General features: G+C 37.7%; 4 protein-coding genes across 5 annotated transcripts; 3 read left to right on the top strand and 1 right to left on the bottom strand.

Annotated features, from left to right (window-relative positions):
- The first annotated feature begins 1,359 nt into the window (after positions 1-1,359).
- Positions 1,360-5,583, top strand: LOC143880909 (Cytochrome c oxidase biogenesis protein Cmc1-like protein). Its single transcript, XM_077383891.1, has 3 exons — positions 1,360-1,520; positions 4,457-4,604; positions 5,347-5,583. Exons 1-3 carry the CDS (start codon positions 1,466-1,468, stop codon positions 5,414-5,416), a joined length of 273 nt encoding a protein of 90 aa, XP_077240006.1. The 5' UTR covers positions 1,360-1,465; the 3' UTR covers positions 5,417-5,583.
- A 10,059-nt stretch (positions 5,584-15,642) lies between these two features.
- On the bottom strand, positions 15,643-16,313 carry LOC143881705 (NADH-ubiquinone oxidoreductase). Its single transcript, XM_077384955.1, has 2 exons — positions 16,102-16,313; positions 15,643-16,020 (listed from the first exon to the last, which is right to left on the bottom strand). The coding sequence occupies exons 1-2, from the start codon at positions 16,253-16,255 to the stop codon at positions 15,872-15,874; spliced, it is 303 nt and encodes a 100-aa protein (XP_077241070.1). The 5' UTR covers positions 16,256-16,313; the 3' UTR covers positions 15,643-15,871.
- A 2,125-nt stretch (positions 16,314-18,438) lies between these two features.
- Positions 18,439-44,527, top strand: LOC143881706 (uncharacterized). 2 transcript variants are annotated; one of them, XM_077384956.1, is made up of 16 exons: positions 18,439-18,620; positions 18,703-18,881; positions 18,959-19,189; positions 19,865-20,179; positions 20,561-20,668; positions 25,651-25,843; positions 26,368-26,630; positions 27,615-27,744; positions 30,697-30,776; positions 31,169-31,429; positions 31,507-31,583; positions 34,361-34,452; positions 41,752-41,834; positions 42,507-42,578; positions 43,281-43,406; positions 44,055-44,527. In XM_077384956.1, exons 2-16 carry the CDS (start codon positions 18,750-18,752, stop codon positions 44,097-44,099), a joined length of 2,208 nt encoding a protein of 735 aa, XP_077241071.1. In that variant the 5' UTR covers positions 18,439-18,620; positions 18,703-18,749; the 3' UTR covers positions 44,100-44,527. The 2 variants fall into 2 exon arrangements, with proteins under 2 accessions (XP_077241071.1, XP_077241072.1); XM_077384957.1 differs by having other exon boundaries at positions 18,724-18,881.
- Positions 44,528-48,954: 4,427 nt separating this feature from the next.
- Positions 48,955-54,848, top strand: LOC143881707 (uncharacterized). The gene is made up of 8 exons (XM_077384959.1): positions 48,955-49,198; positions 51,919-52,160; positions 52,265-52,387; positions 52,567-52,683; positions 52,855-53,037; positions 53,162-53,303; positions 53,809-53,977; positions 54,220-54,848. Exons 1-8 carry the CDS (start codon positions 49,054-49,056, stop codon positions 54,239-54,241), a joined length of 1,143 nt encoding a protein of 380 aa, XP_077241074.1. The 5' UTR covers positions 48,955-49,053; the 3' UTR covers positions 54,242-54,848.
- The last annotated feature ends 930 nt before the right edge of the window (positions 54,849-55,778 follow it).

Below are 55,778 nucleotides of genomic sequence, written 5' to 3' on the forward strand. Positions count from 1 at the left end.
TCAAAATTGTAGATGGGAGACAAGAGAAGAAAGAGACCAACTGTCGTTTTCTGATTTCTCGCCCGTCTTTCCGACAGCAAGAGAGAAGGAGATTGTCTCATGTTTCTAGGTTTTAGAATTCTCAGGATGGGGGAGAGATATTTAAAACGTAGATTTTTTACTTAAAATCCAAGAAACACTATGAGGACAACATACAACAGCTTGATCACGAACCCTCTGTTACAGTGTTTTCAAACTAAAGCCTGAATTCTAAAATCAGCATATCCAAATGGCCCCTCAGCATAAACCCACCACAAATCAAAACGTTAAGATCAAGCAATGGACAAGATTTCTGTGGCACAGTCTACGAGAGAACAAATTTTAAACGGTTTAGATTCTTCAAATAGGGGTAGGACCGACTATTCATTTTTGGGCTTGTATATTTTTGTTAAAAAATACACGCCCACTTATTTAAAATATCTTCTAATTATTAAATAACTTGTTTTCAAAAGAGTGAAACATCTCAGATCCTAGGGCTTTGCCTGGGTCCGGTCCAATAAGTAATTAAAATTTGCCATCGGACGTGGAGAGTTTGCAAGCCCAAAGTTTTCGTGCCGGATCCAATGGGCACATGTATGATGTATTTGGATTCACGTAATCAAGCAGTGAAACCGGTATCCTATTTCAATTCCAGTGTTTGGTTAAAAAAATGAACGGAAAGTATTCTGGTCCCACCACGTTGGAATGAATTTTTATTGAATTAAATGGGGACAGAAGGTTTACAAGCCATGATGAGCTCTCCTCTCCGCCTAATCACCACCTTACAAGTGGCAGATAATATAGTGATCGACATTGGATGATTAGGATCACACTAGTGGACAGACCGTTGGATTACCGGCCCTACTGTGCACGCTCTAGGGTTGCAACTTGGGTTGGCAACAACCCGAACCCGATGGATTCAACCCGATTTTGGCTTGGGTTGGGTTGGGAAAAGCCAACCCCAATTAATTTCTGGTTGGGTTAGGGTTGAATAGGGGTGCGACTGTGGTCGGGTTGGGTTGGGTTGAGGCCGACCCGACCCGACCCGAGGAACCCATTTTCCGAACCTGACCCGATTCTATTTATAACCGAACATGGTTTAACCCGATCCAACCCGAGTTTTTAAGCATATATAATAAAAAATGTCGGGTTTCACTCGGGCCAGGTTGCCCGAACCCTCAACCCGGGTTGGGAATACCGGACCCGACCCGACTTTTTATCGGGTTGAACGCGACCCGAGTTGCACCCTGGTCAAGCTCCTCTCCTAATTTCGGTAGTCCGCAGACTACGAAACTGGGCCACATTGTTAAACTTTGCCAACTAGTTTATTTTCCTTATATATGTAGTCGCGCCGGTCACCGTAAGAACAACTCTAAAAACCCTTCCCTCTTAGATTTGATTTCTGCATATATTTCTGGTGCTTAGGGTGAGAGGTGATTTTTCAATAATGGGATACGTCCAAGAAGCCAGAGAAAACCAAGTAAAGAAGAAAGTAGAAGAAGGTGAGTTCCAATATCCCCTCTCCCTTTCACTTTCTTCACATTTCCTTGATTGCTAGTCTATAACTGTTCAATTTTTTCATCTTGATTGATTTTTAGGTTAAGATTCAACAAAATTGCCATAATATGAAATGCTTCATGAGTTTGGTTCCTAGTATAGATGAGATATCCAATCCATTAAAAAGCCCAAATGGTTTCGCAAAAATTCCCAAGAAGATCGTTGGAATTGTGCTCGCTAATGTATCTTAACCTAAAAATACTTCTTATTTTCACATGACGACATCTGCTTGGAACAGATTTAACACTGTTTAATTCAATGTGTGTTGAATGGATCTTCACTAGTCAGTAAGGAGGGGGGGTTTTGTAAATGTTTTCTTAAGTTACTTCCACTCGTTGTACACTAGTGAGGGCTGGTGGAATAACACTTGGCAAGTTATTCGACCCATCTTCCTTCTGCAAATTAGATCTCTATCATTATAAGATTCAAACTTTAACTTCTTGCAGTTCCTATTCTCTTAAAATCCTCATCCATTCTTTGCATTCCTTCAACGGGCAATGTATGTTGGAAAGTGTTATTCTCCTCTATTTGAAACAGATTTAAAATTCTCCCCCGTTTGAACAGTATTTTGCAAGCTTGTCAGTCAAGACATTGGCAAGGTGAGGGATGAGATAATGAGGGTTGTTCATTCACTACTTTTGTGCAAGTTATTAAACCTACACATCTGCAGGCACAAAAGCTTGTATTGAATGTTGCATTTTATTCTCGTACATCATTCCGTTTCGATCACTTTATAGAGTCGCAGATCCTCTTATTAAGTTAATGAGGGTAATCCATTCACACTTTTCTGCAAGTCATTATACCAACTCCAAGTTGAGTGGCATCAAGACAAACCAATGGCAAATCAAAGTGAAATTGACCTGAGGCAATCTCAGTCAAATTTAAGCAATCAAGCAAGCCAAATATGTGTAATGTTCACTGGTTGCAATGGCATGACTACTGTGGCAGTGTATTCCAAATTTTCAATCTTCCTTTTCAGCTTTCTTGAGTTTAAGGAGTCATGTTTGGTTTCCTTTCCCCGTCTTACTTGAAACTATCCTAGTTGTATGGAATAGTCAACTTAAAAGCTTTATTAGTTCTCTTCTCCTAAAGGGACACTTCTTCCAAATTTTCCCAGAACAAGAGGTGCAAGTTACTTGTGTAAAAACTTGACTTATATTGGTGACTTTTATATAGCCTCACTATGTGAAACTTTGTATTGAATTTCCAAAACCACATGTCCATCTATTTGTTGGAGAAGAATGCAGTGTGAAGAATCAACTTAAGAGCTTTACTAGTTCTCTTCTCCTAAGGGGACACTTCTTCCAAATTTGCCAGGAACAAGAGGTGCAAGTTACTCAGTGTAAAAACTTGACTTATATTAGTGACTTTTATATAGCCTCACTATGTGAACCTAGTATTGAATTCCAAAACCACATTTTCATCTATTTGTTGGATAAAAAAATACAGTGTGAGTATTCTAACATATCTATATTTACTGCATAATATAAAAGGTTTTGATTTCGAGACACTGTTTTATTGGATGTCAAATGTGTTTTTATTATCTACTTTCATCCATAAATTGGGAGATGAAAATTCAAGGAACATTTGTGCGTGGTAATAATTGTTCTGGTCTATTTCTAAGGGAATATATATATATATATATATATATATATATATATATATATATATATATATATATGGGGAACTGTTTTCTGCATGATACCTTAGATAAGTTATCTGAGCAAGAGCTCAAAAAACATATGGTCCCACATTGTTTGGATGATCCAAAGCATTCATTTGGATAGTCCAAAGATAGATAGAGTGTGCACAAAAATCTGGTCTACAGGATTAACCTAATCCTTCGATTTGTGGATGGGTATAAACCTCCACAAATCTGTCCATTTTTAACCTCCAAAAATCTAAGGATTAGGATGATCCTATGGAGCTGATTTTTTGGGCACACCCTATCTATGTAAGGGCCTATCAAATGAATGCTTTGGATCATCCAAACAATGTGCGCCCACATAATTTTTTGAGCTCTTGCTCAGATAACTTATCTGAGGTATCGCTCAAAAAACGTTTCCCCTATATATATATATATATATATATATATATATATATATATATATATATATATATATATATATATATATATATATATATAGAGAGAGAGAGAGAGAGAGAGAGAGAGAGAGAGAGAGAGAGGAAAAGGATTGTACGCTCGACCGTACCTAAAGTTAGGTACGGTAGAGTGCCAAATCACATGGGTCCCCCATTTTTGGTGGGCATCTAAACCATTCATTTGCAAGGCCCCATCATAGATAGGGTGGATACCAAAAATCAGCACCATTGAATCATCCTAACCCCTCCAAAATTGGAGGGCAAAATGGGCAGATTTGTGGACAAACACTGTCTGTCCATTTTGGCCTCCACAAATGGATGGGTTAGGATGATCCTATGGAGCTGATTTTTGGTTTGCACCCTATCTATGATGGGGCCTTGCAAATGAATGGTTTAGATGCCCACCAAAAATGTGGGATATATATGTGTGTGCGTGTGCGTGTGTGTGTTGGTCTATTCTTAAGCTGCAAAATGATATTGAAACTCAAAATCTATACTTGTTTGTTATTTACCAATATTGTGCCCAGGATAGCTGCTATGACGGGGAAATTTCCCTTGTAAGCTAGAAATTTTCTTGCTTAGTTCCTTTCCAGTCTTCTAATTGGGAGGGAAAGGAATAGCTTTGTTATACCATTCAAAACAAGAAAAAAGGAATAATTCTGTTACAGGGTTCTCATTTTCATATGCATCATTTTACATACATGTTCATTTTATGATTCTTACATTGATCTTTTAGGGTTTATGGAGTGCTTAGGCATTTAATTGTTGAAATCTCCAGCTTTACGCAGCAAAATGAAGCAAAAAGCACTTAAAGAATGTGATCGCTACACTTCGAAGTATGCTGAATGTGCTGTAGGAAGAACTATATCTGTCGTTTGGCAGTGTCGGAAACAAGCAAAAGAGTTAAATGACTGTCTTCATCAATAGTAAGTGTGCCATCATTGCATTGCATTTGATTTTGGTCGTAACCTTATCCTAATGTAATCATATTGATATTGGAGTGCCTAACTTATGGGCTTAGGTAGATTGAGGGAGTTATAAACCATCCATTCCATTCTCTGATTCCTAGTTTTGTAGAATTTATTAGACAAACATTTTCTCTGTTCAATCATTCAAAAAAAAAAAAAAATCTCTATTCAGAATGCACACATTTCCAACAACCCGTGAGTCACTGTTACTCATGGTCTTCTTGTTAACTGATGTTAGATGAATATTAGAGAATGTGTATTATAATTTTTGTATTTCTGAGGAACATAATCTCACAAATATGCTATTTATGATCTGATGCGTTCGGAAATCATGAGATCCCTAAGCCGGAGCAGCACCTTAAGAAAAAGATATATGCACCTGTATTTGTTTTTCTTTGATGGGTTTCTCTTCTAGGCATTGTATTTTGTAGTGTCTTACATCCGTGCAATGGGGGATGAGTTAGGAAATGGCAACCGACTATTACTTTCCTATACTTACTTAAAGAGGGAACAATTAGGTCATTGCAAATCCATATTTGTTGGAATCAATCATCGTCTAGTTTAATTTTATATTTTTGGGGCATTAGACCAGTTAGGACTTGGCCTCTTTTTGAGAGTGAGAGTACCATGATTATAATAGAGTTGTCTCTAAGGTTGTTATTGATGCAAAATCTTATATCTCTCCTTTTGTTCTTGGCAGCACCAATGACTCCATCTTGGAAGAAATGAAGAAAAGTTACATGATTGAACAGGAGAACAAGGGAGCTTAACTTTAAGACGCATCGAGCCATTTACACTATCCATTCTGTGGAGGTGCATCTGAAGGTAGAACATGTTCACTATTTCTTGTTAAAGTTAATATTTGAACATGTGAACACTTTTTATGTTTAGTTAAGTACATTACCAACAATGCTATTCAAAGAGACCTTTTGTTTCATTTTCTTATCGTATTTTAAGATGCATGACATGATGATTGATGACTTCTTTTTTTAATTTATTACTGCTTTAGCAAGCATAATTAACAGGACTAAATGCCTTTAACAGCAAGTGGAGAGTGACAATCCTTAATCAATACCCTGTCATATATGTGACTTACATTGTACATGTGAGGTGCTAAAAGTCTCAAACCAATGCAAACTCAACTCAACACTCAACTAAGCCTTTGTCTCAAACCAATGCAATAGGAAAATAATTTCGGTCATTCCATTGCCTAGCATAATCATGTGAGTCACCAAACTATATGCCTAGGGTGCCCAAGCCCTTTATGTTTCATATTCTAAAAGTTATATTATATATGATCTCTAAAAGATGAAGCCTGATTGAAAGACTAAAGGGCCGTTTGGATACACGGATTTTAGAATCCAGGTTTTAGTTTGAAAACAGTGCAAAAGAGGGTTCATGATCAAGCTGCTTCATGATGTCATGAGAGTGTTTCTTGGATTTTAAGTAAGAAATCTAGGTTTTAGAAATCCCTTCCCCATCCTGAGATTTCTAAAAGCTGGAAACATGGGACGATCACCTGCTCTCTTGCTATCGGGAAGAAGGGCGAGAAATCAGAAAACGATGGTTGGTCTTTTTCTTCTCTCGTCTCTCATCTAAGGGCCCATTTGGATGCTGAGAAGATTTTGATTTGGATTTCTCACATTTGCTGCCCTTTTTGCGTTGTGATTTGTATCCGGATCAAATCCTTGGATTTCCAAATCACCGACTGATAGTGACAAAAAACAGATTTCTAAATATGCTGTGGGAATAAGTAATTGGAAATCCACAGATCTGGCAGTTTCCTTCACCCTCTTTGCTCTTCAACCTCTTCCTTCCAGTGGGAAGTACCCCCTTCCCTCTCTGTCTCCCTCAACATGAGTTGGCAGATCTATTCATTTTGTATTCAAAACTCAATTCCAAATCCAAATCCAAATATGAGGTATCCAAACGGGCCCTAAAGGTTTTGGACATTGGGGAATGGCACAGCTAAAGTTTTGTAGGCATGTGAAGCAGTAAAAAATTTCTTAAGGTATAGAGAGAATGAGAGGTGATTTGGTCTTTCTCTGCTCCTATAGGAGAGAAGTGTTGATACTTCTAAATAGACTTGAAGAGCAGTCTCAGATGGATCATCTCATTATAAAGGTAGACTTCATCAAATATTGTTAGACGGGTGAGAGATGAGACTAGTTATCCTGGAAGGTTAGTGAATGGTGTCGAGGAAATTCTTGATGTGATAGCTGATCACACTATTGAGTTGCATCGAGGGTGGCACTCTGTTAAAGGTGATGTTGATATTCTTGCTCGGCCTGGGGCCGATAGAGTTGCTCTCATGATATTTGATCATCCCCAGATAGGATTTTTTTTTTTTTTTTTTTCATTTTTTTTTGGGTGCCTGTGGCTACTTGGCCATGTTTGGATTCTAGGAATTTTCTGGAAAAGTTCCGAAAGGAAAAGTATTTCTAAAATTTCCTACTTTTTTCCACCAAAAAAGAAGAAAAGATTACTTGATCTGGACCGTTTCTTTAGCCATTTATAAGACTTTGTTTCTAGCTCCTCCTTCATCACCACCAAATGCATGGATATGAGATCGAATGGTCCAGATTATCTAACTGATGAGCCCTGTTGTGGATGAGTCACTGTAAAGAGAGATGATCATAAGCATCTGATTTATGTCTTTCAAATAGGCTATTGAAAACCAAAAGAAAATGTTAAAGGACCGCAGTTTTTAGCGTAGATTAGGAATGTGGTTGGTGTATTTTTTTTTTTAAAGGGGATTTGCTAGGCAATTTTGCCGAGAGCCATTTCACAGCTCGCTTTTGCAGGAGAGAGAACAGCCACAGAGGCTCACTTTTTACCAGATTTTGTCTTATTTATTTAATTCATCCGAGGTGGCTGTCTCCTGCAGGAGTGACCCACGAAATGGCCTAGCAAATCCCTTTTTTCTGTAGCCCACCAAAAGAACGATCCTGATCATGGAGTTACATGCACAACTCTGTGATGTGTGAAACAGATGGTCACTTTTACCATTGATGATAAAAGGCAATTTTTGGGTCCTCCAAAGTGCCTAGAGGGACATGTATAAGAAATCAAGACCGTTGATCTTGTAGAATATCATGAGATAAGCCACCTGGATTTGGTACCATCCTGAACGGGCATACTATGCGTAAGATGAAAGAAGCATATAATATGCATAAGATAAAAGATTACAAAAAAGAAAAGAAAAAAAGAGGAATGATAGATGCAAGGCCCTCTTTATTCAAGGGCTAGAGAAGGGCGCTTGAATGAATAGATCCATGTCATTAAGTGCAACCGAATTCAGTTTCTCAACTGACTTTAAAAATGACGTAGATCTATTCAAGGGCCCTTCTCCAGCCTTGCATAAAGAGGGCCGTTGTATCTATCATTCTTACAAAAATCAACGTTTTTGGCCTTTAGCTTTTTCTTGGTGGAACCCTAAATGCACCTATAAAAAAAAACCCTAAATGCCTTTTCATGGATCAAGGACCCAAGATTATCTGATCAAGGTTTTCTCAACAGCATTTGGCCAGACTTATGATTGCAGTCATGGTTTAAAATTTCGGTTTCGGTAATCGTTTCAGACCCCACCGAAAACCTAAATTTGGTAATTTAGTTCGAAATTCCGGACCGAAAATTTTTGGAAATTTCGGCCGAATTTTGTAACACTTAAAAAAAAAAAGAATAATGGCATTTAAACGAAATTTCGGACCGAAATTACCGAAATCCAAAATTTCGGTCAAATGGCGAAAATGAAATTTCGGAAATTTTGGTTTCGATCCCCACCGAAATCCGAAATTTCGTATTTTGGTCGAAATTTGGTAATTTGGTTCGAAATTCCGGACCGAATTTTAAAAATTCGGCCGAATTTTGTAACACTTTTTAAAAATAAATAAATGATGGCATTTAAACAAAATTTCGGACCGAAATTTGGTAAATGGCGAAAATGAAATTTCGGAAAATTTTGGTTTTGGTCCCCACAGAAATCCGAAATTTAAAACTATGATTGCAGTTCGGATCAGGTAACCGAGGCAGAAGTCTGTCCCAATGTGTCTTTTAGGAAGGGCCACAAAAGCAACTTATTTCTAGCATTTACAGTGCAAAAGTAAGATGGAGAAAGGCATTCTGCAGCTTTGCATGTGAGAGAGCAGCCACCTTAGATGAATTGAATGAATAAGATAAAATCTGCTGAAAAGTGAGCCTGTGTGGCTGCTCTCTCATGCAACAGCCAGCTGCGAAAGTTGTTAGCAAATCCCTTTTTTCAATGTAACCGAATGTGGGTGAGGTAAAGAATTGAGAGGTCATGAGTCTGGATAGCGTTAGAAGTGGCTGAAAAAAAGGGAAAAGAAAAACTCACTCAAAATAGAGTTTTATTTTTCCAATTTTAAGACACACCACCTCCTCACTCCTCCCCTCTCAATTTCTCTCCATTTCCCACCCTTTCTACTCCTGTCTCGTCACTAGGCAAGCTAATATTCAGTTGCCAAACATGGCCAAAACGTAAATTTGAGTTCAATAATCGGTTTTCGATTCACAGTTGGTTATCAAAATCCAAAACAAGACGGGCTAATAAAAATCCATTACTCCCCCAATGGATAAACTGGGGAAAATTATAGTGCAGACATCATTTGTAGGGATTGACTGAAGCTGAACTAAGGAATTTCAGCATGATTTAAAATTTCGGTGACAGCTAGTTATTCTCCTATGCTTACTCAGTCATGAGTCATTTCACAACTAGCTATTCACCCATGCTTTTACTCAGTTATGAATCATTTCACGTACAAGTACAGACTGAGTGACTTCGGAATATGGAAGACATAGCCTGATCAAATCAAACACCAAGCATGCGAGGTATTGAGTATGGGTAATAATTAAACTAGGGAAATGACATCCACACTCCCTGTTTTCATAACGGCACTCCACAATTTGTTAACCACTTTCTGGCTGGCTACTGAGAGCATCTCGGGAATTGTAAGTAGTAACTGCCTTGAGAGCAAATTAGAAATGTTTAAAGTAAAACAATGGAGTGCCATATTGGAACAAGGGAGTATAGATATCAATTCCCCTAAACTAGAGATCAAATTCTAATGAGATCACTGGTGATTGGAAAGGTTCGAGAGATTTAATTTCTAAATCCCAAGAATCAGTATCTTACGAATATCAGTGATTTTAGATAGAACAATTTCTAGAAATTCTAGTAAATCGAAAAATTATAACTAATGGAACAGTGTAGGTTAGACAAATGAATGATGTGAACACTCATTTAGATAGGGTGTTGGCTCCAAAATCTCATCAATTTTTCAAGCAAACCTCCACAGTGACATACTCTAATTCAATCCTACAAGCTGGCATCAACAGTGTCAACTTCAACAATCAAGTGACATTATAGAGATTTGCAAAAACATCTTTAGCCCCCCTAAAAGCAAGTAAGCCTAGGCTTTATTTGAGTCTTTTATTTATAGTGGGCTGAAAAAGCTAATTTGACTGCCCTTCATTGTCTTTATGCACCCTTCCAATGCCAAATTGCCTGGGTTCCTAATCAAGCTTTCATCAGAGTTGAGACAAAGAGAGCTAAGTGGTGTTTCTTTATGTTTTGTCACATTCCTGACTTTTATGGTTCATCTTCAGACACCAGCATTCAATTGCGATTAAAATTCCTTTCTAAACATGGCCGGATGAAACATTAATTTTATTACTCTAATAAATTCGACAATGATGCAAACTCGACCTCAAAAAATGCTTCAATTCATCTTCTTCCTAATGTCGCACCTTACAGTGAATGGAAATGACCTCCACAAAATGTGACCTCCATCACAGAATGAGCTTCAAACAAGCCTAGTCCTCTAGCCAGGACTAATGTTTGGCCTCCAAGTAAGCACGGGGGAAAGAGTTTGGACTAGAATGAACCTTAGGAACCCTCAATCAAGCTCCTATAATATACATGACAACTATGATAAATATTTCTTTCATCCAAACAGCCCAATAAGTCAGTACACAATCTACATCTTCATTGTTAGTAAGCCAAGCCAGGACCACCAACCTAAGCAAAAGATATTAAAACACCCGTTAAACTGCCAAACAAAGGACGGATAGGTGATCAACCGTTTCATCCATACCAAAAAAAATCATGCACAAACTATCCAACTTTTGACGTGAGTGTTGTCTGACCCAGTCGTGCACAAAAATGCATCCACTTTAAAGCGGATCAGGTCTTCCCATACCTTAACTTGAGGACTTGTGCTCACCCAAACCAAAATAGAGCACAGGGAAAAGAGTTCGGATGAGAATGAACCTTGAGAACACTCAATCAAGCTCTTATAATCTACATGAAAACTAGGATAAATAGTTCTTTCATCCAAACTGCCCAGTAAGTTAGTACACAATCTACATCTTCATAATCTCCTAAAAATAAAGTTCCAAACTACCTGCCTGAAGCTCTCTCATAAAATTCCCTCCTACTACCCAATATGTAGATGCATCAGGCATGTTTAAGATAAATCAAATGAGCTTCATTTTTTGAATGGTGAAATTCAATTAAGGAGCAAAGCACAAGGTGGAGAGAATCAAACACAGCAGCTGACTACCTTCCAAAAATAGAATGCCCATGTAAAGGAAATGAAATTTCACTTCCCACTATCCTCCTCTTCTACTAGATATTGTATCCTCGGATAGATATGATAAATTCTATGAAAGGCTACAATTCTTTGTTTTTATAAGTGATCCGGTAGGGGTCTACCTAACCCCAGTTTGCTTACCAAAAAAAAAATACAGAAGCAAAGCGCAAGCCCACGACAGAGATGGTCTTCGAATACAAACTAAGGATTAAAAAAATATACAACGACTCTCGAGGGGGGGAAAGTGGTCAAACACCTCCAACTTAGCTCCCCCAACCCCAATACAGGCTACACTCGTTATCCACATAGCGATAAACATGCTGAAAAGACGCTGCATGACCCTCGATCAAAAGCAAAGATTTCCTCGATCTCATTTGCAAAATACTACCTATCCTTGATCTAACTAATCACGTTGAAGAAACCTCCCTCCACGGTCAAAGAGTCAAATACAGCACGGTCCACAAGCCTCATGCTATGAAGGAGATCCAGAGTTTCTGCATTGCCAAAGCGATCCGTACCAATCATACCAGAAGAAGCCATACTAAATGCAAATTCGACTCTGTGGAAAAGCCCGCCAAAACCAGTAAGGCTTGAATTCCCTAAACTTGACCCATCAAAGTTAAGTTTTTGGAATTTAGACGAGGGAGGGGACTGAAGGGGGCAAGGATAAGGTCGGCAATGCCCTCTCTCTCTCTCTCTCTCTCTCTCTCTCTCTCTCTCTCTCTCTCTCTCTCTCTCTCTCTCTCTCTCTCTCTCTCTCTCTCATTTCAACCCAAGTGTATCGGAACTCTAGAATAGTTGCTGCCAACAAAACGACGGTAGAGAAGATCCATTGTTGAACCTGACAGTTAGTGCTAGAACCCTTGAAAAACCCTACTACCTTTCCTTCCACACCAACCTAATGACCGTTGGAAAGAGTAAGGCCCCACAGCTTTCTCCCTCTGGCCTGCCTCAAAGCGAAAAAAAACGAACTTCATTACCTAACCCAAGTTCACCCCAGAAGCTAATCCTATCTTCTAACCCCTCACATGAAGACAACCAAACAACCAATAGCCTCTTGGATACAGCCAAAATTGGTCCCTATTGACAAAAGAAGTTAGCTTAAGTTCATCTACTAAGTCCACTCTAGGTGCCACTGGTGAAGATAGGTTATATGCAAATAATTTTTTACTATGTATCCAAACAGGTCCTAAACCTCTATCTACAACAACCGTACCACCATCCCAAAATGAAGAATTGCGGGGGAGACTTATAAGGGACACTGGTTGAGATAATAAACATCACCACTTCCGAAAAGTTGAACCACCAAAATGAAGAATTGTGGGGGAAACTGATACGGGATGCAAAATGAGTGAAGCAGCTGTTAAGATCATGCAGCAACTTAATCTTGAGAGAAGTATTTCTCATGATAATGACAAAATGAAACATTGGAACCTATGTAAACAACCAAATATTTAATGATAAACAGAAAACCAGTTGAAATTCAAAATTGTGGTGCCTCAAACAATTTGATGCATTCATTTCCCAATAAAAAACGATTTGAGACTTAACTGTTCAAGGGCTTTAAACAAAAAAGTCACCTAAAGAGAGATACACAAGTTATCTATGGGTTGAAGGGCTTTAAAAAAAAATCCCGAAGGGAGGCAAACAAGTTATAATGTCTTGCAAACTGTAAGGATTTTAAATGCGTAATGTCACGTAGGATTGAAGGCCAGACTTGGTACTGAACTAAACAGCGCTAGTAAGTTAATAGCAAATGAGGCCTTGGCATAATTTGATCAATATATGGACCTTACCTGCTCCTGTAATTGACGATGCTGAGCGAGTGAGGGTGGAAAGGATGGGCACCAAATATCACAGGTGTGTTGATTTACCAGCATTCACTTATCAATCCATTGACTGACAGAAGGGCTCGACATATGCATGAAACCTGTTTTATGACGAAAACAATGATAACTGCTAACACTATCTACTGAACAGAAGCACTAAAATTACATTCAAGTTTGCGACTTAACACCGTTGCAGGTAAATTTGTTGTTTGTTGCACTTAAGATTCGTTGTACCTATGTGTTAATGCAAATACCTATGAGTGATTTTTAACAATTTCTAATCTTTTGCATGGTTCTAAAGGAACATTATGGGCACCTTGAATGCACTGTTACCGTGTTTCCATAGCATATTCCATCATGCACTTTGGTCTTTAAATGACTGGAAAATTTGTGTTTCCAAGTCCAGGTTTTCTTTTCAGGGTGACGAGTGTTCACCAGGGTAGAATGACACCGATCAACTTCTTTGAGTTTAGTTGTTCAATGGTGGTTTTTTTTATGAAAGAGGTTCAGCACTAATAATGCGAATGCGAAGTAATAAATTCTGGTATCATGTAGGCTTCAAACCTTAAAGAATCTTTGCTCTCTTTTCATTAACAGAGTTTTGTTGCCATTCAAAAAAAAGTTTTTTTTTTACAAAGTTTAAAGTTTTAGTGATTTGCTAATTTCACTCCGAGATTGAGTGGTTACCTATTGCCCCCCTCCCTCTATCTCTCTCAGTATCACGAAACTAAATTTTGACGGTAGTTTGAGAGGTGATCGTGCCCGGCTGGTCTTGGAGGAGTTTTTATGAATTCAGAGGGGTTGGTTGTCAAGGCTTTCTCCATAATGTTGGAAGAACAGATCCAAACAATGCAGAATTATTGGCATTTGTGATCGGTCTTCACTTCTTCAAGGAAAAGCAATCAAGCATTCTAATCTTAGAACGAGAATCCAGCAATGTGATAAGCTGGGCCGAAATGCTTTCCCTTGGCCCTCGGAGGCTAGCTAGATGAATAGTCGAATTGAATGACATTGATATCCTTTTCACCTTCTTTCTGCCGTGTTCTTAAATCTGCTAACGAAATTGTAGACAGACTTGCTAGAGAGGTAGCGGAGTCTCCCCCAAGAATGGTGATCCCTTGCCTCTGGCAGTGTGAATTATTTGTGGGGAGCTTGGATCTTCGGTTTTTTCTGTCATGGGCTAGTTTGATGTTGCTGTTCTTAATTTAGATCTGCAGCATCTTCTCTTCGTTTATGTTTCTGCTAACTTCTTTTTTTTTTTTCTCTGCACGGGAGAGAGGGGGGGGGGGGGGGGGGGGGGTTGTGGTCTGACTTCTGAGGCTTTGTGGCAGATGAGTTGTCATATTTCATTTTTCTTTCCAGCAGCAATTTCAGTGGTCCGTAATGCCTTGGGTGGCTGCCGGACAGCTCGTCCTTGTTCTTTCTATTGTTTTTTTTTTTCATCTTTAATATATCTCCATTTCACTAATATTTTTTGCTAATTTGGTGAATTGCTTGTAAATCTAGTTTTTTTATTTGCTCTTTGCTTTATATTGGTCTTTGTTTGTTTTATTGTTGTTTTCTTTCTATAATATTCATGACGGGTTATTTGGAAGATTTATATAATTACTTATAATCTTGAGGCATGCATAGGATACAATTCCTTATTCTGTAGTCAAGACCTAAGTTTCTTCATATTTGTCATTTTTTACTAGTATTTTTCAATGGCATAGGAGACAGTTCTTTATTCTGTAGTCAAGACCTCCTTAATAAGTTTCTTCATATTTGTCCTGATTTACTAGTATTTTTTCTATGGCATAGGAGACAGTTCCTTAATCTGTATATCTACTTATATACTATAATGATACGACTGAGTGATCCAATGTTTGTTTTACAATAACTGCTACCACATTGGATGTTGCAAATGGAGTACTTAAATCCAAATCATCTGACTCACAACATTGGGGCACATCTGAGGTGAACTAATGAGTTTTATCACTTCTTGCTTCTACGAGCTCTACCTGTATATTTACAAGTTGTGATGTGTATTTGTCTAGTGTATTATCTTTTCTAGTGTAAGAAGCTTACCTTGGTTCTAAAATCAAAGTTCTGATTTAAAAAACAAATGATAAATCAAACTATAATTATATGTATAAGTTAAACAAATAACAATTCAATGATTAACTCCAGAAAAAAAACGCCAACTTGTGTGAGCCATCCAACCCAAAAATTGTCCATTATTTTTCTCTTGTGAAATGGAAACAGAGATAAGCAAGTCACACATATGAGTGGAGAAATTTGTTAATTGATTTTGGATCTTATTTTTATTTTCTAATGTTGAATTATTGCTTCTTAGGTTGGCACTGCAGGAGTTGGTTACATTTGGTCAGTCTGTGAGGGAGGCTATGAAGAAGAATGGAGGCACTCAGTTATACCCATTCCGGAAGATAAACTTAAGGAGTTTTCTCTTAGTGCTCGGGGTGATCTAGATCTGCCAAACCATGACGCCAACGTTCTTCCACCTTCTGGAGAGTTGATGCCCGTAAAAAAAAAAAAAAGACGCAAGAACATCCAACATTTAGACCCTACTCTAGTTTTTCGATTCTTCACCGATTCAACAAGCTTTAGAAGAGTGATCTAAAAATAAGGTCGCACACCGTTACAGTCACCATTACAATAGAGAGTACTGATCAATCTCACATATTCAAAACCTAGTTTTATTCATTGAAATGTGAAAATCAAAGCTAATAATCAAGGGCGAACATCTCAAGAAATGAAAACCTAGTTTTATTGATTGGGAGATGAACTATTTCTTGTATCGAGCTACCTCGTTTTCGTTAGGGAAGAATCCCATAAGGCGACCTGCTGAATTCTGATATGCGTACATGAAACCGCCCATGATTCCGATCAGACCGCCTGTGACCATTGATGGCCCTCTGATGTTAGGTTTAATCCCTGCAATTGAAAGGAAGAACGAATTGAGAACGAAAAGTAAGAAGACAGAAACCCTAGAGAGAGAAAGAGAGAAAAGAGAACCGGAGAGATATCCGACGGTGACCGAGACACCGGTGATAGTGAGGAGGCGAAAGTAATCGAGGGTGCTGAAGTTAGCAACTGTCTTTGTGAAGGGAGGGTTCCGATCCACCACCGGGTACTCCGGTTTCGCTGTGGCTGTGATGTCCGTATTCATCTCTCTCTCTCTCTCTCTCTCTCTCTAGCCCTTCTGGGTTTTTATCTGGTGTGTGCATATGGACTATGATCCGATATTTTTAAAAAGGTATTGTACGGCCCATGCCATGGGATGATCCAAACCGTCCATTTATTGGGCCAACGTAGATAGGCAGTATCCTTAAAATAACTTCAGTAGGATGATCCTAACCCTCAAATCTAAAGAGAGACTGCACATTATAATTTCTCATATAAAATCTCACATTTTAATTTCATACTAGTTCATGTAGATATGCTCAAGTTTTAAATTTCGTCCGGAATTTTGGATTTCGGTCAAAGACCGAAACCGAAACGTTCCGAAACTGAAATTGGCAAAACGTACCAAATCTTGGAAATTTCATCAATTTCGGCGAAATTTGAAAAAAATTATTAATTTTTTATTCCTTTCCCAAATTTCAGCCAAAAAAATTGACATTTCATGTGTCTTTACCGAATTTCAGGATTTCAGCTGAAATTTCAGTTTCGGCTAGGTCCAAAATTACCCCCAAAACTGAAATTTAAAACCTTGGATATGCTAGGGGTGCATCTCGGACAGGATTGGCTCGGGTTGAGGCAAACCCTAGCCTAGCCCAATGATCCAAAAATCTCAACCCTAATTTGAGTGAGCCCTATGCAAAGAGGGTAAACCCTAACCCAACCCGTCTTTAAATCTGCCAATTCTGGCCCTACCCGATTTTCCAAATCCGGCATGGTTGGATCAAGTGGAAATGTATTGAGTTTGGTTTGGCCCGAGAAGGAATTATAATACTCATTCTACCTAAAATCCTAGGAATTCGTTCACGTTTGGAACAAATTCATGAATCGGGTATCGTTGACATCTCCTCACCAATCTTGGCCTAGCAAGGACCCTGTGGACATACCTAGGGCAATCAATATCTTATTATGCATAGTAACTCTTTGGACAACCAATGTATCTATGTACTCATCACTAAGAAAAATGCAGTTATAGTCAAATGGTATAAAATTCTCTCTACTAAGGAGAAGGTGTGGTTCAATTCCCCTACCACCTTTGCCCTCGAGGGCCAATCTCCATCTAACTCGAGGAAACCTTTGCATCCCAAATAATTTCATAATACACCAGAACAATAATTTACAGGATTTAATGATTCCTGATTTACATTGATCATTCTATTCTTTCAAAGCAATTGGATCCTTTTCTTGAGGCAAACACTCTTTATAAAGGAAATAAAGTCATAACCATAAGACTTTGAAATTGTGATGAACTCGTGATAAGATGGGGGGAGGGGGTTGGGTTCTAGTCGGGTCAGATTGCCCAAGGCCTCAACCGTAACCCAAACCAAAAGTCGCTTTGGCTTTTTATTTGAATCCTAACCCAGGCTAACAAGAGGAAATGCCAACTCAACCCGAGTCGAAATCCTGTTCAAGCTGCATTCCTTGGAAATGCTGGAGAGGGGGAGTGTTGGCATTTTTTGAAAAAGTTTAGAAGGAATGACTTCTTTCATATTCTCTTGTTTTTTATGACACATGAAAAAGTCAAGTTAAACAACTAGGGTTCAAGTTTTCTCTAGAACTACCTTCAATTTATGATGATATCTCTCTAATTTTTTATTTTTTCATGGATTGGAGGGCCTCCAAGCGATACTCACTTTTAAAAAGGATTTCCATTCGAGTATGTTATGCGCCTAACTAATACGCCAAAAATTTTAGAGCTGATGGAACATGTTAGGCTAGGCCCTTTAAACCTATCCCATACCCAGCTGAGTCTCACCTAGTCTCATACATAGGCATGCCCCCACTTAGAACCGCCACATACTACCTATGTGACCACTCTTACTTTAGCTCTTTTTAAGGAGTCCTTTCCACATGTCACCCCTTTCGTGACTCAAACATGGTTACATGGGACTTGGTTGCAGCTTTGATACCAAATATTAGGGAACATATTGGGCTAGGTTCTTTAGTGGGCGCCAACACGGCTTGTCTAAACCTTGTTTAAGCGAGACGCAGTCCCAAAAATTAGGGTTGGATTTGGGCCCAACCACCGTTTGGTTGCTTGAACTGTTGGGAACCAAAAAATAAAAATAAAAAAAATCTTCTGCAAGCTTTTTGGTTCCTGGGAGTATATATATTTTTCCTTCCTGGTTTCCGTGTGGGGTTATTTTAGTTCCTGGAATTATTTTGGGCCACCAACCAAACGTGGGTTTCATGCGGAAATTCCACAAAAGTCCCAAGAATCAAAAAAATTTCTGGCAACCACGAAATAAGGGAAGGGCTTTCTACTCGACATCTCTCTCCTCACGTCTCTGTAGTCTGTATAATCTCGCCATCTTCCTTTTGAGAATTTGAGTCAAGAAGAAGCTCATTACCCGGTTCGTATCCAATCTCCATCTTTCTCCTTCCTTTTTCCTCCTAAAACCCTAATTTTTGTCCTTGTTCGTTTACTCAATTCAGTGAGTGAGTGGGTTTTAACAGACGAAAACAAAATAAATCGGAGGAATATGGCACAGAAGAAAAATATTAGGGTTTCATCAGACTACGGTGAAGAGCTCGCTCATGTCCCCTTACAGGCCATTCTTTTAGCCGATAGCTTCGCCCAAAAATTTCGCCCTATCACTCTCGAACGCCCTAAGGTAAAACAAAAACCTAAAACAAAACCCTCTTTTTATTTTTTCCCTTCCTTAACCTTCTTTTTAATTGTGTTTTGAAGGTGCTTTTGCCGCTTGTTAATGTCCCAATGATTGATTACACCTTAGCGTGGCTCGAATCCGCGGGCGTTGAAGAGGTATTTGTATTCTGTTGTGCTCATTCAAAGCAAGTCATTGATTACTTGGGGAATTCTCATTGGATGAGCCAACCCTCGTTTTCTGTCACAACGATTGAGTCACATAATTCTATCAGCGCTGGCGATGCTCTGCGTTTGATCTATGAGCGTAATGTGGTATGTTATTAGCACTCTGTTCATGTATCTGATTTGTTTACAATGATTATTGTTAAAGTATGTTGGTTAGTTAAATAGCGAAAATTCGATAACTATGCTTAGGAGGGAGTGTATGTTGAAGTGTAAATGATTAAATAACACTAACTCTTACAGCTTAAGCTTTTTGAGTAATTGGTCAAGTCATAGGTTCAAAACCCAACAACTCCTTGATATTAAAATTCCATGCGTATGGCCAACCCAAAATAAGAGGGTTCCTACTTGAGGGGGGAGTGTTGAAGTATAAATGGATTAAGTAATACCAATCCTAACAGCTTAAGTTTTTGGACTTTTATATCTGATTTGTGTTTTTAGCACTTTGTTCACATCTCTGATTTGCTCACAATGATTATTGTTAAAGTATAAAGGGTTAAAGAAAACCAACTCTAACATCTTAAGCTTTTGGAGTAACTGGTAGTTTTACAATTATCTATTTCTTTTATATCTGAATTGGGTTTAGCACTCTGTTCATATCTCTGATTTGCTCACAATGATTATTGTTAAAAGTATGAAGGGTTAAATAACATAAACTCTAGCAGCTTAAGCTTTTGGAGTTACTGGTAGTTTCATAATTTTCTATTTCTTTTATATCTGAACTGGGTTTAGCACTCTGATTTCTCAATTTTAATGTTTTCCAAGATACACGGAGATTTTATTCTCATAAGCGGTGATACTGTGAGCAACATGTCCCTTACAGAGGCACTTCAAGTTCACAAGGAGAGAAGGAAAAAAGATATGCTTTCTGTAATGACCATGGTCATCAAAAAGTCTAAGCCTTCTTCATTAACATATCAAAGCCGGCTTGGTAACGATGAACTGCTTATGGCGATTGATCCCGAGACGAACCAACTTCTTTATTATGAAGATAAGGCAGACAATTCAAAAATGTTCATATCTCTTGACAAGACAATACTAGCTGATACTCCGGCTGTATATTTTCACAATGATAAGCAGGTTGTCTTCTCTTTACCATTTTTGCTTTTTTGTTACCTTCTATCGTGTTAGCGTATGAGTGACCGTATGACGCTTGAGGGAATTTTGCTGCATTAACCATTTATGGAATTGATTTCTATTTATCTTTCTTAGGGTTTGTGAAGTTCTTAATGAATGCTATGGGCATAAAAAAACATAGAAAAGATAATAGATTAAATGGAGATTAATTGTTCATGTGTTTTGATAGAAAGATGGTATTTTTCATATTTTTAATAAAGTGGTGGTTGCCACCCAGACATTAGTGGTTTTGTACTCAGGGAAATAATTATGATTGATACTCATCCAGCCCTTGACATTTGCACATAAGTTGTTTTTACTAATAAAATATACTCTTTAATGCAGGATTGCTACATCGACATTTGCTCTCCAGAAGTTCTTAGTCTTTTCACCGACAATTTTGACTATCAACACCTTCGCCGACATTTTGTCAAGGGATTGCTTGTTGATGATGTAGGGTTTGTTATACATCTGCAAGGCTTCTTTGAGGACAATTCATAACTATGTGCGTTTGTGTGCGCATGCATGAATGTTTTGCAATTGTTTGGAATAGGTTTTAACCACTCTGATTTTATTGTATCAGTAATGTAATGAAGCCTGCCTTCTCACATCTGTCTGTATCGTCTGTCGTATTTCTTTAGTAAGAGGACGTGTTAAAGCAATAAATATCATAGATCTCAGACGAGAGGAGTATTGTTTTGTTTCGTTTTATGAATTCTATTTTCAGTGTTTGTTTTTGAATGAGCATACACAAGAAACACTCAATTTTTAAATGTAGCCATGTTCGAAACAAACTAATTGTGCCTTCAGTGCTTGTAATTTACTTGTCTGGGCGCACCCTATGTGCATTATGCTCTTGATATGTTTTTTTCTGGATTTTTTTATACAAGCAACTAACTTCTAAAGAATTTCTTAGAAGAGCTTGATTCCAAATGGCTGAACTTATTCTTACAATTTAATTATCGAACATGTTACTTATAAAGCAACCCTCCTTCAAATTTTTTGAATGAATATGTCGTTGTGACTGTTAATGCCAGAATATTTCACTTTTTTCCCCCTTTCAGCGTGCATCCTAGATATACTATCTGAGGTATTTAATTAGTTCATATTTCATAGCATCCCAAATATTTTGTTTCTCGTCCAGATGTCGAAGTAATCACCTCTTTACGTTTATGGTAGTATTATTAATATTTTGCCGACCTAATTTCTTACAAGAACTTGATGTCAAATGACTATGAGTTCGTTCTTATCATTTATTTAACACTTTCTGTAAAGCATGCGGCCCTTCAAGTTTTATGAATGAATATGTCCTTGTGACCATTGTTTTAAAAACCTTATGATTTACAATTCAATTAAAATTGCATTGGTTTTGGTTTGAATCAGATGATCGAATCAAAATTTGTATGAATCTTGCAATTTTTATTGAATCGATTCAATCGTAAATCATACAATTCATGCAATTTATATCATTCAAAAAAAAAAAAAAACAATTCATGCAATTTATGTGATTTATGCTAATTGAGTTTTGTATAAAAGAAAATATGGGTTTCTTTCGAAAGACCTCCTCTCCCTCTCCTATGTTAGAAGTAGCCCTTGAAAACCTTCTCGTGAGAAGGAAGGAGGAGGAGGAGGAAAATTTTGAACGAATCGAACCACCAGTTAGAATCATCAAGAAGAAGAAGAAGATGAAGACAAAGAGACCTTAGTTGGTGATTATCGAACCAGTAATCATCAAGAAGAAGAAGAAGATGAAGACAAAGAGACCGTACTTGGTGATTATCGCCGTGATGGAGACCATCTTAGGACCTATATTTTAATTATAAAGTGTCCTTTAGGCATCTTTTAAGTCTCTTAAGTTAAAGGAGGGGTACCACGATATTTTTCTGTAATATAACTTGGTTTCTTAAGTTGTATGTGTTTAAAATGGGGCCCATAAGTGTATTGCGAAACTCTTAGGTGACAGGGCCAATAAGTCATTTGTGATTAATAACTTAAGTAGAATTTTTTTGAAATGATAATCACTTAAGTTGATAAATGACCTCAAGGGCCTACCTTGCAACTTAAAAGAAGTCCTAGTAGAAAAGGTCCATAGTGTCATGCCCTAAAAAATGGAGTGGGGATACCCTATATCTTCAGAAAAAAGGTCCATAGTGTGACGGTTTAAGTCATTAAGAGTTTGAGTGGGATTAAGAGCCTTTTTTTTGGGAGGGGTGGAAGGAGGTGTGCCTTAGCAGGGAAAACCGCTCACATGTAAACCAAATATGGCAGATTCCACTGGAAGGCTTGGTGAAACTAAATTTTGACGGCTCTAGTTTGGGTAATCCCAGCCTGCAAGCATTGATGGAGTTTTGAGAGATTCTAATGGAGGAATCATTTGGGCTTTCTCGGGACCTGTAGGATCCACTGACGCAAGTGAGGCAGAAGTTAGAGCGGCATATCAAGGAATAAAATACCTTGATCGAGCCTTAATGAACACTAAGATTATAGAGGGAGACTCTTTGAATGCGATTCGTTGGCTTAGAGGGACGGTTGTGACTCCTTGGAGATTTGCGCACCTTTTTGATGAGATCCAAGATCGGATAGAAGGATTCTCAATCACTTTTATCCATGTAAGGAGATCGGCTAATAGTGAAGTCGACAAATTAGTGTGGGAAGGGGTTGGAAGATTGGGTCTAGAGATCTTTTATTTTATGCCCCCTGACAGATCTTTTGCTTTTCTCATTGTATTTTCTTTTTCTCTCCTTTTGTATTGTTCTCTTCCCTTGTTCTCTTTTTTGGGTGGACTCGGTCTTCCCACTTTTTAATGAAATTTTTTAACATTTAAAAAAGGACCATTTTTAAATAAAATAAAATAAAATAAAAATCTTTTGGATTGCATAACCTATAGCTATGGAAGACCTATTGGTCCTGAAAACAATTGATTATGAATAAAATTTGATGTTTTCTTACATTGATTGGGTGTAATGCCTTTTCTAAAGTTTGATACCTCATATCAAGTCAATTTCTACTCCTAAATTCTTCTCTTTCTTTCAACTTCTCGTCTTCTCCTCTTTGGTTCATCCCTTCTCGGTTTGGATTATAATCTGACACCCCCTGATCTTTCTCACTTCTTACATCTTTTCCTCCCCCTTCTCTATTTCATATATCTTTCTTTCTAGTTCTATTTTTCTTTTCCTTTTTTGTTCTCTCTTTCCTTCATCTTTCCCGGCTGAGTTCATAAGCCCCTTCCATTATCTAATCTTTCACCCCTATTTTCTTGATATGTTCTTTCTTTCTTGATCTCGATCTTTCTTAATCTTATTCCTTCTTTGATCTTGATTCCTTCCTTGATCTTGATTCTCTATTCTTTTGTCTTTATCATGACGGTGAACAATTTTTCTTTCCCCTTTTCTCTTAGTTTATCTCTTCTATTTTCCCCTCGTTCTTCTCTTTTTTGGTTGGATTTGCATCAATTTCTGTTGGAGCGGTGTAATGCATAGAGATCGGAAAGAACACCAACATTATCCATAGGTTTTTTATTTGGTAAATGGTATTTCGGTTTTTCCTTCTACAACTTATTTGGAGAACGCTATAGTGTTCTTATTGAATATGCTCATGGCATTCTTCCTAAACTTATATCTGTTGTTATTGCTTCAAAATCTCTTTCTTATTTTTAGCATGTTAGCCTTTTCTTTTGTGTTTCAAACCAGACTGGTTTTTGGTAATGTCAGGGAGCTTATATGTGCTTTCCAACTCACTCCCGGGTCCTTAAAAACTTGGAATGCCTTATTGTTACCACACTAACAAGCCCATAATTCAGCAAAGATGATTCTAAAGAAGAAGAGCGTCAATCTAGATCTAAATGTAGGCCCAAAGGTGTCTGAAACATCATGCTAACATCAATAATGAGCCTTCCAAGGCTCTGCCTGTAACAGAAATGGGCAAGATGAATAATTATGATTTATAATGATTTTAATTAATTTTTAGGCCAAGTTTAAGTAGGTTTTGATGGTCCTTATGTAATAAAAACATTAGTAGTTTTTATAGGATAACATGTAAGACACTTTCTATTTCTATTTTGGGCTGCTCTAAAATAAAATTACTCTTAAGTTTAGTACATCTAAGGTTAGGATTAAACTAGGGTTCTAAGGTGTTTTGGGCACACAGGCTTACTATTCTGTGCTCAATCGAGTGCAAAAAACAGGATGGGCCCACATTTTTTGGGTGATCCAAAGCGTTCATTTGGAAGGCCCTTACCTAGATAGGGTGTGTACCAAAAATCAGATCCATAGGATCATCCTAACCCATCCAAAAGTGGCCTCCTCCTACTTTTTAGGGAGCAATAGAAATCACAAAGTCTAAGTTTCAAATGGACAAACTAGTCCATTCAAAACCGACAACTATTTCCACTATCCCAAATCTACACGTCACACCACTTCTAACTCCATGCCCCCACCCATCCCTCTCTTTGACTGTCATCCCGCCCTCTCCCCCTCTCCCCCTCTCCCCCCCTCCCCCCCCCCTCTCTCTCTCTCTAAATGCATATGCGTATGCATTTTTTTTTGAATGGTGGCTGCATATGCATTTCTTCCACCCTTAATGTTTTTCTCGCTTGTTAATTGAAAAGCATGCTACAAAGAAAGGGATGTGGTTCATAATATTTTGTTTTTTTTTGTTTTTTATTTATTTTGTTCATTGCTATTCTGGTCAACTTCTTTCTTATAACAAAAAGAAGAAAATCCCACTACAAGCAAATTTATGTGAATTATGTTTTTTTTTTGTTTTTTTTATTCACTGTTTTTTGGTGGATGAAGATAGTCGTAGAGATTATTTTTTATATATTTATTTTCTTCTATTTTTTTTGCATCGCATGTCCATCTTTGAAGGATGGAGATAGTCACAACCATCTAACGACATTACTGTGACACTTAATTGTGTTGAAAATTTGTGACTAATACACAAGTGCACATCTATAATTACAGATATTATGCTGAACAACCTATAAATAACTGTTACTTGAGTAACTTTAGCAACTTTGCAACTCTGGCTTTTCCTGGAAGATTTTGTAGGTTCTTCTGGTCGGTCGTGTAACTCTACACCCTCACTACTACAATTCAGCAATTGGATGTTAGTTCATTGGTTATCAGTGTACATTTTCAAGACGCTTAATGCATACTCAAAAACATTATCTAGTTTGCATCATTGGGCTTGCTATCATGTTTGGGCCTTTTCTTTCCCTTGATAGTTCTCCATTCAGTTCAGAGTTTAACATATGCTTTACGTCCCTCTAATGAACACTGGTACCTTTTTTACATGATTGTAGGGCTTGCTACAGGACTTGTGAAACTCTTCTTGTTCTGTTTTATAGTTGTCATGCGTTCTGTGCAATTAGTCTGAGAAATTGATTACATGTATATCTATCTTCTTGTAATATTATTTATTACTTATGCTTCCAGGTTATGGGGTACAGAATTTTCACTCATGAAATCCATTCAAGCTATGCGGCAAGAATAGATAATTTTAGGAGCTATGATACCATTAGTAAAGATATTATTCAAAGGTGGGCATATCCTTTGGTACCGGATGTTCAGTTTTCTGGAAATTCTCCCCCGATTAAGCTGGAAAGACAGGGGATGTATAGAGCACCGGGTAAGGGCAACAATCAAGTTCTGGCTGGACCCTTGTCAAACCTTCTTTCTATATGATTTTCGCCGGATATTGTATGCTAAGTAGAGGGGTTTTCTTTCTTATGTTTCCTTATTTTGAACATTTTAGTTGCCAAATAGTTTTGTTGAAGATGACAGGTTTATTGTTCGTTAGTGACTAGGTCCAGACTAAGTACAGTATCTTATTGCTGAGCCTGTGGCTATGATTTTATGTCATGGCTACAATAGAAATGTTCTTTATGTGACCTGATGTTCGTCCATTTTTTTTTTTTGAATGGCAACTTAATGTTCGGCCATATGTTAATGTTGGGATACTACTTATCTATAATGAAAACCAAAACATTCATAGGTTGATGGAAATATTATTGGTGGTGGACTGGTGTTATGATAAGTGCACTCATGCTTTTGAATGCTGACAATGCTATTAATAATTATAAATTATTGTGCTTGTCCGCTGTAGTGTTCATGTTGTTCTTTGATGAAATTTAACATGGCATTGCTTTTCAGATGTAACACAATCACGCTCTGCACAAATTGGACCCTTTACTCTGGTTGGAAGTGGCACCAGCATTGGTGACAACTCTACTATCTCAAATTCAATTATTGGTCAAGGGTGTACTATTGGGTCTAATGTTTCAATTGAAGGTTCCTATGTTTGGAATAATGTCACCATCCAAGATGACTGTAAACTAAGGCATGCTATAGTTTGCGATGGGGTGGTTATAAAGACAGGAGCAGTTCTTGAACCTGGGGTTATATTGTCATTTAAGGTACATGATATTATGCCAGTATAAACATATTTTGTTTTCTTTCTTATTTTTTATATTTCCAATAGATGTAACTTAGTCGTGCAATGGTTGGTCATTTTATAAGAGTAAAACAGAACTTGGTTTATATTTTCCGTATTGCTCCATGAGGCAAGCAAGTTTCATATGAGAAAATGAGACTTGGTTTAAAAAGGTTGAATGTTTTTAATACTTCAAAGAAGAGATGATGCCAATGTTTAAAACATGGATGAGAACTCGGCCAAGGTAAAACTGAGTCAACTTGGGCAAGCCAGTGATTGATGTGGTCAACTTTTTATTAACATCTGAGCCAAAGGAATTTTTGATTGACTCAGTACGGCCAAACTCAAACTCGGGTGAGAACTTTGGCAAGGTAAACTAAGCTCACTCAGACGAGTCATTGATTGACTCGGGGAGTTTTTGAAACAGTGCATGATTACCTTACTGCACATTTTCGTTATGATGCTCTTTTTAATATATTACTAATTCTATATCTTTTTCATCTTTTCCTCATGGTGGAAGTGTGGTTTCACATGGCGTTTGAGGTTGCATTTGACTTCTCAGTGAACATATGCCTATTTCATCCAAGTCTTTAATACAATGTTATACATTTGGACGTTAATCGGAACTTGCCCAGCTGTTTAGGCTTGCTGATTGGTTGATGTCGACTGATTCAAATAAAAGTGCTAAAAAACTTCAAAGTTAGAACATTTGTTTCTATAAAGAAAAGAAAAAAGAAAAAAAAACTCTTTTAGATTTGGAAGGAGTGTGTGGTTGAATATACTGTACAGTTTGTAATTTGTCAAGGTATGGTTTTAATTAAAATCTTCTGGAGAAATTTTGATGTTTATCCTCCGGTAGTATTTAGTTTCTTTACGTAAATGTCTGATTCATTGATATCAAAACACTGGGATTTGATTTCCCTTTTATTTCCATAGAAACATCATTCTAACATCTCTTGTCCTCCAGGTTGTAGTTGGGCAACAATTTGTGGTTCCTGCTTATTCAAAGTTATCTTTACTTCCTCAACCGACCAAGCAAGACAGTGATGAGGAACTAGAATATGCTGACAGTAGCAGTGGGGTTGTAGAGAGTCCATGTAAACTCTTGATACTTCACTTGATTTTTTTTATTCTGTTTTGCTATGTATGAATTGGATGCAGATGTAAAAGAAATGTGCATCCATTTTTGTTGATAATTTAGATCTTTATCTCTTAAATCATCCTCCTGTGTCAGTTGAGATGCTTACTTTTGTATAGGATTGCAAGATATAAGTCATAGACTTATACGAAAGACCATGGGAAAAAGGGTTAAAATTGACTCATGAGTCGAAAATTTGAGAGAGAGTGAGAGGTGTTCTTACTATGATTGCGGTGGGTCATGCACAGCACGTATATGAACTGACCTGGTTAGAGAACTCAAATTTTTGTGCATGAAGGATGCCGGTTTCTTCTTGTTTCCTTTCTATCACATAGGAATTGACACTAGTGTTTGAAATCTGTCTTTTCAGAAGACCCAGATCTTGATGACATTGGCTGAGATAATAAACTCCACCACTTCCGAAAATTTGAACCATCAAAATGAAGAATTGCGGGGGCGACTTATAAGGGACACTGGCTGAGATAATAAACATCACCACTTCCGAAAAGTTGAACCACCAAAATGAAGAATTGTGGGGGAAACTGATACGGGATGCAAAATGAGTGAAGCAGCTGTTAAGATAATGCAGCAACTTAATCTTGAGAGAAGTATTTCTCATGATAATGACAAAATGAAACATTGGAACCTATGTAAACAACCAAATATTTAATGATAAACAGAAAACCAGTTAAAATTCAAAATTGTGGTGCCCTCAAACAATTTGATGCATTCATTTCCCAATAAAAAACGATTTGAGACTTAACTGTTCAAGGGCTTTAAACAAAAAAGTCTCCCAAAGAGATTCACAAGTTATATATGGGTTGAAGGGCTTTAAAAAAAAAATTCCGAAGGGAGGCAAACAAGTTATAATGTCTTGCAAACTGTAAGGATTTAAATGCGTAATGTCACGTAGGATTGAAGGCCAGACTTGGTACTGAACTAAACAGCGCTAGTAAGTTAATAGCAAATGAGGCCTTGGCATAATTTGATCAATATATGGACCTTACCTGCTCCTGTAATTGACGATGCTGAGCGAGTGAGGGTGGAAAGGATGGGCACCAAATATCACAGGTGTGTTGATTTACCAGCATTCACTTATCAATCCATTGACTGACAGAAGGGCTCGACATATACAAAAAACCTGTTTTATGACGAAAACAATGATAACTGCTAACACTATCTACTGAACAGAAGCACTAAAATTACATTCAAGTTTGCGACTTAACACCGTTGCAGGTAAATTTGTTGTTTGTTGCACTTAAGATTCGTTGTACCTATGTGTTAATGCAAATACCTATAAGTGATTTTTAACAATTTCTGATCTTTTGCATGGTTCTAAAGGAACATTATGGGCACCTTGAATGCACTGTTACCGTGTTTCCATGGCATATTCCATCGTGCACTTTGGTCTTTAAATGAGTGGAAAATTTGTGTTTCCAAGTCCAGGTTTTCTTTTCAGGGTGACGAGTGTTCGCCAGGGTAGAATGACACCGATCAACTTCTTTGAGTTTAGTTGTTCAATGATGGTTTTTTTTATGAAAGAGGTTCAGCACTAATAATGCGAATGCGAAGTAATAAATTCTGGTATCATGTAGGCTTCAAACCTTAAAGAATCTTTGCTCTCTTTTCATTAACAGAGTTTTGTTGCCATTCAAAAAAAAGTTTTTTTTTTACAAAGTTTAAAGTTTTAGTGATTTGCTAATTTCACTCCGAGATTGAGTGGTTACCTATTGCCCCCCTCCCTCTATCTCTCTCAGTATCACGAAACTAAATTTTGATGGTAGTTTGAGAGGTGATCGTGCCCGGCTGGTCTTGGAGGAGTTTTTATGAATTCAGAGGGGTTGGTTGTCAAGGCTTTCTCCATAATGTTGGAAGAACAGATGCAAACAATGCAGAATTATTGGCATTTGTGATCGGTCTTCACTTCTTCAAGGAAGAGCTATCAAGTATTCTAATCTTAGAACGAGAATGCAGCAATGTGATAAGCTGGGCCGAAATGCTTTCCCCAGGCCCTCGGAGGCTAGCTAGATGAATAGTCGAATTGAATGACATTGATATCCTTTTCACCTTCTTTCTGCCGTGTTCTTAAATCTGCTAACGAAATTGTAGACAGACTTGCTAGAGAGGGAGCGGAGTTTCCCCCAAGAATGGCGATCCCTTGCCTCTGGCAGTGTGAATTATTTGTGGGGAGCTTGGATCTTCGGTTTTTTCTGTCATGGGCTAGTTTGATGTTGCTGTTCTTAATTTAGATCTGCAGCCTCTTCTCTTCGTTTATGTTTCTGCTAACTTTGATTTGTTTTTTCTCTGCACGGGAGAAGGAGGAGGGGGGTGGGGGGTGTTGTGGTCTGACTTCTGAGGCTTTGTGGCAGATGAGTTGTCATATTTCATTTTTCTTTCCAGCAGCAATTTCAGTGGTCCGTAATGCCTTGGGCGGCTGCCGGACAGCTCGTCCTTGTTCTTTCTATTGTTTTTTTTCATCTTTAATATATCTCCATTTCACTAATATTTTTTGGTAATTTGGTAAATTGCTTGTAAATCTAGTTTTTTGATTTGCTCTTTGCTTTATATTGGTCTTTGTTTGTTTTATTGTTGTTTTCTTTCTATAATATTCATGACGGGTTATTTGGAAGATTTATATAATTACTTATAATCTTGAGGCATGCATAGAATACAATTCCTTATTCTGTAGTCAAGACCTAAGTTTCTTCATATTTGTCCTTTTTTACTAGTATTTTTCAATGGCATAGGAGACAGTTCTTTATTCTGTAGTCAAGACCTCCTTAATAAGTTTCTTCATATTTGTCCTGATTTACTAGTATTTTTTCTATGGCATAGGAGACAGTTCCTTAATCTGTATATCTACTTATATACTATAATGATACGACTGAGTGATCCAATGTTTGTTTTACAGTAACTGCTACCACATTGGATGTTGCAAATGGAGTACTTAAATCCAAATCATCTGACTCACAACATTGGGGCACATCTGAGGTGAACTAATGAGTTTTATCACTTCTTGCTTCTTCGAGCTCTACCTGTATATTTACAAGTTGTGATGTGTATTTGTCTAGTGTATTAAATGTTGTTTTGTCTTTTCTAGTGTAAGAAGCTTACCTTGGTTCTAAAACAAAGTTCTGATTTAAAAACACAAATGATAAATCAAACTATAATTGTATGTATAAGTTAAACAAATAACAATTCAATGATTAATGCCAGAAAAAAAAACGCCAACTTGTGTGAGCCATCCAACCCAAAAATTGTCCATTATTTTTCTCTTATGAAATGGAAACAGAGATAAACAAGTCACACGTATGAGTGGAGAAATTTGTTAATTGATTTTGGATCTTATTTTTATTTTCTAATGTTGAATTATTGCTTCTTAGGTTGGCACTGCAGGAGTTGGTTACATTTGGTCGGTCTGTGAGGGAGGCTATGAAGAAGAATGGAGGCACTCAGTTGCACCCATTCCGGAAGATAAACTTAAGGAGTTTTCTCTTAGTGCTCGGGGTGATCTAGATCTGCCAAACCATGACGCCAACGTTCTTCCACCTTCTGGAGAGTTGATGCCCGGCTCTGAGAGTGTTGGTTCTGATGATGACGTCACTGATGGACTGAAGGATGATTTTACATATTTTGAGAAAGAGGTCATTATATAGCGATGTTAATATTGTTGCATTTTTTTATTCAAAACCTTTTTATATTTCATTTTTTATATTTTCAGGTCGAAGCAACTTTTCTAAGGGCTGTTCATGATGGTGTGGAGCTAGACCATGTGATCCTAGAAGTGAATTCACTTCGGTATAAATTATTTCTGTTAATAATCTTTTTGCTTCCTGGTGCGTAATATGATTGATTTGTATCTAGCTAATGTGTTCTATGGAAATTATGGTTGCATTCTTTAACCATTAACTTGATTCTCATTCGGAAACCCATAATCAATTCTTATTCTTTGGAGTGCTTCCAGAATCAGAATCATGTTTTTTAACTCATTTCTAGGAATCATTATTCTATTTTTTTGGAATAGAATCACGTTCTCCTGTAATCATTGAAAAAAATTATTCTAAAGTACTGATTTATGGGATATAGATGACAAACATTCTTTAATAAGAAACTCTTACAAAATCCTTCAAGAAGGAATCAGATCCCCCCTCTCCAACATGTCCAAGTGGCTCTTATTTGTGGGATGTACATGAAAAACATAATTTAATAAGAAATTCTTAGAAATCATTCAAAAAAAATAAAATAAAAAAATAAGAAACTCTTAGAAAATCTTTCAAGAAGCAATGTGATCCCCAAAACATGTCCAAATGGGCCATGGGAAATGGGTTAAGGTGGGTCATAGGCTGATGTGGACATCCCCCACATCCTAGCTAAATAAAATGCTAAAAAATCAAATAAATATACTAAACGTAACGGCTATGAATATGATAATGACTAGTTCACATCATTAGAAGTTATTGGGGAAGACTCGCGACATCCCGAACAAAGATAGAATATTGCTCCATATTATGCTAGCTATCCTACAATGAATAAAAATGTGATTTGCAACCTTCTCCGAATGGAGGCACAGGGCATAATGATCCTCAATGATGACCTTATTGTTCCAAAGATGATCCATGGTCAGAATTTTATTAAGGATTGCAGTCCATCCAAAAGCACACACTCTCGGTGGAGCTAGTATCTTACTAATTCTGGCGATCGGGGAGGTTGGCAAAGCTGGAGAGTGGTAGAGGTAGAAAGATTGGACCGAAAAGCTCTCATCGCCTGAAGCCAAATCCCTTTATCGTTGCTATCACTTTTGATGTATGCAAAAACCAAGATTTCCAAGAACGCTGCAATAATATCCGTGCAAAAAAGGTTCCTTTGAAATTCATTTTTCCACTGTCTTGCCATTAGTTCGCACAAAAGAATCTTTGACACTGATCTCATTTCTAGCAATCACAAACATGTTTGGTAATGAAGATTTCAATGGCCTCTCGCTACACCATGGACCATGAAAAAATTGCACCCTGTCTCGTTTAGGCACCCTGAATTTAATTCCACGATCGAATATACTTTTTATCTTAAAAATATATCTTCAAACTATTATCCTGGAGTTCCTATAGTTATCAAGAAAATTCCATCGGCCAAAGCTTCTTACCCACACTTGCTCCAATCACTCCATCCGTTTAATACGCTTAATCTCTCCCATCGAACATCGAAAGATGGAAAGATAATAGATAGGGAGATTTGAGAGAATCAATTGATAAATGTTATCCTTCCTCCAAAGAGGAAATCTCTTTTCCATGAGGACAATATGTATTCAATTTTTTCGATTATAGAATCCCATATCCTTTTCTTTGGTCTCCTGCAACATAGAGGGAGACCCAAGTATTTGTTTGGGAACTAGCTCACTTAACATCCAATAACCAATGCAAATCTATGTAGTTCCTCTTCATTTAAGTTAACACCCATCATAGCCGACTTATTGAAAATTTCCCTTTGCCCTGTATCAATCTCGTAGCACCTTACAATTGCTTTCAGATTTTTGATCTTGTCTATCTCTGCACAACTAAACAGCAACATATAATCCGCAGATTGTATATGAGTGATCTCAATTCCTGGATGTCCCAAAGTGAAACCTCTAAGAACACCACTCCTATTCTTGCCAATCATTTTATTGTTGGATGCCATTTTTTTAAGAGGCATTAACAATTTTTTTTCCTCAAAATTCTATTCCATAACTTTGTTGCTGGCAACATTTATTTTTTTACCACTGGTGGCATCGTCTATATGGATAAACTGGAAGTCTTGCAGATCTGGTTTGAGATGTCTAAATCTCGTTAAATCTTGATATTTCGTATTTCTTTTCTTGTGCATTCTAGGGCAGAATTTTCAGGAGTTTTACACCCTATCAGGTAAATATTTGGACTGCCCACACACGCGCGCGCGCACGCACGCACACACACACACAGATAAATATATATATATATATATATATATATATATATATATATATATATATATATATATATATATATATATATATATATATATATATTGTGAATGGCTGCTGCAGATTTGAAACAAGTTCCGATTTAAGTCTGCAGAAGTTTGTTAGATCTGTTTGTTTTTTCACAGATTGCCAGAATCTGGATCTCCAAAATTGCCAGAATTCTTTTTAGATGTTTTTCTTATTTATGTTGCCTTGGTGCTTCATAAAATCAACGTGGTGATTATTGCTGATGTTGAGATGATTGAATTACCTATTCCTTTAGCCTTATCTATTTAATTTGAATATATGGTTACACCTTTAAGTTTTGACGCTACTTGTTGGGTGTTAGGCAAGGTTTCAGGTTTTGGTTTCAATATATGTGTTCCGATCATGACAGAAATGAAAACATGTCCGTTACAAATCAGAATTTTGAGAAATCCTGTAAAATCATGGAAATATATACACATATGCACATGTTCGACATTTAAGATGAAACACTGATATTTAATAATTACTTGTGCCATATTTGTTCAATAGTTTGTTGGGTTGTTCGATGCAATATTGCGCTATGTGACTAACTGCCCTTTTCTAATAAATTCAGGTTGTCATACAATATGTCATTTGCTGATTGTGCTGGGGCAATATTTTATTCAATGATGAAGTTGTCTTTGGAAGCTCCATACAATAGTAATGGTAAGACTTCTTTTCGATTCTTGGGTTCTATGGCGAGATTCCTAATCAACCAGAGCATGCATTCTCTCTGAATTTTGTATTATAAATTTATGTCAGTACCTAGATCCAAGCATCTGCATGCATAGACATATTTGTATACCTTATATATATATATATATATATATATATATATATATATATATATATATATGAGAAAAATGATTGTGCGGTTGACCGCACCAAGCTTAGGTGCGGTCGAGGGCCCCAAAATCATGTGGGCCCACTTTGTTAGGATGATCGAAAGCATTCATTTGAAAGGCCCTTACATAGATGGGGTATGTACAAAAAATCAGCTCCATAGGATCATCCTAACCCATCCATTTGTGGAGGTCAAAATGGACAGACACCGTTTGCCACAAATCTGCCCATTTTTGCCCTCGACTTTTGGAGGGGTTAGGATGATCCAATGGACCTGATTTTTTGTACACACCCTATTTATGATGGGGCCTTGCAAATGAATGGTTTTGATCAACACAAAAAATGTGGGACCCATGTGTTTGGGCCCTCGACCAGCTTAGGTGCAGTCGACCGCACAATCTTATTCCTCTCTCTCTCTCTCTCTATCTCTATCTCTCTCTCTCTCTCTCTCTATATATATATATATATATATATATATATATATATATATATATATATATATATATATATTGAGGAAAAGGAGTGTGCAGTCGACCGCACCAAGCTCGAGGGCCCCAAAATCATGTGGGCCCACTTTGTTAGGATGATCCAAAGCATTCATTTGAAAGGCCCTTACATAGATGGGGTATGTACAAAAAATCAGCTCCATAGGATCATCCTAACCCATCCAAAAGTGGAGGGCAAAATGGACAGGCACCGTTTGCCACAAATATGCCCATTTTTGCCCTCCACTTTTGGAGGGGTTAGGATGATCCAATGGACCTGATTTTTTGTACACACCCTATCTATGATGGGGCCTTGCAAATGAATGGTTTTGATCAGCACAAAAAATGTGGGACCCATGTGTTTGGGCCCTCGATTGCACAATCTTATTCCTCATATATGGGGAAACGTTATCTGAGCGATACCTCAGATAAGTTATTTGAGCAAGAGCTCAAAAAAACATAAGGGCCCACATTGTTTGGATGATCCAAAGCATTCATTTGGATAGTGCAAAGATAGATAGAGTGTGCACAAAAAATCTGCTCCACAGGATTATCCTAACCCTTCGATTTGTGGAGGTTAAAGTGGATGGGTATAAACCTCCACAAATCTGTCCATTTTTAACCTCCAAAAATCGAAGGGTTAGGATGATCCTATGGAGCTGATTTTTTGGGCACACCCTATCTATGTAAGGGCCTATCTAATGAATGCTTTGGATCATCCAAACAATTTGGGCCCACATGATTTTTTAAGTTCTTGCTCAGATAACTTATCTGAGGTATCGCGCAAAAAACGTTCCCCCTATATATATATATATATATATATATATATATATATATATATATATATATATATATGATGTGAGTGATTCCATATGGTTTCTTCAAAATTTTTATTTTTTTTGAATGGTATATGGTTTTTTCAATCTATGGAATGTTTCATTATTTAAGTGGAAAACGTGAAATGGAGCTCATATACCTCCCAAGTTACATGTTGTTGGTTCTATTGTTAGTAATGTTCACCAATAAGCCCATCTGGTGTCTTTTTGTAGTTATTTTTTTAAAACTCTGATAGGTTGTTTTTCTGCCATTGTTTTTCTACCATTTTTTTAAAACTCTGATTGTGATTTGTGAATTTCATAGAAATTGATGCTTCTACCATTGTTTTTCTCATAATGAATCGAAACATCTTTAGGAAATGATTGTTGAAAATAATACTACCTTTAATTGCTATACTTTTTACTTCTTAACTCTGTATAAATGTATCCATGCCTCCATGTACGATGTGGGTGATTCCATATTGTTCTTTCAGTATATGCAATGTTCCATTATTTGAGTGGAAAAATGTGAAATGGAGTTAATACACACTTCAAGTTACATGTTGTTGGTTCTATTGTTAGTAATGTTCACCAATAAACCCATCTGGGAGTTTCTCTTTCATGCTTAAGGTCCAAAAAAACACCATCATCCCATCTGGGAGTTTCTCTTCTATTCTTAAAGTCCAAAAAAACACCACTATGCAACGCATCCACTGCAGATTTCCTTTTAGTTTTATTTAAAAACCTTGGTAAATATATATGTTTTGATGATTTTAATGTGGTTTATAATGTCAATTTTATTCATCTATTGCTTGGGCTAAAATTGTAGAAACAAGTGAACAATTAATGAAATGAACAATATTAGTGTTGTAACTACATATGTAATTAAACACAATAGAAGGTAGTAGGTGCACTTACACAAAGATACTACAAAGTAATATACCATATAAAAGAAATGAAAACTGTTGTAGTACTATAAATGATATGAAAAAATATCATGAAAATTGCAGAAGAAGAAAAAAAAAAAAACAAGACCTATATGTATGAGGATCAAACACTGTAGTAGATATAGCTTTGTTTTAGAAACAACAATAAAGATTGCAAAATAAGAAGAAAAATCTAAAAAATAAAAAAATAAAAGAAATACAAGTAAATGGATGCATAACTTCATAAATCTAGCTCCGAAACATGTAAAACCATCAAATAATGAATACATAAACCAAGCATACATTAAAATATGAAAAATTGGAAAAAAATAAGGTGATATAAAAAAGCAAAAAGCAACCGCCAAAACTCATCAGATCTTACAAAAAACATGCATATTTTATTAATCATGTATGCCTTTGATGTTTCATGACTAATCCATAACAAAAACAAGGGGGAAAACTAGGTCTCTTGCCTCTAACAAAGAGAATCTCCAATTTCGTGAATTCACCTATGTCCCGTGATTAATGCTTGTATTCATGTTGTGTTACTTTTTTTGTAAATCTTGGTGGGATTTGGTTATATGACCCTTAATTCTTAACAAAAAAAACAAGTGAAAATAAGAAGTGTTGAAAATTGTTCAAATGATTTTGGGTTGGGTTATACCCAATCAAAGAAGTTTGTGATTGACTTGATAGGCCAAAAAACTCGGACTCATTTTAGAGCCTGAGTTTGAAAGAAACACAACAAAGACGTTTATGGAACAAATACTTTTTTGAAGCAAACTTGTTATAAATACAACAAATCAAAGGTTGAAAAAAAAAATCAAAGAAACACGTCTTATTGAATAAATTCCGTACTTTTAAGAGTTTTCTAAGGCAGGGTTTTCCCAAAAAAATTCCATGGAAAAGCGACATAAACGTGTTTCTTTGATTTGCAAGGTTTTTTCGATTTAAAGTGGATTGGGGCAGGATTTTTTTTATTTTGAGAAAACAGTTTTATACGCTCTAAATGGGAACATCTTTCCAATTTTTGTCGTTTCGACCATTTCGATCATCTCTCGGTAATTTCGGTCGTAATTTTGACATTTTGACTGAAATAATGAAGTGAAACGAATCCATTGAGATTTCGTTTCGGTGGGGATGGAAACAGAAACGTATCAGTCATTCCGTGTCGTTTCGGTGGAAATATAAAATCATGGTCGTTGGATGGAAAGAACCTCCGCCGGGCTGCTTAAATGTAGCTTTGATGGAGCTAGGCAACCCGAGAATAGTGGGTATTGGAGCTATTATTAGATACGGCAATGGTGTCCTTTGACTAATTTTTGCTGTCCAGCCAGAATTAAAAGCACCGCGAAGGCTGAAGCTCTAGCTCTTGGGTAAGGGGTGAAACTGCTATTGGATGACCAGTCTTTCATAAAGAGACTCTTTGAACGTCATCATGTGGTGTGAGGAAAAAAGTGGATACCCATGGAGACCGGCAGATATATTTGAGAAAGTGGTTGACAGGGTTGAGAACATGGTTTTAAATTTCAACCGAAATCAGAAATTTGGGGTTTCTGTTGGGACCGATCCGAAACAGTACATACCCGAAACAGTATTTTATTTCGTCCTAAATTTCGGAATTTCTCGTTTTTTCCGAAATATTCGTCTGAAATTCTGAAATTTCACGCAAAAACCTGTTTTTTATAATAATTTAATATGTTACCGAAATTTCGAGCGGCCGAAATTTGGTATTGAATAAAATAACGTTTTTATTGTTTCACCTGATTTCAGCTGAAATTTCACGGTGAGGTCCGAAACCGGTACCAAAACCGAAATTTAAAACCATGGTTGAGAATCACTGAGAAACTAATCAGGAGGCTGGAAAATTAGCTAACGAAGGAGTGCCTCGTGCTAATCTATGATCAGAGACTTTATGCCAACGTAGCAGCCATTTTGCAGTTTCCTTCCATGCTATGTTTTTTTTCTGGTCTATTATCTTTTTCAGATTTTTTTTTCAATAGTCATAGATTAGTGCCTGATCATCTTGATCGGGAGTATAGTGTAATTGGAGATCCTTCTAATAACGTTTATTGGTATTAAAAAAAGTATAGGTTGACATGGCCGATGCACCTCAACGTAGTTGATATGCTACCATTACCCCTGTGACTTTTCATGGTTCAAATCGTATTGAACACCCTAAAAATTCGATATGCATCATTTTAGTGGATGCTTTATTACATAACGTTATGCAAAAGAGTCTGAGAAACAATTTCCATTCTTGTAGTGCTCATCAAGAGGGAAATGGTTCTACAGGGCTTCATTTGGTTTGGAATTGGAGGGTTGATTTTGACTGATTTTTAGAATATTTTTTTGTGGGTTTTGAGTTAGGTTTATTCAGACTTCAGAGATAGTGTGAAGGGTGCTTTTCTCTTTCTAATATTAGTCGTTAAGGGTAATTGACTCTTTGTTTGGGCTAAAACTTGGAGATGGTGCCCTTGTTATGACGTGTAGCTATTTTTATCGATTTTAAATTGAATTTTAGATTAGGTTTAAGTATGGTTTTATGGGCCTCGTAAAGAAAAAAACAATTAAGAGAGAATATTTGAGTCTGAGTCATGACGTTTGTCCTTTTATAGAAAGTTATAGAGGAACTTTCTTTACTTGTTGAGTTGGGACATCTCAGGTTGTTAGATCTATTGCTTTGATCAAGAGTAGGTTCAAAAGAGTCTTGCAAGTTGGGTGTATGGTCTTTCGAAGTTATAATTAGTTATTGATTTTGGAATAAGGAATCAGTTCTTTGAGTGTGATGCTCAAAGCCTCAATAACCCCCAGTGGTATGATTCTACGAGGCACATTTGCTGTTCTATCGTGCTTTCTCTACAACTTTCTGAAGTTTCTGTTTGTTAATTCATGAGAATGAAATAGAAGTGGCTCCAACTATTAGATTGGTGATTTTTTGGATCTATCTTTTTTATCGCGATAATATTTTGAGTTGCGGAATGTACATGTGTCACCTCTGCTCTTCTGCAGTTCTGTTGACCTTTGTTAAACTATGAAAGATAAATAACGCCTTTCTCCAACAGCTTAAGCTTTTGGAGAAGTTGGTAAGTTAACATGGTATCAGAGCCAAAGGTCTCGAGTTCAAACCTCCCGGATAGCAAAAACAAGTGGGCCACACGTGCGGGGGAGTGTTAAACTATAAAATATAAATAACGCCTCTCTCCAACAGCTTAAGCTTTTGGAGAAGTTGGTTAGTTAACATGGTATCAGAGCCAAAGGTCTTGAGTTCAAACCTCCTGGATAGCAAAAATTCACATGCGATGGTCGGCCCAAAGTGGGACCACATGTGCCACGTGTTTGCCAAGTGGGCTACACGTGCGGGGGAGTGTTAAACTATAAAAGATAAATAATGCCTTTCTCCAATGGCTTAAGCTTTTGGAGAAGTTGGTAATGTAACATGGTATCAGAGCCAAAGGTCTCGAGTTCAAACCTCCCAGATAGCAAAAATCCACATGCGATGGTCGGCCCAAAGTGGGACCACATGTGCTACGTGTTTGCCAAGTGGGTCACACGTGTGGGGGAGTGTTAAAGTATAAAAGATTAATAACGCCTTTCTTGCTTTTGGAGAAGTTGGTAAGTTAACATGGTATCAGAGCCGAAGGTCTCGAGTTCAAACCTCCCGGATAGCAAAAATCCACATGGGATGGTCGGCCCAAAGTGGGACCACATGTGCCACGTGTTTGCCAAGTGGGCCACACGTGCGGGGGAGTGTTAAAGTATAAAAGATAAATAACGCCTCTCTCCAACAGCTTAAGCTTTTGGAGAAGTTGGTTAGTTAACATGGTATCAGAGCCAAAGGTCTCGAGTTCAAACCTCCTGGATAGCAAAATTCACATGCGATGGTCGGCCCAAGTGGGACCACATGTGCCAAGTGGGCCACACGTGCTGGGGAGTGTTAAGCTATAAAAGATAAATAACGCCTTTCTCCAACAGCTTAAGCTTTTGGAGAAGTTGGTAAGTTAACACCCTTGTTGTGGAGGATTTCATGTTTCTTCATTTTATCTTTTTTGGGTGGCATGGTTCCATGTGGATAGTCAATTAGATCTTTTGGGTGCTTAGGTAAGGCAGCCTATCTCCATCCATGATATAGATTCTTTGGAATATACATGTTGCAGCCGTGATATGCTCCATGAAAATCATGCAGTAGTAATGGTTTTAATGGGAAGGAGCACTCTCATAGTATTACAGACAAGATACAGGTTATATGATTTGGGTGGAGATTGAAGGTGATTTGAAAAATGTCACCTTCAATCTCCACCCAACATCTCCACAACCTTGATGTTGACCTATCTAGGGTGGAGATTGAAGGTGATTTGAAAAATGTCATAAGATAGATTAATGGGTCACATTCTTCCCCATGGAGATTCGCGGCTTTCTTTGATGAAATTCAAGACTTGACTGGAGGTTCTCGTCTATAGGCATATCATGTAAAAAGATCTGCAAACGGTATTGTAGATAAATTAGCCAAAGATGGAGTCTTTAGGGTGAGATTGGAACAGTTTGCCTATCTTCCTCTATCATGTAAAAAGATCTGCAAACGGTATTGTAGATAAATTAGCCAAAGATGGAGTCTTTAGGGTGAGATTGGAACAGTTTGCCTATCTTCCTCCTTGAGTCTCCGTCTTTGTCGATCTCTGTTTCTTTTTAGTTTATCTTGTATTTCTCTCGGGACTTCCTCGGTCTCGTTCTTTAATATATTATCTATTTTCCTTTCAAAAAATATTATACAGTTTTTTTAGCTTGAAATAGATGTTCATGGTACTATTAGAACTTCTCTCTTGAGAAACTTTTATAATTATGCTTAGTTCATAGACATTGGAAATTAAATATTCTCTAACTTTTCCAATCTTTCAGGTGAGCTACTTAGCAATGCCAAGAAAATAATTTTTAGGTGGGAGGATCTTTTGAAGCATTACCTTCAGACTATAGATGAGGAGGTCTGTATCAATGTTTTCTTATAATGGTTTTGTGATCATCTCATAAGCACTGTTTCATAACTCATTTTCAAAAGAGCATTGTTTCATAACTACCCCATGCCATCATTGATTTGCTTGAGTCGAGTCCCTTTTACCTTTACCAAGTTCTTGTCCGAGTCCGTGTTTTGCCCCAAAAGGTCAATCAAAACTCCTTTGACTCGCCAATGATGACCAAATCAACCGAGTACTAGGTCGTGTCAATCAAATACCTAGTCACACGGTGCCAAGTCGACTAGGATTTGCTTTGGCCGCATTTTAGTCCACATTTGCATTTTGAAACACTTTTCATAAGCATTACTGCATTGAAATTTTGATTTGGTTCTCTTTTCTTTGATTCTTTGACTTTTGGATCTATCAAAATTGACATTTCTTTGTCAAAAGCCTTTATGCATGGAAAGATAAGCTGTGATAGTCATGATCAGTATCTATTATTCTTATTGAATATTCATTCCTTTACTAGTTTGTATTGGTTACTAACCATTTCTAAGTGTTATTTATTGAATTACTAAGCCATTGACATGTTCTTGTGCTTGGCGATATTTCAGATTGAAGTGATAATGAAATTTGAGGAGATGTGCTAAGTGCTATTTATTGAATTATCTTGACATGTTCTTGTGCTTGCTGGTATTTCAGATTGAAGTGATAATGAAATTTGAAGAGATGTGCTTGGAGTCAGCCACAGAACTTTCTCCATTGTTTTCATTGGTATGTGCAATGCTTGATTGAAGTTGTGAAACTTTTTAAGTAATGGCATTTTTTATTAAAAATACGTAAAATGAAAATTTTGTGGATTGAGGAACCATAAATTGAATCAGCCTCACTAAGGACATGTCTTATTGAGGACATGGAATATATGCTAAGACTCTGGTGTCATAGGACTAAATTCACGGCACTTTACGAGGCAGTCAGATCCGATATTAATATATAAAAAATATGATGTTGGTCTAATAATGTATGTTATGTGGGCCTACAAAGGAAGAACAAGTAGAGCATCATACCATTGAGAGAAATCTATCGCTGGTAATTGGATTTAATTAATTTGCATTTGAAAGGAGCTTAGTTAATATTTGTGAGTTGTAATACACATTGGAAGTCTTTAATTTTAATGAGGCACAATCATTTCAATAAAATCGTATCTACCCTTATTTGATCACTCTTATTAAATGCCTTTAACAGGTCTATTGCACACTATTAAAATCACTCCGTACTTTATAGTGGAATAATAGGGTGCTTTATATATATTTTTAGGCATCAATCCTAATAGTCTTTGTAGTTTTTGCAACCATGAAATCCAATTTAGATGCATTATTAAATGTGTAAAACATTATTCATCTTATTCGGTACTCATTAAAATTTTGGGCTGATATTGTATATTCTACTGAGTGAAATTCTGTTACTTTTTTACAGATTTTGCGTGAACTTTATGACAAAGACATTATAACAGAAAATGCTATACTCTCATGGGCATCAGAGAAGGAAGAAGCAGAGGAATCAGATAAAATCTTTGTCAAGCAGGCAGAACAATTCATCAAGGTATGGATAAAATTACCTCTTCGTGATTGTTGGTAGCAAATGTATCAAGTGGTGCAGTCCCCATAAGATGCAGAAAATCACAGACAACAGTCTTGGTTACTTGGCTTTATAGTTTTTCTTTTATTTCTTCTTTTCCTCAAGTTTCCCTAAATGCAATGCGTATCAGTGTGAGAGCGATGCATGGTTTCCACACATGGAAATGTTTTCCCCTAATTGCATGCATTGTCATAAATTTCATGCCCCTTATCACAAATGGCCTTTTCAGATTATTATCATTATCATCATTGCGGATCCTCAGGGGCCGTTTGGATATGCGGATTTTAGAATCTTGGATTTTCTCAAAATCCTGGATGGCAGACGAGGGAAGGAGACTGTTCTGTCATTTTCTGATCTCTCATCCCTCTTTTTATCGAGCGAGAGAGTAGGAGATCGTCCTAAATTCAGGTTTTAGAAATCTCAAGATGGAGGAGAGATTTCTAAAACCTGGATTTCTTCCTTTAAATCCAGGATAATGGACTTTAAAATCCAGAATTTTACACCACTTTCAAACTAAAACCTGGATTCTAAGATCTACGTATCCAAACAGCCCCTGATTGTTGTAGTTTCTCATTTATAACTCTCGTGATACACGTGCGGAAATTGGTGCAGTGGCTGAAGGAAGCACCAGAAGAATCAACCGAAGAAGATGAATGACGGAACAAAGTTATTACTATGCTGCTGCTGACCAAACCTGTATATGTTTGTGAAGAAACTTTGGTGGCTGGGTTTGCGCCAATGCGGATAGGCGTGGAGATTCAAGTTTGAAGTTGGATTTGCTGCCACTGCTATTCATACCGCTGCTGATCTCTAATCTGTACATTTATGTTGGAACTGAGTTTTGATTGTTAATTAAGGAAATATCCAAAATCTGGGTCAATTTGAATTGAATTTTGATTGAGAATACTCGATTTTCAGATCATCATTCATTCTCTAGGTCCAATTGGGAGGAAGGACTCAACTGAAGCTGATGCCAGGGACCTTTTTATGGGTCCATGACTGTATCTGACCAATTAGAATAGGGTCTCTTCAGTTTGAAGGTGAATGAAATGGCGGATCTAATGGCTAAAGTGAGTGTTTTCAGATCTTATATTGCCCCCAATGTAATTCGTAGCTTGTTTGAGTTTTGTTAATCAAACGTATAGTCTCAAAACCTCATGTGGAGAGGTCATAACCTGAAAGTTTCATCCTTCAAGCAATCCCTGTGGCATGCCTGTCTTCTCGAACCAATTTGAGGGTCAGTTAATAGGGAAATGATTTCAGCCCTCCAAGTGTTTTGATGAACATGCGCTCCACTTGTTTGTCGTGTAGTATTTAAAAGGTTTTAAGAGCTTTTTGAGAACCGTAATATCGTCAGACAGCCCTTTAAATACTACACGACAAACAGGTCGACGACCATGTTTATCAAAACACTTGAGCGTAGAAATTATTTCACTAATAAAATTATAAAATCTATCTTAATATCCGAACTCTTTCTATATTAGTGGACTGACAGACCCTCTCAAGTCTCACCGCGCCTAATATAATTATAAAATCTATCTTAATATCCGTATTCTTTCTTTTTCACCACTTGGAAGTTGCATGGATTAACTAAAGTTTCTTGCTAATTTTTCTATAATTTTCTTGGTCTTTTGCATCCATCATGCAGTTTTTTTTTATAATAATAATAAAGAAGAATGATAACAGGAATACTAAACTGAAGGTAACTGGGACCAGGGGCGAAGCCAGGAATTTACACTTGGGGGGACTAATTTATGCTTTGCCTACATTTGTCATTGAGGGGCCATGGCCAAAGGAAAATCCATTTTTGCAGCTGACTTTTGCAAGATATAAGAGGGATTTTGCATGTCATTGGGGGGTTGTGGCCACCCCCTTGCTATATGTGCCTCTGCTGCAGAGTGGGACCAACCCTCTACTGTCATAGGTCCCATCTACTAGGGTGGACATGGTTCGGTTCGGTTCTGAGGTAAACCCAGAACCGAACAACTCTCTGTCGGTTCCCAAAATCTAGAACCAGAACCGAACCGATGTAACCTGGAACCGAACCGAACCAAAACCGAATTTAATCGGTTCGGTTCTGGCTTACAAGAAGTAAAAAAATGGTTGGTTTATATGCAAAATGCCTCATACTAAACACTAATACAGGTCTCATTGCCTCATACTAAACACTAACAGGCTGTTATATATCCACCCTCTGGGGTTCTTCTTCTTCTTCTTCTTCTTCACGGCCCGGAGTTGCTGGACGGACCGTGGAAATAGAACTACTTTTACAACTATACTATAAAATGAGTTAGAGGCAAAAATCAGAAAGAATACATGATTTCTTAACAAATTTGCAGAAGAAATGCAAAATCTAGAAACTAAAAATCTGTTTTTTAACGAAGAAAAACATTAAGAAATACTAAATCCTCTTACACTAAGCACTTCAAAAGCTCATTCTCCAGAAAATTCTGGTACCGATTGAAGAAGAAATCAGAAAACCTTATGAGAGATCACAAATCCCTCAAAAAAGATGAGAAATTTTGAATCGAGAAAGCCAAGTTCGGTTAGCAGCGAAAAGGATGTAATCAGAGAGACTCTCTGAGAGCTGAATTTTGAATTGTGCAAGAAGCCGAATCTCAAGCGTCGAGAAACCATAGCGGAGAGCCTGAGAGAGGGAGAGGCGTTTCAGAGGAGAGAATGAAAAAAAAAAAGGTTTCTTAAGGCATGTTTGTCGACACCTCTCGTTCTCCCCTAAAGAATCGGGTGGAAACGGAGTGATGAGAAACTTTAGAAACTGTTATTTATCGCTTCAAGGAATCCTATTTTTTAGTTAAAAAAGTAGCAGAAATTTTGGAAACAGACCTTAGCGGGTCACGCAGCCGAACAAGATTTTTGAGATTTTTTTTGCTTTCGTAATTCTCCACCCCTAAAAAGGTGGAAAATCCCATAAAAGAATAGTTGCCGAACACACCCTTAGTTTTTCCTTTCTTTTGTTTATAAAAGTTAGAATTAAAAAGAGTTAAAAAATGATAGCTGCAGCCCCTTGTTTTGTTTCTTTTAGAATTAACAAATTGTTAGCCTTAAGAATGATATAAACGCCCCCCACCCCCATTTTTTTGGCATTTCACGAATTTTAAATGGCATAAATTTTTTTCTCTCGGTTAAGTGGGCCCCTATTTAATGCACCAGCTGTTGTAGATAGACCTGGCAAAAGTGACCCGGACCCGCGGGTCCACCCGGCCCGCCCGTAAATTTCTGGGTCCGGGTCACCTATTGGTGACCCGTTAGAAATTGACCCGCGGGTCCACCCGGCCCGTCAAAAGTGGGCCGGGTCGGGTGGACCCGCGGGTGCCCGCGGGTGCCCGTAAAAAAAGTGCAAAAGACTGTTTTTTTCTTATAATTGTCATATTGTTTTACTGTTTTCCGTAGTTTTCTCGGTAATTGTCATATTTTATATGTAATTATTTTACTTCTGACCTTTTTGCGGTAATTTTTCATTTCAAACTTACAAAATTCTGAGAATCTTTTAAAAATCCGTAATGATTACTTCTCTTTATTCTCTGTATTGCTAGCCACCTTTGTCTCAGACCGTACTTCACACAATCTTTGCAGCAAAGGAGAGGCTACAAGCCGAAAAATAGCCCAGGAGAAGGTGGCTAGCAAATCCCTAAATAAAAAAAAAACTCTTAAAAAATACGTCAACAATCCGGGTGACCCGCGGGTCGACCCGGCCCGTACGGGCCGGGTGCGGGTCCAATGTCAATGACCCGTAGAATTTTCCGGGTCACCCGGACCCGTACGGGCCGGGTCAAATCCGGCCCGGCCCGCCCGTTTGCCAGGTCTAGTTGTAGAGATTAAAAAAGGGAAAGTCAGTCACATGTCCACAACTTACTCAAATAGAGTAGCCCTGTTTGGATTGCAATAAAGGTACCATCCAATTCTTCACGAATTTTAAATGGCATATTGTTTTTTTCCTCGGTTCGGTTCAGTTCTTCTTGGTTCCACATCCCAAAACCCAGAACCAGAACCGAAAGCCACCGGTTCCCAGATCTCCGAACCAGAACCGAACCGAACTGCTTCGGTTTTAACCGAAACCATGTCCACACCTACTATCTAGCTAGGGCTGTGCATGGGCTGGGTTCAGTTATAAGATGATTGGGCCTATAAAATTATTTTGGCTGTGTATAGATCTTTTGTACTGCGCTTGCTCTTCACTTGTAGCCCAATTAATATATGGGCTTTTCGTAGGCCCATTACTAGCCAATGCTTGTGAACCTGCTAAATCCAAAGGGGTGAAAATTTGTTCTTTCATGTAAATCCATCTGCTTTAGCTGCGCAAGGGGCCAGAATCAAATATCCCAAATAACCTTGTTTTCGGGCTGAATCTGGATTTGGCCTATTCATTTTTTGCTAAACAGTCCGGCCCATTGACACCCCTAATTGGGTTAGCTGCCTCTTTTACTATGCCAATCCTTGGGCAAGTTAAAGCCCTAATTAAAAAGACGGTGATTGAGGTTCACATGAGATGTGGATGGTGATTGAGGTTGTTGACCTATGTGGGCCCACCATTAGAGGAAATATATATCCAGAAAAGCCCTTACTGATCAAGTAGCACGATTATCCAACAAATGCCAGCCATAGAAAATAGAACAAACATAGTGAGGGGGCCCACTTCTTATCACCAATGATAAGGCATCTTATTTTTATGTGGGCAGACTACACGTGTTTCACCTTTCTAGCCATAAAGGTTGTCCACTTCCAGGCCCATGGTTGGGCCCATTCATTTCGTTTTGCTTTGCATATTAAAAATGCTAAGAGGACAGTTACTGTGAGGCTCTATTCTAACAGCCACTTTTTAGCCCTATATGTTCCAGGTGACTGTTAGGCCCTATCTTTTAGCTTTACCAATGAAAAGAATTCTAGATGGACCCATCCGGATCGTTTATGGATCGTTGTTGGGCCCACATTCTAGAAAGTAGCCTAGCAAATTCTTTTTCCATGGAATTTTTTTACCACTGCAAATATTTTATCTGTTTATCCCGACGCGCAGAAATCTCCTCATCCGCAAAACGAGTTAACGAGACCCATGCTGTTGATATTTTTTGGGAAATGACACCACAACCAGGTCTTCATAATTGCACTAACTTATCTTGCCGTTTATCATTTAAAGACATATCTAGTTTCATTTAAAACTAAAAGACAAGCTGCATTCGTGCAACTATTAAAAATGGTTGTGCTGATATCACTTCCCATTCGCGCAATTATTTTTTATTTATTTGATTTTCCTCTTGAGTTGCAGAAACATCTTCCCATGGCTTCTCCTTCATGCAAATGGTCGAGCGATTCTACTCTTAGACTCAAATTCTTATTCACCCCTTCAACCTTTACACACAAAAAAAGAACAACCCATTTTACCAGATTCTCCTTAGAAGATTCCTCTTCCTCTTCCTCTTCCTCTTCCTCTTCCAAAGGAAAAAACAATAGCAGTAGTAAAAGCAATCATACTCTCCTAAATTCCAATTCCAATTCCAATTCCAATTCTTCGGCGGAAAAGAGAAAGAAATTGACTCAAATCAGCAGATCGTCCGACGGGAGTTTCTTCTTAATTGAGGAATCGAAAATCAGAGAAATGGAGTTAAAAAAGAATCCTCAAATTCAGTTTAAACGCCTCGGATTGAAGCTTTTTGGGAGACGGCCTCTGTGGAGGAGGATTTTCTTTGCATCTAAGAAGGTCAGGAGCATCATCCTGCTCAATGTTCTCACGGTAATTTATGGTATGTTTCTTTTTTTCTTCTCTGCCTTCGTATTTTCAACCCTAGATTGGCTGATTGATGAATAATTTTTTATCCCTTGTAGACTATCATTGGATCGATGTAACTCGGATCAAAAGCATTACATTTATTTTGTTTGTTGTAATTCTTTGTAGGCTTTATTTTTTTAGCAATTTGTGCATTTCTAATTCTATTAGATCGCAATTGCATAATGTTGAATGCTGTAAGGTCCCGTTTGGATACGTCATGCATTTGTATTTTGATTTGGATTTGAGTTTTTGATACAAAATACATCAATGATCTTCATGATCATGTTTTAAGAGAGAGAGAGAAAGAGAGAGAGAGAGGGAAGGAGGGAGGGATATCTCGCTGCCGGAGCAATGTCGAGGAGCAGCGACGGTGAAGGAAGTTTCCACAAATATTGATTTCCAAAAAATGTCTCGCAGAACAGATTTGAAAATCGGAATTTTTTGCACTGTTGTAGCTGATTTGGAAATCTAAGGATCTAATCCAATTCAAAATATCAAATAAATCCAAATCTAAATCTTGTGGGTATCCAAACGTGGCCTAATTAGCTTTGTGATTCTTTGGAATATCGTTGGATCGATGAAACTCGGATCAAGAGCTGTGACTCCATGAATGCTTTGGATCCCCCAAAAAATGTGGGGCCACATGTGTTTTTTGAGCTCGAGCTCAGGAACACTTTCCTCTAAGTTTTAGACAGGAGCTTTTGAAATAATATTGACTACAGATTCTCCTCTCTCTCTTGAAATAATATTGACTACAGATTCTCTCTCTCTCTCTCTCTCTCATGGATCTATTCTTCTTCCTTCCCTCTTCTCTTCTTCTCTTCTTTCTCCTCGTTCTCTTCCTGCTTGAATCAAAATACCTCTGATATCATGTAAAACAACCAATTGCTCCAAATTGAGTTGTTTCACATGCCAATCTCATGATTTTGTTTTCTAATAAATTATGCTTAGAAGTGGTATTTCCCAAATATGCAATTATGGCATAATAAAAATAGAAATGCCCAAATAGCTAAATAATAAAGCCTACAAAGAATGAAAATCAAACAAAATAAATGGGGATTTGCTAGGGTCCATCGCAAAAGGCATTTCGCGGCTGGTATGTCGCATGTCGGACCATTCACCTTGTGACTGGAGACAAAAGTGGAGCGAAGTAAGATCTTGGAGCTTTACGCTTGCTCCTATAACGAGAGAGAGAGAGAGAGAGAGAGAGAGAGAGAGGGGGGGGGGTGCTTTCAATCCCGATCTTCGTATTTAGTTGGCCCTTATTTATCGGATCAAAATTTCAGAATTCTTGTAAATTGATTCCAAAAGGAAGAATCGAAGATTCAGGGACCGTTTGGATACGCGAATTTTAGAATCCAGTTTTTTAGTTTGAAAACAGTGTAAGAGAGGGTTCATGATCAAGCTGTTGTATGCTATCCTGACAGCGTTTCTTGGATTTTAAGTGAGAATTCAGGTTTTAAAAATCTCTCTTGCATCCTGAGATTTCTAAAACCTGAAACTATGGGAGGATCTGCTGCTCTATTGCTAACGGAAAGAAGGGCGAGAAGTAAAAAATGAGTCAAAAACGACGGCTGGTCCGCTTCTTCTCTTGTCTCTTAGCTACAATTTTGAAGAAATCCCGGATTCTAAAATCCGCGTATCCAAACGGCCCCTCAGTGATCAAATCATTTACTCCAGTCTTTCTCACTGCTAATCGGTCTGATCTCCTTATGACTTTCCCCATATGATCTTTAACCAGCCCTCCAAGCCCCGCCCTCCCAGGGTTTCCCATAGAGCTACTGTCAAAATTGAGTATGAACCACCCCTCCGGCGGTGCCGGCCATCTAGGAGAAATGCGGTGCTGCCGTTTTTTTTTCACTAATGACAGTGATCCAATTTTTCTATGTACTCCCGACGGTGTAAGGGAAATCCCCTTTCGCGCGGCACCAATCAATGATGGATAACTTTATGTCAAGTGCAATGATGGCTCCAATCAGTGATTGGGCACTGCCTAGACAGTCCCTTCTCATCCCTCCTGCTCCCTGTCCTGCTCCTGGCGTCCAATGATGCAACAACGGAACAACCTTTCCAGAGTGACTCTTTAATACAAGGTTATTTAGGACAAGGATATGTGTTCTGCTTTTTTCTTGAAAATATTGTCACGATTCCCTTGTCAGTGTATTGACCCTATATTACCTTGGCATGGTAGCAGAGGAACATCATGGCTTCTATGATGCCATATTCTCTATGTATTTTCACAAGGATTGACCTCTGAGTCGACACAGTTGGAAAGGTACATTAACGAATATAATTTAAGGGAATTGATTTCCTCACTCCCTTATTTGATAATGACACTACTTTCTTTATTTTACATTTTTTCGGATTGGATGTTTATTAACTTTTAGGGAACATGACAGGAGATTAGAAAAGTATAAATCAAAGAAATGAGTGCCATTATTAAAACAAGGAGCGCAGATATCATTTTCCTATTTTAAATGTTAGCAAGTATTTTATTGGGTTCATCGAACTTAGTTTAGTTATCCAACATAGTTATCAAGGAGAATCCACAATAATCAACGGATGATTTAGAAATGCAAATGTTATACTCATGATGTCCAATGATGTCCATGATGTCCATGATGTCCATGATTTAGCAAGAATTTTATTGCCATTTTTACAAGCCTTCTAATTTTCCATGATGTCCCTTTTCAGCGAGTAATATTCCAGTCGTGAAAGAGGTTGAAGATATTGTGGATCCAGCACTCTTCACTGTTGTACGATTTACTGTTGCAGCCATCCCATTTTTACCATTCGTGATAAAGGCACGTGGGGATAGCAAGACCTGTTCTGCAGGAATTGAGTTAGGCTTTTGGGTCAGTTTGGGATACCTTTTTCAGGCCCTAGGACTACTTACATCCGATGCTGGACGTGCGTCATTTATTTCTTCATTCACTGTAAGCTCTTTAGTTATGCTTCTCTGCTACACTCTTCCTCAAATCATTAGTTGACAGACAATACCACTTAAGAGCCGACTTAAAAGATTTGGTAACTTGAGCAGGTGATTGTAGTACCCTTGATAGATGGCATGTTTGGAGCAAGAGTGCCTGCCCTTACCTGGTTTGGAGCTCTCATCTCGCTCGCAGGGGTTGCGTTGCTGGAATCCAGTGGATCTCCTCCAAGTGTAAGCGCTGCTTGATTTTTTAGCATTGATTCTTTTATATATTTTTTCTTTTTGCATAGTATTTAGTTCAATAGGAGATGAAGAAAGTCCAGAACAATATTCTTTTCGAGTGGAGGACATTATTGGCTCCTATTGGTTATAGTTCTATTTCATGAACAAAGCTATAATTAATTTTTCAGGTTGGAGATGTTTTGAACATCTTGAGTGCGGTGTTTTTTGGTATCCATATGCTTAGAACTGAACACATTTCAAGAAGCACAAACAAAGAGAAATACTTAGCACTGCTTGGATATCAGGTAGTTTTTTCCATTCTAAACTATTTCCCAAAGTTACAAAAAGGAAAAAATAACTCTATTTCCCTAAGCTCACTTCTTTCACTGTCCCTTGTCTTAACATAGAGCTTATCATGTACTCTGACAATTTGCATCATGATAATACCATGAGTTGAACAAATGTTGCGAATGCAGGTCTGTGTAATAGCTTTATTATCAGCAATATGGTATCTCTTTTGGGGTGGGTATGGTGGTGTGCATGAATTGACCTCGTCATCATGGGCATGGGCAACAATATGGGATTGGATGGTTTCATTTCCGTGGATACCTGCAATGTATACTGGCATATTTTCAACTGGGTTATGCTTATGGATAGAGGTTGGTTCCTATCATTTTTCAACTTTAATCAGCCTCACGTTGGTGTGAAAATTCTGGGTTTTTTTCTTTCCCACTAGTTTGGGCAATTTTGTTTTGGAAAAAGACACATGCGTTTCTATTTCAGATAGGTGCAATGCGTGATGTATCAGCAACAGAAACTGCGATAATTTATGGGTTGGAGCCGGTGTGGGGTGCTGCTTTTGCTTGGTTCCTCCTTGATGAAAGGTGGGGTACTGATGGGTGGATTGGGGCTGCTCTTGTATTGGGTAAGATTACTTCTAAGCTGGCATACATGTGTTCATGGAGTGACTTCAATACCTGGTTCTTCAAAACTAAATGAACTCACCACCTCTGGTATATTTTATTGAAAACATAGGGATATTGTTGCTCAACTCAACTCAACTCAACTAAGCCTTTGTCCCAAACTAGTTGGGGTCGGCTATAGAGTATGTTGTTGCTAATTTTCATAAATCACTATAGTTATTTCATTTCTTAAAATTTTGGTTTTTTTTAACTTACCCTTCTGATAATTTCTTGGAATGCCAATATTCTCTTTTTTTCTTATAATTTTTTTTCTCATCCATTTGGAAGTCTAGCACTATCCAATCCATCCCAGGTCAAGTTCCAAATTCTCCCTTATCATTCTCTCATCCAACAGCACCATTAAGTTTTTCTTCTTTTCCCATGTCATTTTTTCTGCTTGATGTCATCATTTCATTTTTTTCCACACCGCAAATGTGTGATCCATGTTTGCGCCTTGTCCCCATTTAGGTGGGAGCTTGACAGTGCAGATTTTCGGGTCATCGCCTGAGAAATCTAGAAACGACAAAGAGAGCAATAAACAATATGATCAGCAACAATTTTCAGATAAACCAAATGATTTATCAGGTTCTCCAATCATTGTTAGATCAAGAGAGAATGTCACAAAGCTGTTAAAAGAGTAAGCCATTTTACTTTTATTTCTCAAAGTTTCTACATCCACGTTAAAGCTTTTTGCCTCCTGTTATATACCTCATATCTTTTCTGATTTTAAGATCATTCTGCATTTCCACTTGTGTATCTGTACATATGCCTACATTCACATGTGCCCAGTGCATATGCAACTGGAAAATAGAAAAATCTATGAAGCGTATCTGTTTACTTTATGTTTATGCTAACAAGGTTTGATATTGTCTTATAAAGGAGGCAGGAGAGGCCAAAATGACACACGGGTGAAAATGACCATTAGATATATGATATATCATCATGAACCAAGAGCTCAAATCAAAGCAATAGAGGGTCACCAATACAACAAAGAGTATGCTGAAAGCCCAAAAGCACACACGATTAAACATGCCCCCATCTACTTGAGCAGAAGAAACAAACTAAAACAGCTGCCATTTCACAGTAACTCCCTCAAAGAAAGGTGGCCTTGCATCATAACAGTCCAGACTGAGAGAACTATATATAGAGATTACAAGAAGAAGATGTTTCCAACTTGCAAAAGGAAAAGGAAAAGAAAACGAGACGCTAAACCACCATCGAAATCGAATGATGTTTTACTCACTAGTATCAGTTCCTTCTTGAGAAGCCTTTAATGGCTTGCATATTCCAAGATTCAGAGCTTTACTACTACAAAGGGAAACCCCCTCTATCTACTTTTGTAAAGGATACGTAAGTATGATTTAAGTCCTTTCTAGGGCTCGCTGAACTGATCTCTGTACATCTTTTCTTCTTTGGTAACTTGATATCTTGTTGGAAAATTTTATGTACTCGGATACTGTTTGTAGAGAAACTAAGCTTAAAATCATGCAAGATTAGAAATCTATATAGCTGAAATCACAAAAGATTTTTTTAGGGTAAAATTCCGCAGATCCCGGCATCAACAGATTTCATTCCTACTGATTCATTAGAAATTTTGTTGATTCTGCATTGAATCAATCAGTTCAATACAAATAAGCCCATATAACATTCCTAGTGAATCATTAGAAATTTTGTTGATTCTGCATTGAATGGATCAATTCAATACAAAAGCGCCCATAGACAAACTGATTTATAAGCCTTTTTAAAAATGGTTGCATAACACAAGCAATGCAACCTAATTCTGCCCGATTCAACAGAATTGCCTGATTCTGGCTCCTTTATGGTGTTATTTTCAAATGATTCTACCATATGTTTGTTAGTAAAATATATTGATTAAGAGGTTAATTTCAACAAAATGTAAGCCCCCCCCCCCCCCCCCCCCCCCCCCCCCACTAATCAAAGGCTTCTGACTCGCGACTTAACCTGCCATATTTCCATCAATGGTCGAGATCATGTTGATAATATGTTAGTGGGGCCAATCCTTGCATATGATGGAGAACTGTTAGATAACTTCATTTCACAGGATCTGCCTCTCCTCCCATATGAAAAGATTGCACTGAATGGAGTTTCGTTTCTAAGAACTGTCCGCATGGATCCACTGCCACATGTACGGTGATCGCCTCTGTGAAATTGTTGGCCATCACAAGTGAGGTCTATTGGCCCTGGGACCCATTCGCATCGGATGTTCTAGACCTTTGATTGAGCGTGATGAAAAAAAGAGAGTGTATTTAAGCCTTCGATTTTTTTGCATTTCTCAACTTACGCAGTATAAAATTGCACCGAATTGGTATTTAAGATCGCTCGATCACGGTCAGATTTTATCATGGCCCATGTGGGCTCCACAAATTCAATTGCACAATGGTGCCACTTGCTTGGTTATTTTTGTACGCGACACGCGC

Source organism: Tasmannia lanceolata, unplaced genomic scaffold, assembly GCF_043159265.1.
Source record: "Tasmannia lanceolata isolate RefF3 unplaced genomic scaffold, GAP_Taslan_0.1 ptg000007l, whole genome shotgun sequence".
In the NCBI taxonomy this organism is placed as follows: domain Eukaryota; kingdom Viridiplantae; phylum Streptophyta; class Magnoliopsida; order Canellales; family Winteraceae; genus Tasmannia; species Tasmannia lanceolata.

Excerpts from the sequence above, each read along its gene's own strand:
- LOC143881705 (XM_077384955.1), bottom strand. The coding sequence starts at position 16,255 with ATGAATACGGACATCACAGCCACAGCGAAACCGGAGTACCCGGTGGTG. Across the intron at positions 16,021-16,101 it reads CACCGTCGGATATCTCTCCG|GGATTAAACCTAACATCAGA; the intron begins GTTCTCTTTTCT and ends TTTCAATTGCAG.
- LOC143881707 (XM_077384959.1), top strand. The coding sequence starts at position 49,054 with ATGGAGTTAAAAAAGAATCCTCAAATTCAGTTTAAACGCCTCGGATTG. Across the intron at positions 52,388-52,566 it reads CCAGTGGATCTCCTCCAAGT|GTTGGAGATGTTTTGAACAT; the intron begins GTAAGCGCTGCT and ends TTAATTTTTCAG. Across the intron at positions 53,978-54,219 it reads GTCACAAAGCTGTTAAAAGA|GAGGCAGGAGAGGCCAAAAT; the intron begins GTAAGCCATTTT and ends TGTCTTATAAAG.
- LOC143880909 (XM_077383891.1), top strand. The coding sequence starts at position 1,466 with ATGGGATACGTCCAAGAAGCCAGAGAAAACCAAGTAAAGAAGAAAGTA. Across the intron at positions 1,521-4,456 it reads AAAGAAGAAAGTAGAAGAAG|CTTTACGCAGCAAAATGAAG; the intron begins GTGAGTTCCAAT and ends TGAAATCTCCAG. Across the intron at positions 4,605-5,346 it reads AATGACTGTCTTCATCAATA|CACCAATGACTCCATCTTGG; the intron begins GTAAGTGTGCCA and ends TGTTCTTGGCAG.
- LOC143881706 (XM_077384956.1), top strand. The coding sequence starts at position 18,750 with ATGGCACAGAAGAAAAATATTAGGGTTTCATCAGACTACGGTGAAGAG. Across the intron at positions 20,669-25,650 it reads AGGGATTGCTTGTTGATGAT|GTTATGGGGTACAGAATTTT; the intron begins GTAGGGTTTGTT and ends TTATGCTTCCAG. Across the intron at positions 31,584-34,360 it reads CTAGAAGTGAATTCACTTCG|GTTGTCATACAATATGTCAT; the intron begins GTATAAATTATT and ends TAATAAATTCAG.